This window comes from Puma concolor, chromosome A2 (assembly GCF_028749965.1).
Source record: "Puma concolor isolate L17-30 chromosome A2, mPumCon1.1.hap2, whole genome shotgun sequence".
NCBI lineage: Eukaryota > Metazoa > Chordata > Mammalia > Carnivora > Felidae > Puma > Puma concolor.
In genome coordinates, this window is record NC_141668.1 from 97,918,661 (window position 1) to 97,990,568 (window position 71,908).

At 44.0% G+C, this 71,908-nt stretch overlaps 1 protein-coding gene, 1 long non-coding RNA gene and 1 other non-coding gene across 8 annotated transcripts; 2 read left to right on the top strand and 1 right to left on the bottom strand.

Annotated features, from left to right (window-relative positions):
* Nucleotides 1–9,027: 9,027 nt before the first annotated feature.
* On the bottom strand, nt 9,028–33,396 carry INHBA (inhibin subunit beta A). 4 transcript variants are annotated; one of them, XM_086697018.1, is made up of 4 exons: nt 33,095–33,396; nt 29,524–29,707; nt 24,251–24,816; nt 9,028–14,796 (listed from the first exon to the last, which is right to left on the bottom strand). In XM_086697018.1, the coding sequence occupies exons 3-4, from the start codon at nt 24,636–24,638 to the stop codon at nt 13,910–13,912; spliced, it is 1,275 nt and encodes a 424-aa protein (XP_086553144.1). In that variant the 5' UTR covers nt 24,639–24,816; nt 29,524–29,707; nt 33,095–33,396; the 3' UTR covers nt 9,028–13,909. The 4 variants fall into 4 exon arrangements, with proteins under 4 accessions (XP_086553144.1, XP_086553146.1, XP_086553147.1 ...); XM_086697020.1 differs by lacking the exon at nt 29,524–29,707; XM_086697021.1 differs by lacking the exons at nt 29,524–29,707; nt 33,095–33,396 and adding an exon at nt 25,624–29,464.
* Nucleotides 17,995–56,332, top strand: LOC147583352 (uncharacterized). 3 transcript variants are annotated; one of them, XR_015248131.1, is made up of 3 exons: nt 17,995–18,203; nt 51,227–51,678; nt 51,995–56,332. It is a non-coding gene; the product is annotated as an uncharacterized LOC147583352 (long non-coding RNA). The 3 variants fall into 3 exon arrangements; XR_015248130.1 differs by lacking the exon at nt 17,995–18,203 and having other exon boundaries at nt 49,513–51,678; nt 51,992–56,332; XR_015248129.1 differs by lacking the exon at nt 17,995–18,203 and having other exon boundaries at nt 49,513–51,678.
* Nucleotides 39,961–40,045, top strand: TRNAR-UCG (transfer RNA arginine (anticodon UCG)). The gene has a single exon. It is a non-coding gene; the product is annotated as a tRNA-Arg (tRNA).
* Nucleotides 56,333–71,908: the final 15,576 nt, after the last annotated feature.

The following is a 71,908-nucleotide window of genomic DNA, read 5'->3' on the forward strand; positions in this document are numbered from 1 at the left end:
ATATGCAGACCCACACATGCAACTTCATATTGCACAGATTCATAACATGTGCCATTTGTTCATTCATTCATTCATTCATTCATTCATTTAAGTACTTATTGGGCTTTTTGTGTCAGACTTTCTCTTAGCTCTAAACCAGAGCTCCTGCCATCAGGAGGCTCACACCCAGGAGTCCATATAGCATTTATAGCCTGTCATTTCTGCAGCCCTCAAGACACCAGAGTGAACCATGGCTGGTGACTAAGTACAAGTGAGGAAAAATGGTCCTCTCTTAAATTCTGCATCGCTGATGCCAGATGTCTCTGCACCAAGTCTTGAGCATCTCATACCATCTAGCTCATCCAATAGTTTAAGCGCACAACCAATTTGTACCACATTTTAAGGGATATGTTCCTGCAAACTGAAATGGAACAGTCTCCTGACACCCAGCTCACAAGACCAAGTATAATCCATTAACAGCTCCTCCAGGTGGCTCTGCTGTCCCGCCCCTCCACTGCTCTCAGCCTTTCCTCCAATCTCTCACTGTTGGGGTCCCTGCCATCTTGCTAGACTCACCTCGGTTCCACCCTCCAGTTAAGAGGAACTCTTCCAACTACGTACCAACCCCACCATGTGTTTGTGGCTCAATTTTAACAACATTCCTAGCCCCGACTGGCCTCACTGGCAGACTCCCCCATCCTGGGTTCAAATCCACACGAAGTCCTTGGTTGGTCTTTCTTCTAGTGATGTTCATCGAGATCTCTGTCCATACTGCTAATCAGAACCAGCCTCCATGCCTGCGCACACCTGGCTTCTCTCCCCTTGCAACCATCCTCCTGCCCCATGACCCACCCCTTCTGCCTTTCTAACATGGTGTCTCCTTGCTTCCCTTCACTGGGAGTTCATATTTACTTCTTTCCTTCTCTACTGCTTCCTATAAGTATGCAATTCCATACAGCCTGCCTCAAGTACTTTGTCCTATGTTGTTACACATCCCTGACTCGGCTGGAGTTTCCTTCCTTTCAGGGGTCACCAGAGGAGAATTACAGAGATCTTGTAATCCACACAGATATATAACAAAAAAGGAGGAAAATTGACTCCAATTTCCCATGGACCTCTGTCATGCTAGTGGATGGTGAACAGGCAATGGTTTTAGGTTCATTTACCAAGCTTAACCTACAGGGTCATGGCACTTTCTTTGAGAGTGGATCTGCTGATTGGAGGATGCCATCATTTTCCTGTATGAATCACATTAATAATGTATCTTCTACCATTCCCCTTTTTGGAATCTTTAAAGTAGAACAAGAGGGGCGCCTGGGTCAGTCGGTTAAGTGTCTGACTTCAACTCAGGTCACGATCTTGTGGTTCATGAGTTCGAGCCCCATGTTGGGCTCAAAGCCTGGAGCCTGGAGCCTGCTTCAGATTCTGTGTCCCCCTCTCTCTGACCCTCCCCTGCTCACGGTCTGTCTCTCTCTGTCTCCCAATAATAAGTAACCGTTAAAAAAAATTTGAAGTAGAACAAGAATTTAAAGACCTCTACAGAATTTTATGAATATAGAATCTCTCTATATTTTGCACTTTTTCTTCGGTCTTTTGCAATCATTTCTCCCATGGCTAATTTAGCCACCAATGTTTGTAGTGAGCTTCCCTTAGCTCTGTAGAAACAATACATTTGATTAGTAGTTAGGTTTATTTTGTTGTTGTTGTTGTTTGTTTGTTGTTTGCTTTTATTTTTGCTTTACTCATATTTCAAGTTTTTATGTAACACAATCACAAATACAACTGGAATGTACAGATTTGGGAACAAACACAACTGAGCCTTAGTAACCATACAACTCAACCAGTGAGAGCAAGATTGTACAGGTATTGTACTAGCTATATGTACTATATTCTGAAAGTATCAGGCAACGTATTTTATGCAGGAAATAGGAATCATCCATCAATCCCAGAGTCGGTTCAACGGCATCCATTAAGAGATATTCTGTATTATTTCCTCCCATAGCAAAGTAAAGTTGGGAAGAGGATTGCTATCTATCGTAAGAACTTAAGTTGTTAGTGGCACCACAATTGAGGAGACAAAGTATTCAGGAGAGCAGCCATAAAGTGCAAGAATAGCCGGTAATTACTTAGTTTAGGAGCAAACAGCTCTGCCACCTAAATGGTAGCTACTGAGATTATCACTGAATAATCGTCTCTGTAACACCATCCCCCCACTCCTCCATAGGGCTAAAGTATGATCAGGGTTGTCTATTTAAGAATATGGAAAGTGGGAGCACTGTATAAAGATTTCCCTCAAGAATATTGAAATACAAGTCTGGTACTTGTAATATTTGACTCTCCACCTTTCACCCTACCTAATCCCAGGCATCTGGCAACAGTGCTATTTAGGGAACTGGCCCTTCTCAGGAAGTTGGCTCTGATTTTTCTTAGTCGATCATGGTCTCCTGTCCTGGAGACTGGCCTGTGCCAACTTGAGCCAGAAAGTCACTAGGAAAGATTGACTCTCTCTGTGAAAGGTCCTTGCTGTTTTTAAGAGAAAACCATGGGTAGCAGTCTATGCTAGATCCACATGAAGATGAATATCCAGTTTTTGCCAAGGGTTTGGTAGAGATCATGAGTCTGATGATGAAGCCAAAATACGGACGAGGGGAGTGATCAGAGAATTGTAAAGAAATAGAGTGGGTGCCATGATTACACTACACCTAGAACCTTGGTTCCACATTAAATGGGCAACAAATGTCTTTATTATTTAAACCTGTTTGGTCACATGTCTACTTTTTAGAGTCAAACATCTGCTAATTTCCTTTTCAGTGTTTAAAAGGATCTTCTTCAGTTAGAAAACAAAATGCTTTATATAGGACACTTCAGTTCCTATCAATTCAAAGAAATTAGGTGTTTCTTTCATTTATACATTAAACTAATAATGGAAGTGTTACCTCAAGAGATGGATGGATGAGGCTGAAAAGGATGGTGATAACAGGATTATTTACGAAAGCTGTTTGGATCAAAAACAAGAACCCTCCCCGATTGATATCATAGAGAGCAAGTAATAATATCTACTCTCAAAACATCCCATGGCACTAAGGCCAGAACTAGCGTCCTAAAATGCCCAGGACAGGGTCCAACTGCAGGAAGTGTTTCCGATAATTCTTGGAGAGTGGGGCCATAAAAATATAACTGGATATTTCTAGCAGGGGGTCAATGGTAAACTCATCATATCAGACCCTGACCTCTGCCATTTAGATGTCTTTTCACTTTGGAAATTTTCCAAAAAGTCTTATCAGGTAGATATTATTTTTATCTTAAATGTAAAGAAGTAAAGGAAATATAGTTACTGAATTTGAATAATTTTCCAGTGTCACGATGCCACTAAGTAGCTGACCTGAAGTTTGTGTTACCTATCCTAGAAGCTATTCTCTTCACTATGTTATAACTTTAATGTGATTTAATTTTTTTAAGTTTATTTAGAGAGAGACAGAGAGAGTTTGAGCAGGGGAAGGGCAAAGAAAGAGGAAGAATCTCAAGCAGAGCCCACGCTCTCAACGCAGAGTCCGTGCAGGCCTCCCCGACACACAAACTGAGAGCAGGAGCTGAGCCAAAATTGAGAGTCAGATGCTTAACAGACAGACTGAGCCACCCAGGCGCCCCAGTTTACTGTAATTTAATTATTTAATTCATAAACTTCAAAAAAAGAAGATTAAAACTCAGAAGCCAAATATAGGGCATGCCTAACTATAATGATTAGAAACATCTTCCAGCACTTTCCTCAGAACAGACAGTTAACTCAGCTTTGCTTGTTTTAATAGCATGTACCTTCTCAATGGGCCAAAAAGGCCCTTCTGACTTTTCAAAAGAAAATTTTTTTGGATGTTTACTTATTTTTGAGAGAGAGAGAAAGAGAGACAGAATGTGAGTGGGGGAGGAACAGAGAGAGGGAGACACAGAATCCAAAGCAGGCTCCAGGCTCTGAGCTGTCAGCACAGAGCCCAGCACAGGGCTCGAACTCATGGACCAGGAGACCATGACCTGAGCCGAAGTCCGACGCTTAACTGACTAAGCCACCCAGGTGCCCCCCTTCTGAATTTTCAAATAGAAGAATTTTCTGTTGTGGGTCTCTGGAAAGTGATAGTCTATAATAGCCATTTCCTATAAAATAGCCTATAATAATAATAATAATATAATAAAATAATAATAATAATAAAATAGCCTATAAAAGCATTTCCAATGACTTTACATTGGAGTAACGTGGTAAATGTGTAGATATTTTGGGATTAACTGCACTTGAAAATTTTTTGAAGGAGTAACTTTCAAAGTTTAAAAAAGTACCTTTGGCCAAGGTTGTATAGCACGGTCACTATTATTCTTTAAAAACTCTATTCAGACTGTGTTTCTTTATCATAAGCTCATTTCACAGTGGTGTACTGAGTGGTTTGGATACAACGGTAAGTAAAAAATAAATTATAGAATTTAAAAAAATGTTAGAAACAAAGTAATGGCCTGGGAGATTGTGTTTATGGATTAAGGAAGATGGGAAGGGTATCCTCATTGTTATTTTGATTTTTCAGTCACTAAAGCACTTTGACATGAACTCCTTCTCCGAGTACCCCAGGGACACATGCTGCCTAGGTACCATTGACTTCACCCTAAAGAAGAATAAATCCAGAATCAAAGCATCTGGTTCAAGGTCATATCACCAAATTCAAGGACATCCTGGACCAAATACTCTTAGCATTCACTCCATGACCGACTCATCTTCTGTTTCTCCATGCATAGACAAGTTCAAGTAAGGTTAGTGCTGTACATTATCCATTCATGTGAAACCAAACTGGCTTTTTTGAGAAATGAAGTCATATAATTACTAAAATTCCCTTCATATCAGATCTAATGTGAAAACAAGGAGGCAGGGTAATGATACTAAGCCCTATTCATACAGTTTAAAACCACATCCACCTCTTTAAGATCAAAGATGGAACTTAGTAGATGCATAGCCCCTCTCTACATTTTATCCAGTTGTACCTGGGAAACCACGGGTGTTTCATGCGGGCCAATAAACTGTCCAGTCGGTTCCTATAAGGAACTTCCGTTCCTACAAAACCTCTCTCGGTTGTGCCACACCTCCAATGGGAATCCATCACACAGACACTGTTTTCAGAGGCCACCTCAAAAATGCTGAAATCTGGTGAAGGTCCTGTGTCTCATGGCTCCCCAAACTGTTGGCCCATTTTCTTTGCAGCAGCCATGGTGCTACCTTCAACACATGATCAGGGAAAATGGTCCTCTATCCCGCATAGTATCACAATTTGTTATTTGGGAACCACAGGGTCCTTGATGTTAAGGCTCCTTCCATTTCTGCCTGCAGCTGCCTCTCTCCACTGGTCTAGACTCAAGTCTTTGAAGACTGACAGGTGGAGGGTACAGCCTTCCCCACCCTGCTTTCCCCTGGGCACCTCCTTCGGGAAAAGCAAAGCAAAACAAAACAAAACTCTGAAACCCTCAAGCAATATGATTCCTCAAGGCCAGCACATGCATTTATCAGTTTGCTCCTGGTAAGTCCCGCTGAATCTGGAGAGAAGTACCTGACCTCACCCTTGCCACCCACGGGTTTCACCTCCTTTCTTACTTTCTCTCCACTTTTGACATCTGAAAGATGTTTGTTTTGCTTTGTTTTGTTTTACAGTGATTACTTTTCCCTAGAATTTACTTCTAATGCCTAATCCATGTACTCCCAATTCTGGACTGACTACTTGGAAAATCAGTTTCCCAGATGACGGATGGATCTAGTTAGGATCATAATTGGGGAGTTGTTCAATATAAAACGAGTTAAGATTGCACTTTCTGTCTTGTGAAACATTTAACGCCTAAAGATAAAAGCTGTTCACCACCACCCTACGAAGCCTGGTCACAGCAGTGAGCCTGGTACTGGCTGGTTTGTTTTGCTCCTCCATACCTATTGACACTTGGGTCACTGGGACACTGACGGGCCCAACAGGCATTCGCCGTCCACTCCTCTTTCAAGGAGTCACGGGGGCATACTACTTACTAGGCAGCGTTAAGTTCAGGGAAAATTCTTTTGAGTCCTCCGTCCAGACTCTTTTCACAAAGCAGCTAAATAAATGGTTGATGCAACCCAATTATCTAGAGTTTTCCATGTAACTCAAATTCTATTCTCCTGAACCCAAAATGAAGGGGGCTATCTTTGCTTGCTCCAAGTTTTCAATCTGAGGCCGTTACTAGTAACCTCACAGCAATATGGGCCAGTCCACGATCTCATCAAGACTACGAAAACTCACAAGGGTTAGTTGATTTCAGAATTGTGAGCCCCATAATGCTGGGAACATTAATAGCTACTAAATATATCATCGCAAGACCATTTCAAACCATGTCATCTAGTTGGCAAATGGACCCGTGTTGAGGATATGATTACTCAAATGGAAAATTAGTTTTATCTTTAAAAATATCCTATTTAATGACAATTTTACTTCGAGTCTTTGAGGGATACATAAATTGACCATGAAACACAAACATTTGTTGTTGAGATCAATGGCAGGAAGCCTCCCTGGTTCCATTTAGAAGAGTTTGATGCTTGTCTTCACAGCCCTTGGAAGTTCTAGCACAATAAGCACTTTGAAGCACAAGGCTTTGTCAACCCCCTGCCTCAGGCCTGCTGTTTCTGGCATAGATTAGCAGTGTTTGTCCTTTTTTCTTTTTTCTTTTTTTCTTTTCTCTCTTGCTTTCTTGCTTTCACAATGGACGAGTTTCCCCATAATGACAGCCTTTATCCCATGTGAGTACCCAGCTTTTTAAGCTTTTGGGCTGTGGGGCTCAACTGTGTTGGGACAACTTCATTAATGAAAGACGTATATATTCGGTGGGACCTTTGCTGCCACATGATAGTGTTTGTCTTAGAACAGTGCGTCCCCACACAGACAATGATGCAGGCACTGCCACCACCGTGACAGGAGGAATGACAGCCGCACCTTAACTCTTGCCCTGGGGTGGCTTTTCCAATGTCCTTTTCTGACCCTGACTGGACCTTCCCTCCGAGCTCCTTCGGACTCCTTCCTGAGCAGAAATCAGTTTTAAAAAGTAAGACTCCTCATCATTTTTAGTCAATCAGTTGGCCTTGTATTTCTCAAACCCACTGTGGGATTTTAACTGCCAAGAGTTCTGTGAGAAGAGGACTTCTCTGGTGTCCCTCTAGTGATGTGAAATCTTGCTGGACTCTGAGGATTTCAAGCTCTTCCCAAAGTGTACAGAGGCAAGGGGGACAATTGCTGATGTCTAAAATGTCTTGAAACAGCTCTGTGGGTTTTTTGTTGTTTTTTTTTTTTTTTTTTTTTTGTGCTTGTGGATAAACAATTTGCCTCCCTTTTTTCTTCTCGCTGTTAATTACATGACAATTCAAGAAAGCCTGAAAGAGTGTAATGGAGAATTTCTAATGAATCCTGCCTTTTCATGGACCAAAGAGAAGACTTAAAATTGGATTCAACGCAGAAACACCAGAATTCTTTCAAAGGAGCCGACGCCATTATTTGATGCAAGAGGAAATTAATGCAATGCTCTGTGCCCTTACACTTGGATACCTCCTCAGACAATTAAACTGTTTTCTGAGAAAGCATCGAACTTCTAAATTAAATGGATTTGGCAGTTCCCCTTGAATGATGACACTGTGACCCATATATATGCATTTTCATCATATACGTTAGATGTGTAACATATATATATACATATTGATATATTTTTCTACACTTGACTTTGGTTTCTGTCTGTTATTTTTGCCTTAATGATGGTAATATCCGTATAAATTTTATAATAATGTTACTCATTTGTAATTTAGTGGAATTTTTACTTAGTTACTAACATGCATTCATTATTAAACCTGGCAGGAAATGAAGGCTAACTCACGTGCTCCTGTGTGTACCCACACACGTGCACGCAAGAATACCACTGGGCCCATAAAGAAAAATACTTTGGGTAAAGGGTTTCATGTAGCACAATAGGAGAACAGAAAAAATAAGACATATTCATAAATGTAAAGCAAAACTGGAACAACTCTCATTTTTAATTTTCAAAAAATGTAACTTTTCTACCTAAAACAAATAAAAAGGGTTTAATACGATTTTACATGAACCTGGCATTTCACTTGGAGATAAGTAAACTGTCTGGTGAATATAAAGTGTGGTAAAAAGTTAGAAGTGTCTTCAACACTCAGCCCCAACCCCCATGGCCACCTCCCTCTTTTTTTTCTCAGTCCATAAAGAAACTAATATAAATATCAGGGTCCGGGGCAGCAAAGTAATAACTTTAGACTTGAAGATAGACCTGGACTGGAATCCTAGTTCCAATTAATGTTACTTTATGCCTCGGATGTAAAAGCAGGGAAAGTAACATCTACCCAATGGGCACACAGGACTTGCTTGGTTCACCCGGCAGTACCCAGGGTATTTACAGGAGTTAGTTTCTCCATATAACCTCTTAGATTGGCACAGATACTACAGGGAAACCTATAGAAGAAAAGATTGAACAATCAATTCATTGTTGACTGTCCTTCTTTCCATATTGGTCCTGTTGGTCTAGGTTCTTTTCTTTCCTAAGGTATGCTGTTTTCTGCTCTCATGCAATTCGGATTTTCTAGCCAGAAGGAAAGGAATAAGAAAGAAGGGAGGGAAAAGAGAGGACGTAGGGAAGGAGAGAAGGAGGAGGGAGGAAGGGACGGAGGGAAGAAGGGAATGTTGCTTTATTTCATGTTACTTGCCACTACAGCTTGAGAAATGGGAAATTAACAAAATGAATAAAATATAACTCCTGCTGGTCCAAGCATCTGCAGCTTATTACAAAGCCCTGCCACAGCAATAGTTATTCTTTTCCTCCCTCAGTTCTCCTGTTCCAGCTTTGGTCCCCTCTCTCTTCCATTCAGTCTGTGTCTCATACTTTTCCCAAGAATTACAGGAGAAATGAAATTATCACCCAGCGAAGGGTGTAGCAGTGTGTGTGCCAAGTTGATCTTGGAAAACCAATAAGACATAGAATAAAAATAAAAATAAAAAATAAATCCCAAACAGGTTTTTTATTTAACATAAGGCCAAAGAAGCTATCAGGCGCTGCTGAATACTGTCCACTAACTGTACAAAATATTGACTGCATGCCTTGCAAACACCAAAATATCCGCTGGAATGCCATAGAAATAAATAACTTCCGCTATAAACACATGAAAACATATCAAACTGTTATCTCTTTAAACAGATTGTAAATAAAAAAATTACCAGTACTTCTACACAATAAATATTAAGAAACCATTGACATAGTTGAAATGCACTCATATAAATTAACAACTTTAATTACATTAGCCAAACAGACATCGGTTAAAGAACTGCATGTAGTATGCCAAAACAAAACAAAAAAAATAATAAAATAAAATAAAAATAAAAAATAAAAACAAACAAACAAACAAACAACATCAACCACAAAACATAAAAAGTTTTAAAACAAAACAGGCTTCAGATTATCTTGGCTTTCATAATTATATTTTTCTTTTAAAGAAAAATATCAACCCATTGTCAATGCACTGTTTTTCAAAGCATTTAAATAGAGGGTAAAACCCACTGGAAATTAATACAGAAGAAATGATGCACTTTATGCATAAAAAATAAATAATAGAGCTGAGACATGTGGTTTGCTTCTGCTCTTGAAGATGTGAACAGCTTCTGAGTGAGCATTCATCCTCTCTGACCCATACAACAGCTTTCAGTGATAAAGGGTTTAATTTAAACACACACAATGTCCACCCCCAAACCTCCTGCCCACATCTACAAGTTTCGTTTATTGTGTAGGTTTTCAGGGTGACTAAGTTTTTCTCTACATTGAAAAGGGAAGTTGCCAAAAGGCCCCCGGGAAATCATTTTTTCAAGTGAACATAATAATTTGAATCTAAGCTTAATACAACTGGGGCATTCACGCTCTCTATTTTTTAGACTTACTTCTTGAGGTCCAATCCCACGGGGGTGAAAAAAAAAAATTCACTTGCTCTTCCTTAGAGGAGAATGCAGGCATTCTCCTGGAAAACAAAGTGTGGAATCAATCTTAAATATCTATGAAATTGATTGGTCTTCTGGGGCAAGAAAAACCCCAAGTCAGTGTGCTGGAATTTGCCATGCTCTTTTTGAAAAAAATTTAAAAAAAGTGAAAGAAGAAAGAAAGAAAGAAGAAAGAAAGGAAGGAAGGAAGGAAGGAAGGAAGGAAGGAAGGAAGAAGAAAGAGAGAAAGGAAGAAAAGAAAGGAAGGAAGGAAGGAAGGAAGGAAGGAAGGAAGGAAGGAAGGAAGGAAGGGAGGGAGGGAGGGAGGGAGGAAGGAAGGAAGGAAGGAAGGAAGGAAGGAAGGAAGGAAGGAAGGAAGGAAGGGAGGGAGGAAAAAAGGAAAACAGGGAGAAAGAAGAGTCCAAACTACAAAATATATATCATTCTTAAAAGATACTTGGGGACGAATGCTTTTCAGAGCTTTTAAGACTGGTATGTGTAGATTTTTAAGAGCCTAGAGATCAGCCCTAGGGAAGAGTAGAGAGATGCTAAGATCAGACAGAGCCACCCTGTTTTAAGGAAAACATACTCTGAAGAGCCCAATATGGTAGAATTTTAAAGTTTTTTCTTTTGGCCTCATGCTGCTACATGAAAAGTGGGGTTATTCACAAGCCCGCATATCTTCCAAGGTTATTGAAGATAGCAATAACTTATCATTCTATTTCAAGGCCATATAAATTTAATGAAATAAAGTTAAAGTTTATAGGTATTTGATAACTCGATCATTTAGTTTCAATTAAATCATCCCATGAAAATATTGTCGTATGGAATTTCACTTTGCTCTGCTTCTAATTACTGTGGCCACTAGTCAAACTCCATCTTACCCCCAACAGGTCAAGCACTCTTTTAAAGGGCTTACAAAGATGGGGCACGCACTTGAGATGAATGGGAGCCACAAACAGGTAGCAACTGTCTTTCGAACATCTTGTTTTTCCCATTGCCCTGGCCATCTCTGCTAGCACACAGGGAACTAGGACTTGGTTCCCCACGCTTATTTTCATGGGTTCCGCTATTAGTTCCAGTAACAGTTAAGACGCAGTTCAAAACACCCTCTAAGTTTTTCATGGCAGTTTGTAAAGTTGAACACTGCCATCCCCCTCTCCTTGAAGCTTTCCTCACCATGCGCACCTTCCCCACCTGCACGATTTCCTCGTAAGTGGTTAAGAGTGAGGAAGCAAGGACCAATTTTGCATGCTCTCCCTCTTGCACTTAGGGTCCACTCCCATGTAGTACATGTTATATTTCTGCCTAAGAAAGGATGGACCTCAAGATGTAGTAAGTATATTTGCCCAGTAATAACATTAAAATAATTTGCCTGCATACAGCCTAGTGTTACATAGTATACCGATTTAGTATTTATCTCAAGAAGAGCTAAACCACCTTTTGTAATGTTTGGTTTCTCACTATTTTATTTTCCTACAATTATTTTTTTTTAATCTATGAATGGACATAGGGCTGAAAGTTTCAGTATTTTACAAAATGCTAATGAATGCAATTTTTTTCATAATTATTAGTATTTTTTTCAATTTTTGCAAACTTCAAACAAGTCAGTAAAAATAAGGCTCTGTATTTTTAAAAGCATATAAATGAATAACTTATGAGCTATCCTAGGCAAGCTAAATACTGTGGAATAAATTAGTAGAAATTTAGCTTTAAGCATGTACTTTGATATTTATAAAACAAAGTGTTTTTTTTTTCTTTTTTTGCATCTGAGTCAATACATACAAACTTATGTATCAAGAGTTTTGGCTGTAAATTAAATAAAATATTAGGGATTTTTACCACTGCTGTCACCCCTGCAGTTCTCTTTCTTACTCTCAAACTCTTAAGACCTCCCCCCCCCCAAGTTATTTATCTTTTTACTAGTGACAACAACATTATCTAGCCCAGCAAGTAAAATTTCTCACAAGCAGGACTTAATCACCAAAAAAAAAAAAAAAAAAAAAAAAAGTAACCAAAGGCCTAAAGATTAATTTTTTCTTTCTGAAAAAGCTTTCTGATTTAAGATTGATTCCAATAGATAATAAATATAAGTTACAAAAAAAACAAACAAACAAAAAAACAACTTCAGATCAGCCTGGAACCTTGAAGAACATGAGTTTCCTGTTTTCCCTGGTGGGGTGGAGGTGGGGGACAAGAGAGAAGAGGGAACTCAGTCCCTGCACATGGAAAGAGGGTCTTGCTGAATATTCACTGGCATTTCCAGGCTTCTTCCCACCCAACTTTTTGAAACGTGCCCACCTAATTCAGAGTAAAAGCAAAACTATAGCCTATCCTTCTTAAAAATACTGTGTTTTGCACACAAACATTCATTGCTTTAAGAACATTTAAAAAAATGACAGCCTGAAGTCCTTAAAATGTGTATATGGGCATGATGCAATACATGTATATATACACACAGGTACGCATATGCACAAGCAATGTATATATACACATACAAGCATGTAGTGTTCTGTGAATCCGATTGAACTTGACATCCAACAGTGTACAACTACTGTACGTCCAGTATGAAATGTCCTGCTTAATGGATGTCAAAGGAGTCAAAACCCAAACTTCTCAGGTCTCCAAAGCCTGAACACGATCCACCCTACTCCACCTTGAATCCCAACCCCTGACTCACTGATGGTGAATGATACCAACCACAGACAGACTGTTTAAAGGCTCACACAAATGTCTTTGGTGTATGTGTCTATTTTTTAAGGTACAAAATAATAATAATAATTATAATTATAATAATAAAAATAGCTATTTTGTGTGCTGTAGCAGTTCTTTTATAGCTCACATTAAGTGCAGCTCTTAACCCCCCCCACCCCCACCCACAGAAAATACTTGTTAAATAAGGGATTAGACAGGTCAAACACCATTGTAGTGCAAATAGTAAACGATAAAAAAAAAACAACATTTACAAAATATAGAAATGTTTGGATCCAACAGATGGACAAACATATTCCTTTCAAGTATCTCTCCTTGAAGAAAATAAAAATTAATCAGGTTACTTCCAATACAAAAAAGTCTCTCTTTTTGTTCTCTCTCAGGTAAACAGTTTCAAACCTATTAGGTTGCATAGTTCTAAGATCATAAGCACCTTAACGAAATGTGACTTGGTATTCTTTGTTCCTTGATTTTTCTCTCTTCCCATTCTTGCTCTCAATTTTTTTTTTTTTTTAGGTTGGTTTTTGTTCTGTTTTGCTTTGTTGCAAAACTGGTGCAGAAAAGGAAGTGTACCACCTGCACACTATAGTTCTCTTACCGGTACGTGTGTGTGCACGGGCTGTGTGGAAACGCGTCTGTGTGTGTGTGTGTGTGTGTGTGTGTGTGTGTGTGTCTGTGGTGTGTGTGTCTGTGTGCGTGTGTGCACGGGCTGATATACACAGAGAGAGGGTCACACAGACATACCTTACAACCTGGGTAACCGGATGGGAAAGTGCCTGTAACTGGCTCTTTCAAACTCATGGCTTTCTAGATGCTATTTGGGTTGTGCTAGCCCACATTCCTGCAGACCAGACAAGTTGACTTCGAGGCTCACACTGAAGGGGGACTGAAAAGGAGGGGATGATACTCCCGTGTAAGCAACGGATGTCATCACTTTGATAGATACCGGAAGAAACGAAGGGCACGCCTTTCTCCCTTTCCCTCCCAACTCCCATCTTGTTCACTGCTTCATCTCTGAGCCCTGGCTAAGGAATTTTTCCACATCTTCCTTCATCTGTTTCAGGTTTTGTTTTTAGTTTATTTTTTTTAAATTTCTCTATATATATTTTTTCTCCTCGTTTAACTCCGAAACCTTAAACACTTCTTCATGTTGCCACTGTCTTCTCTGGACAACTCTGGCTCCCGTCCCCCCTGGGCTGGGCGCTCTATGAGCACCCACACTCCTCCACTATCATGTTCTGAATGTCCTTTTTGATGATGTTCTGCCCATCATCATAGTACAGCATGGACATGGGTCTCAGCTTGGTGGGCACACAGCACGACTTGAGGTTGGCGAAGGGGCTGTGGCCCCGCATGCGGTAGTGGTTGATGACGGTCGAGTGAAAGGAGAGCGAGGACCCAGATGTGCCTGCTATGTGGCTCGGGCACTCACCCTCGCAGTAGTTGGCGTGATAGCCGGAGGGAGCGATGATCCAGTCATTCCAGCCAATGTCCTTGAAACTAACAAAGAACTGTTTCTTACAGCAGATGTTGACCTTGCCGTCACACTCCAAGCCCCGCCTCCGCCGCCGATGAGGGTGGTCTTCAGACTGGCGGGCCTGCAGCATGAGGAAAGGTCTGTGGGACTGCTCCTTGTCCTCGTCTGCCCCTGCCCCTCCGTCTCCTCCGTCCTTCTTCTTCCCTTCGCCCTCCTCCTCCTTCTTCTTCTTCTTGCCCAGGAGCACCAGGCTGGCGCCCGTCTCGTGGCACTGCTCACAGGCAATCCGAACGTCCAGGGAGCTCTTGCCCTGGTCCAGCAACCGCTGGATGCTGCTGGAGACGGGGAAGATGTGCCACGTGCTCTTCCGGGCATCCACCACCTTTTCCGATATCAACACCTCGTTTCTCTCCTCCATCAAGCCCATTTCCTCTGCCTCCTCCCCTGCGTCCACGCCGCCCTGGGGTTGTTTCTGCAAGAGCTGGATGGTGACTTTGGTCCTGGTCCTGTTGGCCTTGGGGACTTTGAGGAAGAGCCAGACTTCTGCGCGTTCCACCACCGACAGGTCACTGCCTTCTTTGGAAATCTCAAAGTGCAGTGTTTTCCTGGCTGTGCCTGCAGATGAAACACAGCACAAGAGAGAGCAGGGACACTCGTTAGTTGCGATGTTGGTCACCAGTCACTAATTTCAGGCAGGTGTGGGGCCTCTGCCACAGGCCATCTCCAACAGGGGTCAGAGGATTGTGGCCCCCTGACTGTAAGAACACTTTTGACATTTTTAAATGGTTGAAGAAAAATAGGATTTTGGTGACATGGGAAAATCATGTGAAATGGACGCTTCAGCGCCTGCGATAAGGTTTAACGGGACCCCGGCTACACTCATTTCTTCCCAGGCTGTCTGTGGCTGCTTTCGCACTAGGTCCCCGCCAGTCACAAGACAGACTGGCCCACAAAGCTTCAAATCTTTGCTCTCTGGCCCTTTCCAGAGAAAGTTTGCCAACTCTTGCCCTAGAAAGAAGAGAGCCCAGATCTCAGTCAGTGTCCAGAAGCCCGGGAGGTCTGTGTCTGTTCCCTAGCTGCTTAATCTCAGTTTCCTCTTCTATAAAATGGGAATGTCATAAAGACATTTGACCCCTTATGCCTCAGGTTTGGAAGGATCAAATGGGATCACACAGATGAAAGCACCCCACGAGCTCTAGCAAGTCGTGGAAGCGGTGCTGTTCCCACATAAACCCGCAAACACCCCCCCACCCCGACGGAAGTGCCCACAGAGCTAGACTCCTCCTCCCTCACCACAACCTGCTTCACTTGTCCATCATTTCTTTTCTGGGTCACCACGACAGTCTTTGCTTGCATCTGGCCTTTCAGCATAAAGCCAGGCCCCTCTCCCATCATTTCACCATTCAGCAGGTATAAAACAGGAGCCACCCGGGACTCTGGGCTCTGCCTCAACTCCGGCTCTCTCCCAGCGCCCCGTCCTCTGTGGCACAGCCACACAGCGTTTGAGGTCAGAAGCATCCCATGCGCTCTCTCACCTCCAGGCAGTGTGCCCCTCGTCTAGAATCCTCCAGCTCCCAACACGTCACCCTCAGTGGCTGCCCTTGATGAGGTTTTGGTTTGCAGATGAGACCACACCACTTCCCCGACCCTCCTGCCAGTCTAATTTAGGATGCCCCGGGTCTGAGATCCTATCCATCTTGTTCACGGTCATGGTCCAGCATTTACCAGGAAGTAGGCAATCGCCTGACTCCCTATTAACAAATGGAGGCATCTTCAGCCTTGAGTTATATTAGATTAGGAGATCCCCCCCCCCTACAGCCGTGTGCCCCATTTTTGCCTCGTTCCCTTCTGAATGCAGCTTAATGAGCCCCAATTACAGCGACTGCTACTAACAGAGGGGCAACCCCCACAATGGCGAGGCAGTTGGATTCAGAGACCATTCAGTTCTTGCCTAGTTCACACTACTCCCTTCTCCTTCCATAAGCACCTGTATGTCTGTACATGTAACAACATTTACTGCAAGGAGCAGGTGTCCAGACTGGAATTCTCGGGTTGATGAAACACCTTCCCTCAGTTCCACTTTTACCCCTTGGTGGTATATGAAACGTGCCCTCTTTTCATGGCCGCCTCCTGCGTGTGCCTGCTTACAACAGTCCCATGCACACGCATCTCGCACACAAATCTGAGAACAATGTCAGGAGAAGTTCATCTTAGAACTCGCAACTCCCTAGGAGGGTCTCCCTGCCTGGATTTCTATAGCTAACGGAAATCCAGCCATACTTATCACTCTCAGCCCTGAGATGTTTACGGTACTATAAATTTTCGGCACTCGTTCAAGTTCTCTGCAGCAGAAGGCAGGCTTTTCTGTGCATTGCGCACTGTAGATTCTGTTCTTAATTTAACACACTCTGCACGCTGCGATTCTGATAGTGGTAAATTCACTGAGGCCAGGGCCAGGAAAGGCTACATATGTGTACAAAAGATTCTCCGGCATCTTGGTATAAAGTTGTAGGACCCTGGCCACATTGGTGGTGGTGGCGCGGGGTGGGGGGCGTCCCTTTGCCTCCAGCCCTGGGTCCCTGGCAGGAGTTGAAATGAATAATAAAGCTAGGTTTATGATTAGATCACTAGAGCGGAGAGCAGTTAGAAGAAGGGGGGGGGGGACTGTCTTTTTTTTAGGGGGCATGATATCTTTTCAAAACGTGAATGCAGTACGCCCCTTTGCTACAAACGGTGGGTTTCTCTGTTGCTGTGTTTTGTTTTGTTTTGTTTTGTTTTGTTTAAGAAAGGAAAAGAGCAGACTCTAGGAAGGAGAGCTTAATGATTTAAATTTAAAAAGACAAGCAGCTTCCGGAAGCCACCCAAGCCTCGGAGAGCCGGCCTGAAGGAGGGTGCAGGCTCCCTCCGGCGTGGGCACCTCCACCCTGCCCCACAGAGAACAGTCACAAGCTACCTGCTGTTCTCCCTTCTGCCTTCTGCCTCGACGTAGGCCAGCGTCTGAAACCTTAAACTGTGCAGGGTGCCACCCTAAAGACCGAGAGATAGTAGCTGCTAAATTAGAGAAGCCAGAGGGCACAAGGTTGTGTTTTGTTTTTCTAGGAAAGAGTGTGAAACTGGAGAATCTGACTCGTCCTCAGAATGGGAAAAGCTCTCTGGGTTTCAGGTAACTCGTTCCCACAGGCTCCGCTGGGCTTTCACCTGGGCTTGACAGGAGGGGCCGGGGTGAAGGCAGCCAGTGATCGGTTATAGAGAGGGTCCAGATGGCAGTGCGGACCAGCACACATTGGACTTCCCATGAATAGAGTCCAGAGAAGTCCACGGATATGCTGGGGGTGGGGGTGGGGGCCAGGGTGGGCTCACTGGCCCACTGGATTGAAGCCGCGACAGCCTGTGCAAACTGCCTTCCTAGGGCCAGGGAGGCTGAGGTCGCTGGCTTCCAGGAACAGCCTAGAGGAGAGCCCCTCAGTTCACAGGAGCAGGTTTCTAACGCAGGATATAGCCCCTCCCCTTCTTCACAGGCAGCTGTACTTGGAAGCAAATGATTTAGTGTTCCTGAGAGAGGATCATACAAAGAGAGTACTCATTAGAGGGGGCTCAATCTGTCAGGTGCTGTTATATTAGGATCAGAGAGGCATCATAAAATGACTTTCAACCTGGTCCTGGCTGATAATTAACTGCATGGCATCGCCTGCGTACTGTGGAGAGGCACAGCACTGATTTATGCATTGGTTTAATTATCTGAGCTGAAAGATTCTGTTCCCTGTATTTGCTTCCATTGCCTGCATGCTGTATCTCTCCCCCATATTTCTGACATTTGGATTTTCCCCCTACTAATTGACATGCCTGTCGCCTCCTTCTCCTGGTGTCCATTTCTGGAACTGCTATTTGTATATTGCATGATATTTTATCAGGGAAAAAAAATAAAACAGATCCAATTTCATGAAAATGCTGTTGCCATAATGCTCAGGAGAACAGGGGGAAGAGAGAGATGCAAGTCTTCCTAATGTCTACCTTATATGCAGGTACAATTTAAAAGTTCTATTGTATTTGACTTATTAAGCAGTGCAATATTTTTTTTCTTTTACATTTAGCTTTCATTGCAGAAGGGGGTGGAGAGAATGAGACAGCTAGAAGCTGAGATGATTAATATTTATCAGGGCTGCAGGTTTCAGAAAGATATTACAACCCTCAGATTTCTTAGGTATGGAAAATATAACTAGTCACTTGATTATATTCCCTTTTATCTGTATTCTACCTAAGGGAGATTGTTATACCGCAGTGATGCTTTTAGGATGCTCCAATCTTCAAATCTCTATGCATAACAGTTTGAAAAAATGGAAGGAGGTTGCCTGAGGCTGAGGTGTTTAGGATCAATTACTAATCAGTTTCAGGTTTGACTTAAATATCTCCTGCATCAAATCCTGAAATGGAAGCCTTCCCACAATGCTTTGGGAGCAGGTACAGCATTAGCTTATACAGGTGCGCTCTGGGTTCCTGCATTATTACCTATCTAACTAGATATAGCTGGTGGCTTTGCTAACCTTTCATTACCTACTCTCTGATAATATTCTTTTCATCCTCTGTGCTATTTTTTCCCTCCCGAGGCTCGTGAGCAAGGCTTGTATCACAGCCTGCTCTGCCTGAGTAATTCACTAAGAAAGTCCCACGCAAACCCATGTGGGTGATAATATTTCATCACTTAAACCTCTATGAGCTCGGGGGACACATACCAAAGGGAGAGAGAAAGGTGCATAAAAATGAGTAGGAGGCTGAAAAATTGCACTTTACAGGGAAGACCTTTGAAATGTTGCCGGGGAAGGAGGGATTGGACTGAGGAAAGACCGGAAGCTAGAAGTCAGAACACCTGAAAGCACCTTTTCCTTTGCTTTCAGGATTTTTCAGATGTTTTTAATAACTCAATCATGAAAGCAGGCCTGCCAAGGGTTAAGCAGCCAAGCCCCTTGTTGTTCTCTTCCCCCACACCGGGACTCAAAATTCTGCTCCCCCTCAAGCCCCACACCTCAGATCTGTGGGCGGATGAACATTTCTCATGAAATAAGCAATACAAGCAACACACACACACACACACACACACACACACACACACACACACACATGCACACTTCGCGTTTCGTTTGTATTCTGCTTTGTTCGCCTCACCAGGGTCCTGCCCCAAGTATGCTGCCCTTGTACCTATGGGTAATAATTATGTCTCTAATGTGAATGTGGAAAATCTTGTTTATAGATTTAAACTCGCCACGGGAGGCAGGGCGGGGGGAGGGGGGCTCCTTGTAAAATGTTGCTATTACTTTAATTTCCCATTCTTCATCCAGGTTTCACTGTGCCTAGATATGGTATAGTCCCCGGTACCAGTATACAGAACTACCGGTTACAGCATGCGTGTTCTCTAAAGCACTAACTTCGCATTTGGGCTGTTTTCAGGGGTCTCTGCAGATGGCAGAAAGTGGGGTCTTTAAGGTTATGCCTCCTTTAACCTGCCGCAGAGGTCTTTTTGGTCATAAATTATCTGGATTGGATTTTTTTTTTAGCCTTAATATTTTTATCTTAGGATGTGCTATTGAATTGCAAATGCTCGGCCACATTCCTGTGTCTCCCATTCAAATAGGGATGAAATAGAGAGAGAAAGGGGCTTAGGATCCTAGAAGAAGTAGAAAAAAAATTCTTAAGATTCAACCCACAGAAATTTCAGAGACCTCTTCCAAAGTTCCTGCGAACTTTTACACTCTGGGTTTTGGATCTAGGGACCAGTCGAGTATGAGGAATTCTGATCTACAGCTCATGCTCGAGTATAGTTTAGCAGAAGAGGGGCCAAGACAAATAATATGTTCTCACAAAAAGTGCCTGGGAAGGTATTACTCCCAGTTCTCCAAATACGAAAGCCGACTTTCTGCCCTCTGACAGCTCACCGCCCCCACTCAGATCCACCTACGTCACAGGCCCAAAACCACTAGGCATCTTGCTTCTGGTCTTTCTGCCACCATCTCGCTGCACACTCTAACTTCGGAAACAAACGCATCCCCCAAAGCCATACCCAATTCTTCACAAGGCAGTCACCAAACAGCCCTTTCCTCCCTGTTGGAAGTCACTTGTCATTTGTCCCTGGTGAAAAGCGCTGATAAGACAGGGAAACCAGGCAATGAAACGAGGGGAGCCGGAGGCATTTTTGTAAAAGCCCAGGCAGCCAGCCGTCTTAGGGAGAGATGTGTGAGCAGATCAGTATTGCTGATGATTCATGGTCACATTTCTCCACGCTCTGCTTCTGAAATGTATCATTCCTCTGCCTTCCATAGAGCTCGGGAATGTTCACATGCATCACTAGAATTCTCATTTCTTTTCTTCTGTCTCATTTACTGTATCACAGGGAGTCATGTTTCTCCCATCCCATAAAATCCTAATTTTTTTCTGGAGGACGAGAGGAAGCAGGGGGCAACTGACAAGCACCAAGATTTGGGTGCTGCAGAATGGGGCTTCCAGGAGGTGAAATTGCGTTTCCCTAGATTAAATGGGAAGGAGCAAAAGTCTTTGGAATGCGCCCTCTTGTGGCCAATCGTTGCCCATTATTGGGAGAAGAAAGCGTGTAACCCTAACTAAAGGCACCCTTCAGTGACGGGTAATTCACAGGAAAGTTCATTAGACTGGCATGGAATGGTGGGAGTCAAGTCCACCTTGAGATGGCTTTCTTGGGCTGGGGGAAAACAGTCATCCAAGCAAGCCTTCTTAGGCCCCTGTTTGGGAAGTGTCAATTTCTAATTCAAATCTTCTGTAACTAGAATCCTCCAAGAAGGGAGATTTAAGGGTTACTTTCAACAGCACCTGGGCTTAGTGAGCATTTTCCATTTCTTGGCGCTCCATTTGTCTTTCTTTCCCTCTCTGTTCTCCAACAAGTGCTATCAATGTCTAAGTTGGTTACCACCACCGGTATGTAAATCTGGCAGCATATGGAGACTCAATGATAGGTTGCTATTGTACATTGACTGACCAGATATTGTCACGGATCACAAGAAGATAAAATAAGATATAGGAGTCAAGAAGGCCACTGATCCCAGCTTCATTGGCAATTATAGACAGAGTGGACTTGACTCTACCCATCCCTTCTTTTTTTCCTTTAAGGACTTAAGGTAAACACAGAGGATTCTGTGCCAGCCATCCAGAGAATGTAGTAATGATGAGCAATCTTGGATGACATGCATTAAAAAAAATAATTTTTATTTGTTGGGATGAATGTCAGAGAGCCTGAGAGCAATTCCTCACCACTTAGTTAATAACAACTCGTATCAGCTTTACAAAGATGGGACTTTCCACCTGAGCTCAGTGGGACAAACTCAGTTCCAAGAGTTCTAGACGCTTGAGCTTTTTGTAGTTGCTCAGCTGCTGGGCCGCATCGCGGCCTCATTTAACCATCAAGAAGGGGGCCGAGGGCAAAAGTTAAGCAGGAATTCCCCCAGTCGAGGAATCTTAAGGTTGAAAGATACATCTGTGGGTATGCGTCAGTGTCACGGGCATCGGTGACACTAACTGACTGGGATCCGCTGCTACCCAATAGTTTATAAAGAAAAGCAAAATGAATACCCTTTGCTATTCTCCAAATTCTTACAGTTTGACATAGTTTGAATATGATTAAGGTTGAACTATTCCAAAAGCAACAAGACATTTTTGTATATTCAGATGATGAAGCTCTTTCCTGGTTAGCAAAATCAGCAACTCATATGGTACTCTGCTTGGAGAGCAGACGGTCCACATAGCAATCATTAATTCCGTGAAGTCATAGTAAACCAACTTAAAGTTGATGTGTGAAACTTCTCAGATGAGAAAAATAAGTTAAGTGTAATAAACCTTTTCTGGGACTCCAGCAGCTGACCCGAAGTCAAGTTGTAAACTCAACCAGGAGGAGTTTTCCATTACAAACCTTAAACTGGAGTCAACGTGTGAGTCAAATGAATCACCTTTTTAAAAAGTAACTCAATTTCTTTTAAACTAAACACGTAACAGAAAAGTTAAAAAAAAAAAAAAAAAAAGCCGAGATTTCATATAAATAAGAAAAAGACCGGCACTGAGATGAAGGCCATAAGTAAGAAAGAATGCTAAAGGTCAAATTCTTTCACTGCAAAATCTCTCAGTGCCAAAAGAGTGGTTTGCTAGACAAGTCAGCTAAGTCAGATGCTGTTGCCAGCATCAGGTGTATATTAAAAGTGGTCAAAGTCATAGGTATACTTAGTCATCCGATGCGGGTAAAGCCAATTGAGTAAGGCTTGCAATTAAAGCCATCATGTGTGGTAATTGGTATATAAAAACCTAGACAGGGTCCCTTTGTGTCAGCACTGGGAGCAGACCTCTAGACCACTGGAATCCATCCCCCCCCCACCCCCCAACACTGGACTCCATGTCAGTAAGCACTTTCTTTCCTACCTTGCCATCAGGAAAGGTTGAGGAAAAACTGAGTGTGCAACTTGAAAACTCCAACCTGACTTTTTTTTTTCTCAATAAGCTTCAACAGATAAAGTCATCATTATCATGCCCTTCGGGGGCTGCACTAAGAAAGAGCTTCGAGAAAGAAAGACCTTCTTTGAAAAGAAGCTTCTGGTGAGAGACAGAGAGAGACAGAGAGAGAGAGAGAGAGAGAGAGAGGGAGGGAGAGAGACTGTCCTGCGGGGAAACTTGCAGGACGTCAGGGCTTCTCCTACGAGGGGCGCCAGGAAGCCAGCAGGCTATCTATCTGCTCCCCCAAAAGGATGCCCAGGTCTGGCAGGGTTTTCTTGAAAACAGAACATCTGAGTCAACAGGTTTTCAGGATTGGAAATTCTGAGTGTTGCCTTAATTGTTTATACGGCTGCGGCAAACTTTTAAACAGTAATGCTGGGAGTCCCTGCACATACTTTACTGGCCATATGCTCTACCAAACAAAACAATGGCATTCCTTTCAAATGGATTTGGCAAGGGAAACAATTCTTTAGCCTGGCATTACCATGAAAGTAACACGGTATGAACACATCTGTGTGCCTGGGCGTGCAGGGGCGTGTAGGCAGGCAAAGGGTCTGTGTCACATAACTGTAAAAATAACCAATAACCTGGCTCCAGGTCTGTGGCCGCCCTTCTGACAGGTATTTTCTATCCAGCAACAGGTTAGCGTGGTCCAGAGCCAAGGATTAGAATCTATCAAAGTTCTTCCTCTTAAGGATTGAGTGAGAGCTCAGTGTAGTATCTGAGAGCACTCTGTCAAGGTTGCGTTCCTTGCCAGAGAGCTCTTTTAGTAACTTTGCAGGGAACAAAACTCTTTTTTGTTGGTGGTGGTGCTGTTGTTGCTCAGAGAGCAAAAGTCAGTGTTCCAAAAGTGGCCGCGGGTTCAATGTCAACTGTCCCCCCAAAGTCCCTCCTCGCTGCCTAGAATGGGATGCCCTTGCTCTTCCAAGGCAGAGTTTTTTCTAAAGGCAAAACTGACGGTCACCAATGAATATGCCCTGCTTCCCTCGTGTGGCCCCTGACTGGACTTTTAAAGGGAAGGTTTGTCTTAAGACAATGACTCCATCCATGCCAGGCCACCCCGACCCGCGCTCCGCGCCCCCACCCCCACCCCCATTAAAAACTTTGGATGGGGTCCGGAAGCCTCCCGGGCTCCCCCCACCCCCAGCACCCGAAAACGCCCGGGCTTTCATCCGGCTGCCCGGATCTGGTTTCACAGGCAGGGCGAGCGAGCCTCCCGCAGCCCGGCTCCCGGCCCCACGCTGGCCCTCGGAGCTCGCTCCGGGCTCACCGGCCGAGTTCAGCAAGTGTGAGCTCGCCGCCTCTCCAGCCAGGGCTCAGCCTCGAATTCCGCGTCCGCGGAGAAGTCCTCCCCCCACCCCCCCCACCCCCCGCCCGCCACCCCCCCCCCCCCCCCCCCCCCCCCCCCCCGCCTCCCCTCCGGCCCCGGCGCCACCGGCGCCCGGCACCTCACCTCCTCCCCGGGCCAGAGCGCGCGGCCGGAGGCGCAAGTTCGGCCCCCGGACCGCCGCGGAGAGACGCAGCCCCCCCCCCCCCGCCCGCCCCCCCCACCCCCCAGGCCGGCACCGACCTGACTCCGCGAACGTGATGATCTCCGAGGTCTGCTCCATGAGTTCATTCATTTCTGCCCTCCTGCCGATGTCATCCTCTATCTCCACGTACCCGTTCTCCCCCACTTTGCCCACATGGAGCTTCCTGATCGCGTTCAGAAGCGCCGCCTTGGGCACCGGCTGGGTGACTTCGGGTCTCTTCTTCAAGTGCAGCATGTTTAAAATGTGTTTCTTGACGGCCTCCACCATCTCCGGCTGAGAGTTGGGTACATCCTTTGGCAGGGTGGCCAGCGCGCAGGACGGGCAGTCGGGGGCTGCGCCGGGCCCCTCGGATCCCGGGGTGGGGGAACTCCTCACTATAATCCAGCAACTCGCCAACAGAAATCCTCGCAGCCAAAGCAAGGGCATCCTGGCAGCAAAAGTTGTTGTGATTGCCTTTTTAAAAGGCCCTGCTTTTCCTACCCTCACTCACGCACAGGTTTGGGTTTGGTGTTTTTTTTCCCCCCTTTCTTTCTTTCGTTCTTTCTTTTCTTTTCTTTTCTTTTTTTCTTCCTTTTTTTCCCCCTCCTCCTCTTCAGCAAATTCTCTGGAACAAGAACAAAAAGTTTTCTGTGAAGTTTTGTTTGCAGGTTCCCTCTCTGAATGCAGTCAGTGCGGTAGGTTTGTGGCTCTCAGGGAGGAGAGTTCTGACTGTCTCCGAGTAAGAGAGAAGGAGGGAGGGAGGGAGGGAGGGAGGGAGAGAGGGAGGGAGGGAGAGACAGGGTGGGGGGGGGAGACAGACAGAGACAGAGAGAGGATGGGAGGGAGAGAGACAGGGAGAGAGGGAGAGAGAGGAGAGAAGGGGGGAGAGGGAGAGAGAGGGAGGGAGAGAGAGGGAGGGAGAGAGAGGGAGAGAGAAAAGAGGGGGAGAGAGAGGGAGAGGGAGAGAGAGAGGGAGAGAGAGAGGGAGAGAGAGAACGATTGGTCCTAAGTGAGTGCGTGAATGGGCGAGGGAGGGAGTTGCTCTGTGAGTAGAGGCTGTGATTAGGAAGGGGAGGGACAGCCCGGTTTCTGACAGGCTGCTCTATTCACTGCTCCCTCACACACACCTCTCTTCAGATATCACCATTCTCGGGAGTTCTACTTCCCTTCTGAAAGAAATCCTTCCAATTTTGTTCTACTTCCCCCTTTTATTTTTTCTTTCTCTGCCCAGTCCCCTTGCTTCACCCAGTTCCTCTTTTGGACGGGAAAGAAAACCCCGCTGGAAGGCACTGTCCCAATCTCCAGGGGTGACTGGGTTGAAACACTGTGCCCCCAGGGCCCTCCAGCCCACCTGGCCTCTGCTCCAGGGGACCCACCGCCCGGCCCATAAGGCGGGGCCGCCGAGGATCCCGGGAGGTGGGTGGACAGGTACCTGGAGGTCGGGAAGAGGGGCAGGCTGGTCACCGGGGGGCAGTGGATCGTCCTGGCTGGAGGGAGTCCCAGAGGTGGCCGGTCTCCCATTCATTCATATTTAAATGTTCAGGGTCCTCGGCTCGGCTCGGGTAGGGGATCTGAGGGGGGCGGGGAGAACTTCTGTCTGGGGTCACCTAACAACCTCTACTTTTCCCAACCGCAAAGTGCAGCCGCGCACTGAAGGATCCACGGGCAAGTCAACCTGCTCGTCACCTGAAACTCCTCTCCCTCTCCTCGGCCGCCGCCCCCTTCTGCCCTGCGCGCCCGCACTCACAAATTACAGCCTACCTCCAGCCCCGACTTTACAGATAAAAGTGCAGAGTTCATTTGGCCTTTTCCCACATTATTCCCTACAAACAGTGGGCTCCTATGACTCGGATAACTGGTCCTCTGGGAAAAGAATCTCTGAAATATACTCGCAAATGATTTTCTCCGCCATGTGGGAGTTTTTCAGCCATCCCCCTACCCTGTCCTGGACCAGCCTGCTCATGGACTGGCCCCTTGACGGCCTCTTTTTCCCTCAAAGGAAAGGCACAGATGAAATCATCATGGATTTCAGCGTTCACAGAAAAAGAAAAATGTGAATTTTTAAACAATGCCTCTCTGAGTTTTTTTTATTCTCCCCCCCCCCTTTTTTTTTTCATTTTCTGTCTTATTGCTTTTATCATGCAGAAGTATCTTTAAGAGGTCCATCTGTTAAAGCTTTCCTTCTCTCTCGGTTTCTTTCCCACACATAAGCCCTCAGTTTCTGTAGATACAGTCAGCTTATATCTGACACCTAGTGTGTTCAGAGCATCATAGTTAAGCAATGTGCTTTGGGTGGAAAAAGTTAAGAAATACCATTACTACAAGCCTAGGATCTGAGGGCCAGGGGAGGAGGGTGAATAAATTGTGACATTAAGTTAAAATTACAGTTTGCATAGATAACAATGCTTTTCTGAATCGGACACACTGTCCCCCTTTTCCAAAACAATTACTTGCAAGACTTTCTCTGTTCCACGCCATCTATCACCTTTGGGATTTCTCCTCCAGGAACATCGATTACTCTGCTCTTCTTAAGATTTTTGTCAACATTTCCTAAAGAGCCTAATTTTTTTTTTTTTTTTTTTTTTTAAGCAGGGAATGGTGAAAGAGAATGGGGAGGGGGCATTTATTTGCCTTATGATCTGTTAATAAAACATCTTTGAAATACAAAACTTAACATACTCTACCTCGTTGGCGTCATATATACAGCACCCAAAGAATTTTGTAGTCCAATTAAGTTTTACAAGAGAGTCTGAAATAAACCTAAAAGTTTAATGACTCCAAACAACTCAGGAGTCCTACTAGTAGCATTTAGATAAGGGCAAGTTATCAATATTTGGATTCCCTCTGCATGTCGAGTATGTGTGTGTTCCCTGAATTTACTGTTTGTGAATGTAACTCTTAAAAACAGCTTTCCCTGTGGCATATGTACTTGTATATAAGTGCTGAATGGGCTGTATAAACACACAATCTCTCTGCATGCTCTACTATTAAAAGCTGTATTATTAACCTGCCTGAATAATATAAAAAGGTACCAAATTACAACGTGCACTGGAAGTGCAGTAAGTCAACTCCTTGTAACCTTCCTGACTATGAATGTGTCAACAGCTCCTAAGTAAGAGTTAAAAAAGCATTACCTTTCCGGTCCTCTGTCTTTCACCGGCAGACTCCTGTATCGTGTGGAAAGAGCTGTGTGAGGAGTTCCTCTTCATGGTATTGGCACTCTCAAGTTTTATACTGTGCTACTCATTTGCACACTCACACATTGGTACCACTCAAACAGAGGAGGGCTGGGGCTTTGTTTGGGATTGGTTGGAATCAGCATGACATCAGCAGATGACTGGTTTTTCCACTGTGAGACATATTTCATAATTCATTATCTGATGGAAAGCCTTTCTTGGCTGCTGGGGCACAACTTGGTGATCACTGAGCCAGTCAAACCTCTGACTGACTAGACTACCTTTTAGAAAAACACTGGAACTGAACAGCTATATCTCACTGAGTGTCCAACTTCCAACTTTTACTACTCGAGCACACACTTCTCATTATATTCGGGCTCGGGTTTTATGTCTTCACATAAAACATCTGTTACTTCATGAAGTTGCCTCTATTTACAAAGTCTTTGATTGTTTCTTACAGGGAAGAAAATCTGCAGTGCTCTTTAGAATGATTCTGATTCTACTTATGAAAGTAAGAGACTTCATTGAGGAAAAAAAAAGGGAAAATATGTATACCTATATGATGATGGTCCCCCCTCCCCTGACTTCCACTATTATTTTACATCTTGACATTGAATGCCTGCTTCATAAATCATTTGTCACCAAGAACTTTGAAAACAGCCATTCTCTGCTAATGAACTTTACAAATATCCTTCCCAACTAGCAAAAAAAAAAAAAAAAAGAAGAAGGAAGAATCACACCCCATTCTTCTTTATCAGGACTTCAAGCCCTACGATTTCTAAATTGTTACAAATACAACGTGAGATTAGTGAAAAGGAATGAACATTCTTTGAAACTGGGGTTATGTCGGTTAGGGTTTTTGTTGGGCGGGAAGGTTGCTAGCAAGGCCGAGAAATAACACAGTTGGAAGGAATCTTCAGACGAGAATAGTGGGGAAGGACTGTTTGAAGGAGTACAACTGAAGCATAAGCCGGGGTACTCATGACAAGTGGAATAAAATGTGCAAAATTGGGAGCTAATGCAAGCCATATGACCAGATATGTTGTTTTGTATGCAGGATTTAACATGCATAAAATAAACTTTTCACTGTACCCACAAGCAAAATATAGAGGCTCTGGCCTCCTGATGTGTAGTCGAAGCAGGTTCCTTTAGGACACCAGAAGTTTGCTATGTAGGAGGGTGTGCCTTGGCTAAACACAGAGACGGTGGGGATGATGAGCTGTACGCTGGGGATGGGGAGGGGGGGTATTCTGAGAACTGTATAGGCAGAAATAAAATAGGAAACTAAATCATTGGGCTGTAGAGGCACAGAGGGAACCTAGGAAGGAAAGATATAAACAGGATCGGTGTTGGTTAACTCCCAAACTGCCCATCAATTTGGAATTGGATGGACTCGACCCCTGCCTAAGGAAGGATCTTCACCATCCTTTTTGATAAGCACTGTTGGAGAGCACTGGCCTGCAGGGCCTCTGAAACCACTCCCAGGCGTGAACCCTGGTGTCCTGGAAATCCCATCATGTGTATGAGCTCTGGGTGCGCAAAACAAACGCAGATCAGACCCTGGTTCCACTGCCTCCTATAGCCACACAACCCCCTAAGGCTTCGGGTGTCCTCGTCTGTAAAGCGGGAGCCACAGTACTCAACTGACAGGGTCAAGTGCGTGTTCAGAACATAGGAGGTGGTGTTATTTTTGAGGTGCCTGGTGGCTCTTTGTCAACAGTTGTGTCACAGAAATTCGCAGGGCCCTGACTAGAGGGGCGACCCTCTACGTGCGTGACTCAGATCCAGTTGGCCACCGGATGCCTCTGAAGTGCCCACCTACCAGGTCAGCCCACCAGCAATGATGTCATTCTCCACCTGAATCCCCAGCCTCAGAGCTGAGCCACACCGAGGAAATGCCTCCTCACCGGTGGAAATTAAAGTGGGGGTGGTGGAGGAAGCAGGCAGGTTAAAATAACTTCTGTCGAGTATCGCGGACTGGGAATGATCTCTTCCCTTCCGAACTCCAGGGCCCAGGGGTAAGCCGGTCAGCCCAACTCCTGACAGGCATCTACTTTTCCTGCCTGGGTTTGGTTTCTCTTTCACTTCCTGCCCCCTCCCCCAGCAGCGTCCCCACCCCCGGCCCTGCGGGCCCGCTGCTCGGCCTGCTACTGTACCTTGAGCAGCACCTGCTGGCAGCTCCCAGGGATCACGCCGGAACGCGGCCGCTGCTCGAGCCCGGCTCGCGGGGCCAGGGTCTGGGCCAAGCCGCTCCGAGCGGCCGCCTCTATTTTTACCCCGGGCACCAGCAAGGGCAACTTCTCTTAAGAGCAGCTCTTGATTTTTCCCCCCTTTTGGCAGCTAAAGAATTCAGAGAGGGGGAGAAAAAAAAAATAAAATAAAATCACTATTCAGAGAGTGCAGCTGGGAATCTCTGAACCCAGCCCTCAGTGCCAGGGTCGAAAGCCCGGCCAGTGTCGGGGATCGGGACGGGGACCCGCGGGGCTGGCTCCAGCGCGGATCGAGGCGCGCCAGGAGCGCTCACGCCCCACGAGCCGTCCCCTTTCCGAGTGTGCAGTCGGGTCCTACCCGCTTCTGCGCTAGCACAGTGGCCCGCTGCCACCGCGTTTTTCACCTAGTGCAGGCGGCCTGATTTACTGGCGACTTCACCGAGCTCCCCACTACTCGCTGGAGCGTTAGCACGGCTCTGTTCTCGCCTCGAGGAGCAGCCCCTGGGGAACCTGGTGGAGCAGCTTGCTGCGAGAAGGAGCCGGGAGGGAAACCGTGGTACCTTCTTTTACTGTAATTGCAAAAGGCGCGATGTGCCAGAGATTTATATTTAGACGTTGTATGTTTCTACTTTTATGTAAATGGAGCAATTAGGGCCTGTCTTTGCTGCTGCTAACTCCAGTGCTTGGGCCTTGCTGGGGAGCTGGTGTTTTCAATCACAATTAGTGAGCTGGTCAAAAAACAAAGTTCATTTAAGGATAAGAGCTCCATGGTGTGCAGGGAGGAGAGACCAGCGTCCCCCGTGCCTCCCTGTGGCCTGTGGCAACACACACCTTAGGGCAGCGGCTAACCTATCTCGGTGGTTACCCGTATCAGCAGCTGTGCCCGTGTGGAGCTGGCACAGACCAAGAAGCAAGGATGTTCATTTTTCTTCTCGAGCAAACCGTATGGCCTTCGGCTTTCATCCGTGCTATTAATTGGTCTCTTTGCTCACTTCTCCTGGAAGGAGGAGACAGGCCTAGGAAAGGGGGCCGTTTTTCATGGCTCTGTTATTTTCGCGGCTGCTCGCTCACACCTTGCTGTAATTCCGTGAAAAATACACGCTGGGAGACATGAACACCCCAAGCAGGTGACCGGGAAGTTGTCGTCTGATTCAGCTGAAATGACACGAGGCTGGGGGGGTTCAGAGCATGGACTATGCTGCTGACGACTCAGGGTGTTTTAGTTCCTTCCTATGAAAAATCTGTTTCCCCCAAAAGCATGATTTCTGGTTCATCCCGTCTGGGAAACGGAACATAAAACGTGACTGTGGAGAGAAATCAAAAGGATTCGAGGTGTTCTGAGCAGCTGCTGGGGTTATTCTGGGCTCAGGGCAGGAAAACCTTGCCGGTGGGGAGAGGTACCTCCCTGGAGAGGCAGCTCGGAATCCAGAAAACGTGGGCAGGATCCAGAGCGATATTTGCTGCAGTGAGATTTCAGAAGTCTCATGAAATGCTTTAGATTGAGTACAGGATTGGCAAGCCCTGCCGGTTTCCTGGACAGCCAGAGCCTGCCCATCACCCGGGCCGTATGTTAGGTTACAGAGATTTTCGACAAAGAAGGATCAGCCTTCCACATTCACAACTGAACTGGGAAGCTGTTTGCTTTTAAGTTCAATCAAGCAATGAATGCAGCTAAGCACAGAGGGAGAAGGAAACATTAAAATTCCTCCCAAAACTCATTAGAAAACAACAGGGTCAGAAATAGTTAATCCAAACCCCAGTTCCTAAGCCTCACATTTCTCTGAGAACCACTGGAATATCCCACAAAGCCTTGTGCTGCGTATGACAGCTCTGTTTCCAGAGTGTTTGGAAATGCCTTATCTAAACCCAGGGAACCCAGATGCTACAACTAAAATGAGTAGGGAAATAAAAGAAGGGGGGGGGGGAACCCTGTAAATTGTTATCCACCAGTCTACAGCAGGCTTCTCAACTGGGATGATATTCCCCCCCCCCCCCGCCCCCGCAGGAGACATTTGGCAACATGTGAACACATTCTTGCCTGACATAACTGGGAAGGAAAGTGTTACTGGCATCTAGTGGGTAGAGGCCGGGGATGCTGCCCAACATCCTGCAGTGCACAGATCAGCCCCTGTGACGGAGAAATTATCTGGCCCCAAACGGTAATGGTTCTGCAACTGAGGAACCCTGATCTAGAGTTAAAGTTTCCCCTAATTCCCTTCCCGTCCATGCTCCCAGGGGCCTTGGCAACGATGCAAAACATTAACAATTCAAGTGATTCTGCCTCCTCATGTGTCTTGTGCTTCCTGATTAATGGAAGCCCCCGCCCCACAGAGATACCAACACAGAAAGAGTGCCTCTCGGGCAACATTGTTGTCACCCTCGCTAACATTCCAGCATGGCCTCCATACACTTCCTGTTGGCTTTGTGTTCGGACCAAAAGCAGAACTTGGGTGACCAGCAACAAGATGAGATGAGTTGGCCCACACCCAAGTTGTTAGGAGGCAAAGAGCCTCATGGAAAAGAGTAAGTGAATGAAGCATGAGTTGCTCGCGTTAGCAATTCAGTATCAGATAAATCCACGCACTAGAGAATTCCCTGAAGGAAAATGCACGAAAGTGAGATTAGCAAGCCTTCCTCCCGAGCAAACAAATATGATGGAGCTTGATTTTATTTGTTTAATACTTTAGGGGAATGACACACAGTCAATATCCAAAGAGATACAACAGAATGCTCTCCTAAATCCTACTGCATGTTTCAAGCAAGGTTACATTCTCCAAACTTCCTTCTTAAAAGGGAGGGGTGTGACTATTCAAGGAAGGGCATGCCCTTTCAGGTGCTGCTTTCCTGTAAGGACTGGGGGGAACCCTGTGCAGGATCCCACATCTCAGAAAATAATGACTACAGCAATAATAATAATGATAATAATAATAATCAACAAATGTCGGTGAGACTCTCCAGAGGGAATCTGCCTGGATCAAACTAGCTTAGAAGTGAAATGCAGTTCTCCACATGATGAGGCCAGTTTGCCTGGATCATCACTTAGTCCCTGAGCCACTGGGATCATCCAGAAAGGAGAGGATCAGTCAGAGATTGTTTTAAGATGAAGAGACACCCTTGAGCGGAATATGTTAGGCACCCCAATGCCATTTCATCACCTCCAACATGTGAGTCACAGTCTCCTCAGGTAGATGGTTATTTTGGAACGAGAGGCCTCACTCAATCCACTTCCAAATGATTCAGAAGTGCCTGGATTTCTTCCCAAGAAGTAACCATGTAGTACTTATGAAAAACTCAATATATAGAGAGAAGCCATCCGTTGCAACCTCTACCCAAAACCATATATGGAAAAAAAAAAAGCACTAACACTAATACAAACTGAATAAATATGCCGTCAAAGTCCTTCCTGACCAACACATATTTCCAAGTTGTTTATCATAACTCATTTCTAATCCAATCAGGAAACATCTGCTACAGAGGTAGATCTTTATTGCCTAAGAAGATCATGAAAAATACTCACAAGAGAACATAGACCAGATTGCTGTCACCGTTCTTCTCACCCGGATCCCCTCGGGCAGTAACTTCCATGTTGTTGACTTGAGGACATATACGTTTAGCGAATAAATTCCACGGGGCCAATAAGAGCAGAAATCTTGATTCTAATCCAACTTCACCTTTCTACAAAGATGCCCCCACGACCTGCTCCCAAATTGTGGCTTTGGAAGGGAAGACACAGAAGAGGCTGGGAGCAGTTTTTTGTGTGTGGTGTTTTGTTTTGTTTTTTTTGAATCAGTGAATTGCTGTGTCCCTCGTGTGCTGATAGAAAGAGTCCAAAGGTCCTGCCCTTCTGTCGGAGCACCTCCGAGGCACGTCCAGGCCCGCACGACGGGGAGTGCCCTTGTTCCGGTCACTGTGTACTTTTGTGCACACTGACCGGGAGCATTGGCGGTGGTTCAGCTCGGTTAGTAAATATTTCCAAGTGCCTCACTCTCATTTTAGGAAGGTCAAGTTTGCAAAGGTGAACTGGCAAGCAGGACCTCTGTAAACCTTTATCAGCTTGGAAAAGCAAACTGTCATTAAGCACAATGTACTGAGAGTTTGGAACCTCTGGATTCTACAACTCACCTTAAACTTTCAAAAGATGACTGATGGCCACAGTCTCTTTTCTTAATAGTCACTGAGTTCCTTTTTAAAGATGAGATAGAGGGGCGCCTGGGTGGCTCAGTCGGTTGAGCGTCTGACTTTGGCTCAGGTCATGATCTTGTGGCTTTCGTCACGATCTCATGGTTTTCATGAGTTTGAGCCCCATGTCGGGCTCCATGCTGACAGCTCAGGGCCTACCCCTCCCCCACTCGTGCTTGCTCTCTCTCTCTCTCTCTCTCTCTCTCTATTTCTTAAAAATAAATATTAAACAAATTTTAAAGATGAGATAGAATGTTGAATGAAGTTAAGAGCCGTTATATTAGAAGGAAAACAACTTCAAAAACCCTCTCTCTCATAGACCAGGGGTCAATTTCGGATCACTTAACGAGCAGAGGCAGAAAGCCAATCATGTCATTTGGTCAACTGCAGCATCGTTCAACTATGAACTGAGAAAAATTAAAATGGTGCTCCCTGTAGCAAAGAGTTCACCCAGTAAGTTCCCCAAATTTCAAGGAGCTTTTGTTTCATTAGATGCTCTTAGCTTCATGTTAGTCACAGGGAAAAAAAAAAAATGCCCACATACACACGCACGACTAAATGTAGTCAGTTTGCTCAGCTGTTGCTGACGTCACTGCTGCCCACTAGGAATGAGTTACTGTAATAATCCCCCTTTTATTAATCATAGGCTGGAGGAAGCAGAAAGTGGGTGACATCATTAGGCAAAAGACCGGGCTAACTCATGCTCCAATTTACTCAGCTTTATTATAACATTTCTCAAGTGACATATGAAAGCGATTACCATTTCACACTTTCCCCCTCTGAGCCATCATCCCTAACCTTCAATCCAAACTCCCATAGAAGAGCTTAGCTTTCAGATGGAGGCACAGAAAGGCCAACTCTCACCAAGGTTCCAATGTCCTCCCCGGAACAGCTTCTTCCTTGGCTCAAGATGGAGGCAGTCTCTAGAACCACAGCATCCCAAATGATCGGGTGATGCTGGCTCTGGTGGCATCTGACCGGACAGGGCCGCCCGCCATGAAGAGGACCGAATGATCTGGGTGGGTGTAGCTACCCATGGCCTCCTGGTAACCAAAGGCAGGGCTCTGCACCTCTAGGGATCTGAAATAGAAGAAACTCCATCTGAAGATGTGCGGAAAGGTAACGGTTCAGTGAGTGGGTCCTGCAGCTAGACTGCCTGGGTTCAGATTCGGCTTCCACCACTTTCAAGCTAGGGGACACTGGGCAAATGGCCCAGTAGTAGCTCGGTCCCTGACAAATGAGCGCTGGTAACAATGGCACCCCCTTCTGGGGATTGCTGTGAGGAATCATGAGTTGACAGAAAGCGTGCTTGGTTGGTACATAGTAGGTGTGACTTCTCTTCTCTAGAAAGTTCTGCTGACTGGACTGAACTATCGGTGTCCTGCTCTGTGGAGCACAGAAAGATGGGCAAACGAACTATGAGAAGCCATCAGGGCAGACTGGTCCTGGCCAGACCCACGCGACTGCACATGGTGGCTCTGTTGCTGGCTGGGATGTCACCGGTCAGTCCCCCCCTTGCTGTGCTTCTGTCTCCACCTCCTGCATTTGCCAGAGGAGGCGCTTCTGACAAGGAACAAAGGCACGTGACTAAAACCAAAAGAAGACTTTGGTTCAGGGATGCTGAAGAGCTCAGCATCAAGCCATTTTGAACAAAGTTATCAGTCTGGTCACTCCCCCCATCCCATCCCCCCCGCCCCCCGCCCCGGCTCTCAAGCACACATTCTTTGTATGAAATGTAAGAAATGTAAAACCCCTAGCAGCATCCCTCCCCAAATAATCATTGTTAACATGTTTACATGTGTGTGTATATGTGGGTGTAGATATGCATATATAAGTAAAGAGAAAGCAACAGAAGCGTCTCCATAATGCATATGCATCAGAGAAAGCATGTTTTTACTGTGGGTGGGGCTATACCTCATTCTCTTAAACCCGGGACCTTGCAGAAGCAATTGTGTCGATGTCTTCCACTCATCCTTTACCTGCAGCCTCCTCCTGAGGGTATTTTAAGGAGTCAAAATAGAGCTGTCTTGGGCGTATGGGAGAGACAGAATGATAGCCCAAAAGAGAAGTCTGGGGCTTTGTAATACTTAGATAGTAAAGAAACTGGCTCCGCTGAGACAGAGTCCAGTAATCATCCAGGCTAATTTATTACTCAGATTCACCTTTGCTCAAAGTAGTGAGTTATAAGCACTCCACCGGGTGAAAGGGTTAGGCTTCCCGACGTGATCTGCTAGTGCAGGAAGGAACTGCCAGGCCACGGTAGCCGGTAAGTGAAATAGTAGCCCGATTCATAGCAACTTCAGGATCTCCAAATTGGAAGCTTCCTTGAGAGAGCAGAGGATGCCAGGATATCTGCTGCCCCCTAACTGATACCACGAAGAATAGCATGTGCTTTTTAAGGAGCAAGGTAGGGTTCAGGGACCCTTGGTGACTGGGTCAGCCTTTTAGGTGGTAGGTGTGAACTGGGCCACCTCCACCAACCTGTTTGTGGCCAGTAAGGCAAAGCCATTGCCTGCGTCGCCTCGGCCTTCTGCTGAGGAGCTCCTAGCAGCTGCGTAGGTGAAACCAGGATACAGGGGTGACCGAGCGGAAGTCATTCGGGCTGCGTGTTTGTTAAGAGGGTGACCAGAGGAAGCTCTCACAGGCCATTCAAAACTACATATCCCTCTGCTACACAAATTTCCGGGAGGCCCGGAAGAGGAATGTGGCCACCAGGGAAGTGAGGCATTTCAGGTTAGTTTCTACTGACTTGGGGAGCATCCCCCCCCCCCCATCCCTCATAGGTAATTGAGAGATCCTGCCTGCGGGAAGAGGTGGAGGCGCCCTCTTCTGGTGCATCTGTGCAGAAGGAAAGTCTATGAAGGGCGCAGTAAGGGGCGCCTTCTCTCTGATCCCTCCACTCCCAATACAAACTTACCACTTTTTAAAAAGCATCCGTCTTGATATTAAAAGTAATGCACATTCTTTGTATGAAATATAGAAAATATGGATAAATACAAAAGTGTAAATCACACTTAATCATCTCTACCAGAAATAACTATTAAAATTTTGATATATATGTATCATTTACATACACATATATACCATCTACCTACCATGCATATACATGTGTGTATGTATATATATAGATATATATACATATATATATACCATATATATTTATACACCACGCTTTACATACATATGTAAAACTAAATTGCAGTCATGCCGTAAACACAATTTTGTATAATTTTCATTTGTGATGAGGTTTCATGGTGATTATTTTCAATGGCCTAAGTGGTCCTTGAAAATATTAATGACCCGGGGTCGCCCAGGGGGCTCAGTGGGTTAAGCATCTGACTTTGGCTCAGGTCAGGATCTCACAGCTCATGAGTTCCAGCCCCGCATCAGGCTCAGTGCTGACAGCTCAGGGCCTGGACCTGCTTGGAATTCTGTCTCTCCGTGCTCTGCCTGTCTCTCTCTCTCTCAAAAACAAATAAACCTGTTCTCTCATTTAAAAAAGAGAAAATATTAATGACTGGGAAGTAATATATCACATAGATGTGCCTTTATTTTTGAACTTATTGTAGATTGAATTTGTGTTCAAAATTTCACAGTTATAGTACTATTTTACTCTATTTAATGCATCTCTGCTTATTTTTTAAAGATAAATTCCTATGAATTGGATTATTGGATCTAAGAGCATGGGCATATTTCAGATCTTTATATGTATATTACCAAATTGTCCTCCTGAAAGTTTTTACCTGTTTCTATTACAACTAATAGTGTCAGGGCATGATTCTTTTACTGTGTTCTAGCCTGATGTTATCACAATATTTCTCCCAAGCCAAAGATGATATATGGTTTGTGTTAACTTCTATTTTTTACTTATCAGTTAAGATAAAATATAGATCATTGTCCATTTGAACAGCTTTCTTCTGAGTAGCTGTTGGTGTCTTTGCCCATTTATTTATGGGCAAAATCTAAAGACTGTGTGACACGGTCCACATGTACCTGTCCTGACTGGCTACCATATTGGACAGTGCGAGTAGGTGGGTCTACAGTCAGGTTCTGACAGAACAGAAGCCACAGAAGGACAACAAAGAAAGGGACTAAAAGGAAAAATCACTAAAGAAATGGTCGGTGGACTCGGGGGGGTCTGAACTTGGTGAAGAAAGAAGTGCGGCCCGAAAGCAACTCGTAATCGGGGGGAAAATATAATCATCCAGGCATCAGAGGCATTGATGATGTGAAAGGGTATGTTTGGAGTGAGTCGGAGGGAGTTGACCGGAAGTGTTTCTCAGAGAATGGAAGGGTGAAGTTTAAGATTTCAAAAGGCAAACAGTTGTAAACGGTGAGAAAGTGCAAGGTGTGGCCATGGGGCTGGATTTCTTATGCGGAGCGAGTGTGAACGTCCTTGGCGTTAAGGAATTTGAAGGTCTGTGAGAGAGGGTCGGATGCAATAAAAAAGCACAGGTGGGGTAAAGCCCAGAACATGTGCAACAGAGGCCCAAAGCCTCAAAGCTGATTTTACGCGAGGGTGAGAACGTGACACAGATGATGCCATTGTTGGTTATATTTATCAAGCACTCACCTCTGCTGGGCATGGTTCAGAGAGCTTGATATATGTGTCATCTCCTTCAGTCCTTTGAGCAACCGTCTGAAGTAGGTTTTCTTATTATTGCCATTGACAAATGAAACCACAGAGGCTTTGAAAGACCAAATAACCTGTCCATGGATGTGCTCTGGTGGAGCAAGGATTTTAACCCCACTGAGGTCTATGCACGTTACTTCTACACTCAACTGCCTTCTTACTTAGAGCAGCAGTGGATAGCAATAAGAATCCTGGGTGGCTCCTGTCCAATCCCACGCTCTCAAGGATCTAGGAGCTGCAGGAAAGGAGGCATGCTTGATTGGAGCAAGAACATCTGTGGAGGACCCAATGTCAGAGATTAGGTGGGGGCGGGGGGTAAGCATTTAGGGTGAAAACAGAGTGGTAGCTTATTCACAGTGGAGCAAAGTGAGTGGGCGCCATGGGAGGAGGAGGGGTGGGAGCAAGCACATCCAAAAGAGGAGGGGTGGGATCAAGCACATCCAGAGGAGGAGGGGTGGGAGCAAGCACATCCAGAGGAGGAGGGGTGGGAGCAAGCACAGAGCCCATTGGATGGGATTACTGTGAAGGACAGCTCTCTGAAGGTCTTGTTTGGGATGGTGAGAAAGACTGACGAAAATTAATTGACCTTAAATTTTCATACTTGAAATACAACATATATGGTATCTGTATACTCATTTATCATGACATAAGAAAACTTTTATGTGTACTGATGACCTGTATTGGCAGCTATTGAAGAGAAGTAAAGATGAAAGTAATTTTAATTGAGGAGTCCCTGGTTAGTATCGTAGCTTTCAACTTGTTTTGCCATACCTGCTTTCATGAGGATATCACACAAAGTAGAAATTTCTGGAAGCATTGAAGTAAGAGTGAGAGTGAATCTTTATGTACCTTTTTTTAAAAATCATTTTTGAACGTTTATTTATTTTTGAGAAAGACAGAGATGGAATGCGAGTGGGTTAGGGGCAGAGAGAGAAGGAGACACAGAATCCGAAGCATGCTCCCGGCTCTGAGCTGTCAGCCCAGAGCCCGACTCGGGGCTCGAACTCACAAGCTGTGAGATCATGACCTGAGCCGAAGTCGGACGCTCAACCGACTGAGCCACTCAGGCGCCCCTTAAGCTATGTATCTTGGTGGTCAAGATAGGTAACTTCCTTTGGTTTCTTATAATTGCACTGAATTTCTACCATGAGCCTTCAATTCGCTATATGCCAGTGAATGAACCTCACTCTATTTGGAGTCTCCCAATTGTCCCTGCACCTGGGAGGTGGAGGGAAGAGGTGGGCGGGTGGGGGGTGGTGGGAGAGTTCACCTAGTTTTCCAGTCTGTAGGCTGGAATGAATAAAAGGATCATCATCTGTCTCGCTTGTGTCCCCCCTCAGATGTCCTGGTCTTGGCAGCTCGTGGCTAAATTGTTCTTCATTCTTAAGTTGTGGCCTCTTAATTATTTTGCAAGTTCTGGCCAGCGTCATAAGGCAAGAAATAAAAATAGTGGGCAAATCTCAGGAAAGCAGGAACAAGTTACATTTATTTCTTGGTAGATAGTATGAGTGTGCTGCAGGTGGGATTTTTCAGTGCACAGATTCATGTGCAAGACACAGGCTGTTTGGGGCGCCTGGGTGGCTCAGTCGGTTGAGCGTCCGACTTCGGCTCGGGTCATGATCTCACAGTTCGTGGGTTCGAGCCCCACGCCGGGCTCTGTGCTGACAGCTCAGAGCCTGGAGCTTGTTTCAGATTCTGTGTCTCCCTCTCTCTCTGCCCCTCCCCCACTTGCACTCTGTCTCTCTCTGTCTCAAAAATAAATAAACATTAAAAAAAATAATAAAGAAAAAAAAAGACACAGGCTGTTCCTTTAGCTCTCAAATTACCACAAATCAATGGTGAATCATATCTCTGTCACCACTCTTTGCTTCCCCCTCATTCCATTTCCTGCATCTTAGCCAAAGGAAAGCCCCTCTATTCATAGGTCCCCAACTGCCCAGTGCTAGGACACCATTGTGTCGGCCACAAGGTCCTGCAAGGACTGAGACCTTGCCAGTCTCTCGGGACACTGCCCAGCCTCCTGCAAGGGTCCACTGCTCCTCGCGGTGGGTGCCCACCTTCATCCACCTCTCTTCTCTGCCCTGGGCCATGTCCTGTCTTCACATCCTATTCTGGACCCCCACCATTGCGTCTTCCAAATTTAACAGGGGTCTGCCTGCAGAAATACCCAAGGCAAAGGTATACAAAAGACCTGGCTTCCTACTTTCTCATGGGGAAAAGAGCATGCTAGAACAAATTCAAACCAATATTAAACTAAACTGTATTCAACATTGCATGACCAGATGAACCCTGATTGTATCAATTCACATATGAACATGAGAGCTCATCCTGATGACAAAACAAATATCCACAAACTAATCTACCATTCATAATAGAAAAAAAAAAAAAAAACAAAAAACGATGGATGATACCCATAAATCATTGTACAAGAAAGAGAAGATGTAGAAACAAAGTGACTTAGGGGCACCTGGGTGGCTCAGTCATCGAGTATCCAATTTTAGCTCAGGTCATGACCTTGTGGCTCAGGGGTTTGAGCCCCGCATCAGGCTCTGTGCTGATAGCTCAGAGCCTGGAGTCTGCTTCGGATTCTGTGTCTCCCTTTCTTTCTAGCCCTCCCTTGTTCACGCTCTGTTTCTCTCTTTCTCAAAAATAAATAATAAATGTTAAAACAAATTTTTTTTAAAGAAACAAAGTGGCTTGTCCAAGTTTACACAGCTACACAGTGGCAGAGCTAAACTACAAATTCAAGTCCATCCAGATCCAAAATTTATACACCCAATCACTATAATACACTGGTTTAAAACATCAATATCTGGGGCGCCTGGGTGGCTCAGTCGGTTGAGCGTCCGACTTCGGCTCAGGTCATGATCTCATGGTTCATGAGTTCGGGCCCCGCATTGGGCTCTGTGCTGACAGCTCAGAGCCTGGAGCCTGCTTCTGATTCTGTGTCTCCCTCTCTCTCTGCCCCCCTGCCCCACACACGCTCTGTCTCTCTCTGCCTCTCAAAAATAAAGAAAACTAATAAAATTTTTTTTTTAACCATCAATATCTCTATCTATCTGTCTCTACTGAATTTGTTGAGCATATGTTATATCACAGGCAATTTGCTAAATACTCGCAGACAGTACCTGTCAATCGTGTAATGTCTTCTGATATAGGCCGATTCATTCAATCCACACGTGAAGCAGACAAAGAACTTGACTAATTCATTTCTCATTCGTTCTTCAGCTGTTATCTGGCTTGTGCTCAGAATGACATTAAAATTGTTCTGACAAATACCACCTGCCAATAATCCTCTGCGTCGAAAAGTCCAGTACACCTGTGCCCACCCTTGGCCACTTCCTGCCCAGGCCTCTCTTGTCCCACGGCCATTTGCCACCCTGGGCCCAGGCTGCCCACTCACTGAGCACTCCTCCCTAGTCTGTCCCTCAGGCTGCTTTGTCCTTGGTCTCCAGCTCTTCTCTGTCTACACCCAGACTCTTTGGGTGATTTATCCACTCTGGCTTCAACTGATAAGTGGGTGATTCCTATAGCTCTCTCTGACCTAGCCTTTTCTCTGAGTGTCAGGCTCATTAAGCCAAACTTCTACTGATCTTCTTCCTTCTGACGGTCTTCAGGCAACTTCAGCTCAACAAGTTGAAACTGAACGCATATTCTAATTTTCCAAACCAGCTCCTGCTTTTGCATTGCTGATCTCAGTTGTTACTATTCAACCAGCCAAGAGTTACCCCTTAACCGGCGTTCTCTTCCCCGCAACTAAATACATTCAATAACCACATCGTAATCATTTACCTTCTAAATATTTCTCTGCTATAACCCCATGGTTCTATTCAAAAGCTGGTAGGATAATAAAACAAGACGTCCCGGGTTAGCCCAGATGCCAGTACAATGAAAACCCTCAACAAATGTTAGCTATTATTTTTACTAATACATAAACAATAACAACTTCCACCACCACAACAGAAGCAAACTGTGCCACCACAGCCCCCGACTGTTGGAACTTTGGGGTTAACACTCCCATTGTTTCCTTCTTTCTTTTCTCTTTCATGTTTGTCCCTATCTTTGCCCTGCATTTTGAGAACCACCTTCAACTTTACCTTCTAGCCCTTCCCTCGCTTCTGTTTTACCTTATGTTTTTAGTTTGTAAAAGCTTTTGCATTGTCGGTTTCTTTTATGTCTTTGGGTTAATTTCTTCTAAAATAGATCTGAGGACACTTAGAACTTTTGACACTTTTGAAAGGTGGCCTTAGGAAAGACACTTTCTATTCTGTGCCCTTAATAGTTTGTTTTCTCCACCAGTAGTTTTTCTGTTCCTCTTTTGCATCTTTGGTTTTCCTCACGCCTGGCGATCCTACATTGTCCCCTTGTAGTGAAGGTGAGATGTGTTAATTACCGAAGCTGGTATGTTAATTACCAGATGAGAAAAGGCATCCTTTGCTGTAGTCTAGGTAGGTCTGTCTGTCCCCAAACCTAACTCTTGATGGGAAGAGGCATGAGCACATGATTTTGTTTGGTTTAGTCCTCTATACCTAGGAGAATTGGCCCTGGGGCCTAGAGCAGGGCCTGATACTCACCAAGGATCTTAAAGGTCAGAACCCATCATTGTTGAAGGCCTTTCTTGTTGTGTTGACAAGATTATGATTGGAATCTAGAGAAAATCCTGATGAAAGATAGGCACTAACCTAATCCTGGAAAAGAAAAGAGGAATTTATTTTAAACATGATCAACCATTCAAGCCGACTTTCTTTTCCCTTTTGTTTTATTATAGAAACTTCCTAAAGTTAAATCAAAATAGAAAGAAGTAACACTAAATGACAACCAGTGCCCTCTGCATCAAGATTCAGAGGATGTGAGTCCTGATTCCATTTGTATTACTGAGCTTCTGAGACATACCACTTAATCTAGCTAAATCCTAGTTTCTCTAAATATAGAGACCAAACATTTCATCACCTGTAGTTTCCCAGGGTTTTCTTGGCATATAAGTCAATATCTTGTAGAGTTTTATCAATCACCCTGGAAACAATAAGTTTTGCAAATACCCATCACCAGCCTTTGTTCATAATTGTACTGTAACTCATAACTGTACTGTGGTATCTGTCTATAAGCCATTCTTCAAAAATATGTGTGATAACACGTTTTATTAACTTCCGTATATCACAGAATACCTTTCTGGGTTGTCACATATGAATGAAAACTTGACTGAATCCAGTTCTCTGGCAATAATGTCTTAATCTTAACACTCTATTGTTCCCTCTCTGTGGCCATCAGGTGTTTGCTTCTGGAAAAGTCTTAAGTCAGCTTGATTTTTTTGTTGCTTTCAAAGTTACCTTGCTACTACCCTCTTATTTTCTTCAAGGATGTTTATAAGCTCTTCATAATTCTTATTAATCTTCATAATTCAAAAACTCATCATGATAGAATCATATGTGATTCTTTTTATTAACATTCTCTGAAACCGATTTAGCCATTTTTCAATCTGTACATTCAGATGTTTCTTTCAGTTCAAGAAAGTTTTCTTGCAATTAGTTTGATATCCTCTCCAGACACATCTATCATTCCTAGCTTGGCTTTGCATTTCAGGAATCCCATATCTTTCCTCTCTATGTTTATCTCTTGGTATGTTTCTTCTTTCTGGAAGAGTCACCGAAGTGTGCCACTCTCGGCAATCTTGAATTTCATTCAGTATGGAATTTGTTCTTTATAGCCTCTAGTAAAGATTTTCACTCTGTTCTGGCAAATGTGGTTTCTTTACAATCCTTTTTCGTCTCACTTAGCTCTTTCTTCATTCTTTATTTCTTTCTAAAGCCAAAATTATTCTATTATTTGTTATTACACCTTTTTCAGTAACTTTTACTTAGACTGCTTTAGGATACCAAATTTCTAAATAATTGTATTGGTAAATAATTGGAGGACAAATAATTTTCCGCTGAATGTCAAATATTATGGGTACTTTCTGTTTTCAACTTAGTTTTTATGTTGGTCTTTTTTTTCCCCCCTCTTCATCTTCAGTTGCAAAGAGAACCATTCCTATATGATGTTTGCAATTAGACAGGATATGTGGATTCTTTGGTTCTGTTCTCTGACTTATGTGATGTGCTAAAATACTCTGGAAGGAAGAACATTAGTAACTCGTAGGATCTGACAAGTGTTCTGAAGATGACTGGTTTTGTGATACCCTGAACCAATGGTATATATGAAAAACTATAATTCCCAAGGCCCTTTTATAGAGGTACTTCCATTTCTAACTCTTCAGGAGTGCTTTACCAAGGGAATGATATTTCCAGAGATTTAGCAAGGAGATTATAATTCCAGTGTCAGCGTCTGCCCTTGTTTTCTGGAAGTGACAGTTCCACAATTGGTGCAAAAAAGGTTAAAAAAGATAGAAAAAGAGGGGAAAGGTGGGAAAAGGACCATATGTTAGCCTCATTGGAAAGCTCTACTTATGCAGTGAAAATGGATGCTCAGTTCACTAGCCAGGAGCCAGAACTTGGGGAGGAATAAAATAATGTCCTTTCTTCTGCCTGCTGATAAGTGCTGCTTTATTTCATGGGTCAGTGCATAGTTTGTCCTCTCAGGCCCCAGTGATATGAGAGTTAATGAAACTATCCCCCAGATTCTTGGTTTGGTTATTGGTATTGAAGGTCACCAAAAGGTGGATTGAGATTATGGTTTCTCCGTGAAACAATGAGTCAAGTCAACTGTGTTCCTATTTTCCATCAGTAAATGATTCTAAAGAAAGGCAGATCTTTATTCCAGGCTTTTATGGTGCATTTTGATCAACCAATTTTCCCCCTTTGGTATTACAGTAAGATTATTTTATTTTATTTTATTTTATTCATTCTTTAATGTTTATTTCTTTTTGAGAGAGAGAGATGGAGACAGAGATAGAGACAGAGAGATAGAGCACAAAAGGGGGAGGAGAGAGAGAGGGAGACAGAATCCAAAGCAGGCTCCAGGCTCCATGCTGTCAGAGCAGAGCCTGACATGGGACTCAAGCTCACCAGCCATGAGATCGTGACCTGAGCCGAAGTCGGGCACCCAACTGACTGAGCCACCCAGGTGCCCTGAGTAAGATTATTTTAATATGCAATACGATCTGGACAAGAACAAAGGCCTCTCTAGACTTTACCTTTCTATCTCCTATGTAACTTTCCATCCTGTATCCCCGTGTTCACGCCAGCCTGTTTCTGTTCAGAGTGACATCATGAGTTAGCTGTTATTACCAATCACAATTCATCAAACACCCAAGAGAGAAGAGTCATCTGATTCGTAATGTTTTAAAACATGGTAACAAGTCAAATACCACATAGAACCTTAAGTGCATTAATTATTAGAACTCCCCATTAACGATCACAATAGTAATTAATATTCCTGTTTCATAACCAGCCCAAGGCACAGTTTTCTGAGCAGGAAGCACCTCAAGAGTTTGTAAGCTTGCCACAGAGCCACAGATTCGGCCAGCCAGCAGGGTCGTCATGAGTCACGGGTTCTGCCACAGCCGGGAGCTGCCAACATGCAGTCTTCCGCACACTTTTCCACAGGAACTGGGGGTGCCTCTGCGTTTGGAGAGCTACCTCGTGCCCTGTCCACACTCAATAAACACTGCTTCATAATGACAATGGGAATGTGTGTTCCATCTCACTTTTCTCCTGAATGTTTCTATTTAGGGAGTCCCAAATATTTCCATTGCTTGATTGGCTGCACAGTCAAAAAAAAAAAAAAATGTTCCTACTGCTTCCTTTGAATGTTTCCATTTTCTTTTTGAGCATCAGCCTGGTGCCTGTCCTGTGCCCTACACTCCCTGAACTGTGCTGCTGGTTGGGCAGTCAGGCCAAGAGGACCCTACTTCAAATGTCTTATTTCCAGGTAGCCAGATCCAAAAATATGTTCCTGGATTCTGGGTATAAGCTGGTTTTGCTTTGCGTCTATTCATTACTGGGAAATAATTTTTTCCACTTATTAGATCTTTTTTTCTCTAAATTTTGGAAACAGTGCTGAGTCAGAGGACTAGGGAAACAGAGGACTGGATCCAGAGACTGCCCGGCTCTGTGGTTGCACAGTGGCTTCCATCCCTGCAGGGTCTGCAAGAGAATTAGCTGGCTTTCCAAAGTTGACCTTCTTCCCAAAGAATGCTCTTCAGAGGTTCCCAGCACAATGGGAAACCCGCCTCGAGGGGTGCAAGTGTGCATGTCCTTGTCTGTGAGTAAATGCAGTGGATAGGCAATTTGTGTTTTAGGGAGACACTAAAATGCCAATCAGTAATGATCTACTTTATCCAATGGTTCCTGAGCTTACTTCTCCAGCCTTGATTCTTGCTCTAATGGCTATGCGTAGGCTCAGTCATATGAGATGTGTGAGTCAAAAACTGTTTACCTCTGACATAACCCCAAAAGCTCTCCCTTTCCAAAGTAAGTACCCTGTGGCAGGTAATACAGGCTAGGAGAAATGCACTCCCTTAGATTTCAGGAGTTGTCTGAGTAGTTTCTCAACATGGCAACATTGTTGATGTTGTTCTGGTATCCTCTAACCAACCAGAGTAGTGGGTGCTGGGAACAGAGGTCCAAAATAAAGCAGGCAACCACCCCTTTCATGCAGGAAGAAGGCAGACATTAAACAGATGATTGTTTGATTACAACTGGGTGAGTGCGGTGAATAGGCTACTGAGTGTTTGTGGAGTCAGAGTTTTCCTAGACAGGAAGGTCAGATTCTCCTAAACAAATGAACTGGGGCCTGAAAAGCAACAGAGAAGTAGTATTTTCTCTTTAACAACATCTTGAGAGTCCCGTAATAAGTAAATAAATAAAACAATGCATGGAATGGGATTAAAGATTATGTTTCTTTCAAGGTGTGTACCACAAAGAGGATCTAGCTTGAGTTTTACACCATTCCCTTCCCTCCTGGCACCCCAGTCATGAAGTGCTGGGGGCACTGTCATCATCCTCTCTTTGTGAATGAGTAAACCTGGCTTCAGGAGGCTTCAGTGAATTACCCAACCCACACAGCTATTAAGTAAAAGAGCAGGAAGTGGTAAACAAACCTTCTAATTCTAAGCCTGGGAATCTTTCTAGAACAGCCTTCAGAGAAGCTGGTTGGGGAGCAGAGAGAATAGGAGAGAATGGTTGAGCCTCAGATGTCCAGCTCTGATGGTGGACCTTGGTTTTATGGATAAATGCAGTTCCTTTAAAGCAGCATAATGGGTAGGCGTGGGCTTCAGAGTCAGATCCAAGCTCTAAACCTACCTCTGGCTTCAGAGTCAGATCCAAGCTCTAAACCTACCGCTGCCATTGACTGGGTTTAAACATAACTCAACCTCATTGAACCTCAGCCTCTCTGCCTACAATACGTGACTTCCTCCAAGCCAGCAAGAAGATTGTGGGAGCCACGGGGAGACACAGAGGCAGTCCTTGATACCTTGTAAGTCCTCAGTTAATATGTCTCTCTCCTTTCTCCTTTAACCCAAGAGAGAAAGTAATCAAAAGTGTTTATCAACTGAATAATAATAATAAACTCTCCTCAACAAGAGGAGCACTGAAAAAACACTTCAAATGGCTGAGCAGCCATGAAGACCTTGGTCCCAAGAAGTGGCTGCAGTAACTCAGGAAAGAGAAGGTCACCCATGCATGGACACCTGCTTTTCCAGCTGATTTTGCTCCCGGACCCACGAGAGCTCATTCCAATCACAACTGAAGGAGACCTGGAAGGGTCCCTCTTAGAGGGAACATAAGGCAAAAGATAAGGAGAGACAAAGGCAAATTTTGGGCCTACCCATACTATATATTTACCTCAACAAGGGGTGCATTTTTAGTCAAATTCCTGATTCCAATTGGCTCCCATCCTTATTCTTTTTTAAAAATTTTCTCCCAGTTTTATTGAGAAATAATTGACAAAAATAATCACTGTGTATGTTTAAGGCATACAGCATGATGGTTTGACTTACATACATTGTGAAATGATTACAATAATAGGTTCAGCTAATCATCCTTAATCCTTTGCTCCAATTTTAACTCTGGTTACTTCATAATAATTTACATACCTTTAGAAGATGTCTGAAATTCTATTATGGAAATGTAGGCATAAGTAAAGAATAATAAGAAGGCAAAGAAGCAAATAAATTAGGTTTGTTTTTTTTTTTTTTTAAGTTTAGCCATTTAGAGAGACAGCGTGCTCATCAAAGCAGAGAGAGCTCGTGAAAGCTCAGAGACAGAGAGAGACAAAGCATGAGTGGGGGAGGGGCAGAGAGAGAGGGAGACACAGAATCTGAAGCAGGCTCCGGGCTCTCAGCCATCAGCACAGAGCCTGACGCAGGGCTCGAACCCACAAACCACGAGATCATGACCTCAGCTGAAGTTGGATGCTTAACTGACTGAGCCACCCAGGCGCCCCAAAGCTAAAAGAATTAAATACACACTTTTCTAGCTCTCTTTGCAGCTAGCAATATCCATGTGACTCAATTCCGGCCAAAGAAGCTGATCCTTTCCTGATAAAGGGATAGGTTGTACCAGTAATTTCCTTTACCTCTGGCCTTGAACACAGATGGGATGGTTAAGCTGGAGCAGCCATTTTTTGACATCGAGGCAATAAGCCATGATGGTGAGAATGGCAGAGCAAAAAGAGAAAAAGGCAGTTCTTGGACTGTCTCCAGTAGTATTAAACTGAATAAGACTAGCTTATATTTTTGTTTTGTTTTGTTTGTTTTGTTTTTTAAAGATTTTATTTTGAGAGAGAGAGAGAGAGAAAGCTCATATGCATGAGCCAGGGAGAGGGGCAGAGGGAGAGAGACAGAGAGAGAGAGAGAGAGAGAGAGAGAGAGAGGCAGGCTCTCTCCAGGCAGGCTCCACACTCAGCACAGAGCCCAACGCGGGGCTTGATCCCATGACCATGAGATAATGACCTGAGCAGAAGTCAAGAGTTGGATGCTCAACCAACTGAGCCACCCAGATGCCCCAAGTTTATATTAGTCAAGTTTTCTATTAGCTAAAGCCACAGACCTTCTCTAACTGATATATATTTTGTATTTTTATATATTTATAAGTATATATTTATAAAATATGATGTAATTAAAATGTAATATAATAATCATATTTTATGATATTCTATATATCTCTGTTGCAAATGTTCTCTTTTCAGTATCAGCACATAGAAGAAAATAGAGTTTAACTGCTCTATAGGATGTGAATGTGTAGACTAAATTGTCATCTGAACTCAAACCTATATGTGTAGCGACTCCAGGCTGCTCCTTTGTGATGCCCAGTAAGAGAGCATACCTTAATCTGTAGCGAAAATAGGAAGGCAGACACAACAAACTCTAGAAAGAATCTCGAGTAAGAGGAGGTTAAAATACCAGAAAAAAGGTTGCTGACAGAACCTCACATTACTACGACAATAAATAGCTTTGGATCCCAAAGCAACTACCCTAAAAGTTCCAAAAATAAAAATAAAAAAAATAGAAATGCATTTCTTAACTTTATTTATTTATCTTGAGTGAGACAGAGACAGCACAAGTAAGGGAAGAGCAGAGAGAGAAAGAGAGAGAGGGAGAGAGAGAGAGAGAGAGAGAGAGAGAGAGAGAGAATCCCAAGCAGGCTCCATACTGTCAGCACAGAGCCTGACATGGGGCTTGAACCCATGAAACCGTGAGATCATGACCTGAGCCAAAACCAAGAGTCAGATGGTTAACCAACTGAGGCCACCCGGGCACCCCTAGAAATGCATTCTATTTTCTTCATTAACAGTCTCAAAACTGCAATAATTTTATGGTGCAAATGATTTGGAAGACTGTTTTTATCCAGACTCCTGGTTGAGCCAGGCATATACATCAATTGCTTGGTTCCCTTCTCTCTCTCTGTCCCCTTGATCCTCCTGTGTTTTCTCTTGCTCACACCGCCCTGACTCTGAATGTTCAGATCCATTTCCCAGCTGACACCTGTCGCTCTCCTGCTTCTCTGCCTGTTGAGAACATCCTGACTCACCTTCTGGTATTTGGAACCTCAGCTCTCTTATAATTTGTGAACACAGCTGCTCTTCTAGAATGATGATCTCCTCAAACTTTACATTGCGCTCCAGTTCGGGTTGACTTAGCTGGGAAGGAACTCCAGCCCCATGCCAACAGAGAAGCTCCATTTTCTTTCCATCACCAGTAACGAGAGGATTTCAGACAGAAAAAAATGAAGCCTGAGATTAAAAGATACAGAGTGAGAGCCACGTGACATGTCTCCTAATCATGAACTATCTTATCTGTGTTACCATTCACACGAGAGAAGGGAAGACAGCGTCATGTTGGTCATAGGCAAAACCATCTTGAATTGAAAAGGCTCCCTGAAATGGAAAGAGGGGGAAATAACCTGGTAGAGGGAGACTTCTGGATCTTTTTGGAAGGAAATTATGAAGCCACGAGGACAGTAAAAACTGATTATCTGAAGTTTACAATTTGACCACGATGAGGTCTAGAAGCAACATAGCATTCTTCTCTCCTCCCACACTATCACCATTTAGTAAAGCTTAGGCAGTAATGATGGAACGGTTTCCCCCCTTAATCCATATCATGGAGTGTCATGCCTTTTCAGTGATTAGTTACAGGGATCAGGATTCAATTAAATTCGGTAGGTTTAGGAGATATTGCTTATAGAATTTAATCTGTGCTCTCAAGTGCTTGGAGCGAACTGGGAATACGTTCCAAACAGGGTCATTTTCAGGCTGCGGAGTAAAGAAGGCAGTCTCTACTGAATGGAATTGTGTTACTTGGATAGAAAGATTTGTCATTTGGGTTTGGGGTACTTACTGTGCCACTCTGAAACCTACAAGTGAGTGAGTCTTGTGTGCATGTTTCCATGTGCGCAGAGCCTGAGAGAGAGCAACAGACGGTGCACATCATCTACGCAACCCTCCCTGGCCTTCACCTTCACCTCTCTGAACACTGACTTGTTCACGCTCCCCTTGTATTCCTGGGCATGCTGATGCTGTCCTGCTGCAGGTCACGGATGATGATTGATCCAGGCCAACTATGGTTGTTCTGTTTCCTGGACTGGTGATTCACCAAGGGATGGACACATTGTACAATTCTGGTCAGTGCGTGAAGTCTGGAACTTCTGGAAAAGTGTTCCTTGACCTTAAGAAAATGGAAATAAGAAAAATACCCATTTTCCTATCTGTGAATGTCACTGTGTGAGGATGTGATACTGATGGCAGTCATCTTGTGACTTTAAAGACAAGTTTATTGCAGGCCAGCTGACATCACTGAGCTACCAAGTGAAGGTCCCTGGAAATTACCCTGCGCCCAGACTTCCTATTAGGTAAGATCATACGTGCCTTAACCATAAGAGACTCTTAAATACAGAGAACACACTGAGGGTGGCTGGAGGGGTGGGGGTGGGAGGATGGGCTAAATGGGTGATGGGCATTATGGAGGGCACTTACTGGGAGGAGCATTAAGTGTTATATGTGAGCAATGAATCACTGGGTTCTACTCCTGAAACCAGTACTGCACTCTATGTTAACTAACTTGAATTAAAATACATTTTTTAAAAAAGGAAAAAAAAAAAAAACCAGATCATACACGCCTTTATTTATTAAGTCATCTTTAGCCAGGCCTTTTGTTTCTTTCAGCAGAATGCATCCTAAGTGCTACAAACATCATCCCTAGAGGCATCGAGATTGTTTGGCTGGGTTGGAGAAGGAGTCACACTGCAGACTCACAGAGAAGATGTGGCTTGCTTAAATTATAGAAGCCAGACTTGCTGACGGGACTGCTATACATTTTTTCGCTCTACCAAGCGGTCACATGGGGTGGGGCTCGTTAATTTCAAGACCATCGGCATTCACTTTCATTGGAAGGATTTTCATTTAGTATGATTTTGAGGTTATTTTAAATAAAATATTTAGCTTGCCTAACCAGGTAATGGGAAATCTTTAGCCAGAGGGTTAGAAACTCGATTCAACCTTGTAATTTATCGCCTACAACTATAAATCAAGCCAATGTCAGAAAGCAGAGAAAAACAATAAACAATGAGACAGCTGCCGCCTGGTCTGTCAACAATATATGGCAAGGCGAGACGTGCCCAACAATTACAACAAAGCCATAAATATATATTCTATATTTAACTCCACAAGCTTAAAGTTGTTTGATTTTCATTATTGATGTTTGCACACCCTCAGGGTCTTAAAGGATAAATCCTTTATCTTGTACTGTCATGTTATTAAGAAGACGAGAAAGTGCTTTTAAAAAAATTCCATTTTGCATAGCTTCTCGGACCTTTGCCCCACTGGCATTTGCATCCTGAGCGTAAGGGAGTTAATGCATGTGTAGGACTGAAGAATCCCAGCACTAAGGTATCCAGAAGAGACAGGACCGAGTTTATGAGTACTAGGAAGGCTGCGTCTGGTGAGGGTGGGGGCAGATAAGGGGAGTTGTTTAAATCGTAAAGTTTCAGAGTCTTGTAACAGTGCTTTACAGAAAAAAATCTGTTATAAATAAGTCATAAAGCCATAACATACTCTTTGTAATGCCAGCTCCACGATCTCTGCCAAGAAGACTTTTTTTTTGTGGGAGAGTCCTCTCTTCCCTTTAGCAGCCTGCATACTACCTAAGAAGCTAATTCTTATTGATAGATCATCATTATTACAGGATGCTGGAAGTGATTCCCACTCACTGCCTGCAAGTAACCCTTAATTCCGACAGAAGACGTAAAGCCAAACCAAAATGTCCTCTGTGTTTGGCAAAGCTGCTGTGCTTGGATCATGGCAGCCCCCTTTGTGGCAAAGACCATCGCTGCAGAATCACTTGACCCCGAGGTCTAACTCCTCCAGGAGAATCTTTGACGAAATATACTGACAGCCACGTTACCACTGTTCCCATCGTCCACGGTAATTCTGCCAAATTGGCAGTCAAAGCCACGCAAGGCTAATCTTGTGCTGGGGAGATTGTCTTCCCTCAAGTCCTAATAGTAAGTACTTGGATTTTCACAGCTGTCTCTGAAATGCAAGGTCTTCTGGAAGCTTCTCTAAGAACCCCTCATGGGCTGGACACAGTGGCTACCGCCTCCCTCTGAGCCACCTCACTCATTTGTGGCCCAGATCTGCCAGCAAAGGGTTTTCTCTTGTCTTAGTCACCTTTGTTCTATTAGCGCGTTCTCAGATGACTTTCACTGAAGGATATTTGTCCAGTAGCCTGCAGGATTATTTCCACATTATTTAAGAGCCCTCTCGAAGAAGTCAGATGGGAATGAAAATGAAACTTGGGGGTCAGGGGTCCGTTGTGGGCCTGCCTTTAGAAAGTCCCATCTTGTCTCACAGGCAAGAGATTTTTTCCTCCTACGTTCAGTGTGTGCTGACAGTGTCTGGGGAGACATGTTCTCATGTGATCACTTACAAGATCTCATTTCGTGTTAGTGAAATTTACACGCATGACTAGTAATTAAGTCTCACTAAATCAGGATTTCTCGTTTTCATTTCAATATGAGCTTTAATTACATAAAAACAATTGCCATAAAACGATTGCATGCATTTATTTGAGCTTTGAGTGCCCTCTACTGGAACAAGAAAAAAGTAAAAAATCAATAGCACGGAGGGCTTGTGCGGTTAGGTCCGAACTACTAAGATGTCCTCGTTAGTGTCGGGAAAAGAAGAATAATTGTAAGCACTCAACATCTGTCATTCACAATTAGCTGACAGTGCTCCAAACTTTTTCTAAAACTTACCCATTAAATGGAGCTAACGGTGCATATCTTCCAGATTTTACGTTTACAGAAAAATCCTGAAAGATACCAACGTGAAGCCTCTTCCTAGCTGGTTGGCCAGCTCTTATTTCCAGATACTGCATGTCTCCCTGCTACTGGTGTTCCGTTTACAGCCATGGCCTCTGAGACCAGTTGGCCCCCCAACCAATTTCCTTCTTTAAACCTGTTCCTTCCAAAACCGTGCGTGATGTGAACTTTGCTCTTCTCTGCCTTCACCCCTTGGGCTCTGCTGCCCCTCTGACCTCCTGCCTTCCCCCCACCGCCCCGCCCCGTGAACTTCCCAGCTCCCTCCTTCCACCACCACTCCTCCCTGTCAGCAGGACTGCACCTGAACTCACTTCCTTGTCTCCATTTAACCAGTCTCTCCACCCTCCTTATTCCAATTCATTTCCTAACTTGTCTGGACCTCATGGCTTATTATTTCAACCACACTGTCATCGACACACTCATTTCCACCAACCCTTTGATCGTCTGCTGCATAAGCCTTGAAGTAGTCTATTCTATAACAGCCTAATGATTCATTCTAACCGACTAATTTCTAAGTTGCGAAGCACTGCTGAAGAATATCACACTGCTTTGCTCATTGGCTGATGATACGTCCTTTTGGCCAGTCTCAGGTAGGACCTTGGAAAGGCTCAATTTTGTTTTTCTTTTTTTAAAGTTTATTTATCTTAGAGAGAGAGAGAGAGAGAGCACAATTAGGGGAGGGGCAGAGAGAGAGGGAGAGAGAATCCCAAGCAGGTGCTGCACTGTCAGCACGGAACCCAATGTGGGACTTGAACTCACGAACCATCAGATCATGACCGGAGCGGAAATCAAGAGTCAGACGTTTTAACCGACTGAGCCACCCAGGAGCCCAGGAAATGCTCAATTCTTATCTGCAGTTTGCTTGTTTTTCTAATCCCTTGAGGATTTTTCGTACCCTGTCTACTCTCCTTCTTAAGATTTGTTTTGTTTCTTAATTTCCAGAAAACAGCTGGAGCTACACGGTCTCCATTCCTGCACTTCCCAATTTGTCTTTATCTGTGCCCGTTCTTCCCTTTGGCCACAGGAGACTAGCCTCTTCTCTGTTGGCTTTGGATTCTATTCCCTCCCAGTCACTCTTTTTTTCTTCCAATAGTTGTTTAGGTTTTCTCCCTCTTCCCAGGTACCTCTCTCTTGGACTCAGACTATAAATATTCCAGATTCTCCATTGTTGCATTCCCACCCAGACAAGGCATGACCTACTCCCAACCTTGCCTCTCTCTCACAGACTGCTGCCCATATCTCCTTGGCTTCACTGTGAGGCATCTTGAAGGAGTAGTCTGTATTCTATGCTTCTGTCTCCATCACCCCCTCACTCCGTATAAGCCACTCAGTTTCATTTTTCTAATCACCAATCAGGAAATACTCTCTCATAGGTAATCAAAGTCCTCTGTAGGATCAGGTTCTCAGGATCATCCACCTCACTGCTCAGCCATTCGAAGTAGCTGACGTACCAGGGCCCAAGACCCCTGCTTGCATTCCAGGGCCCTGCCCAGCCAGAAGGATGAAGGAAACGACACAAAAACACACACTTTTCCCCTGAAGGATACTTACTGGAAGGTGTGCCCACCGCCTAATGCAGTCCGGGTCTTGACCTTGCTACAGGGGGAGGTGGGAAAAATAGTCTAGTCTGGTCTTACAACTAAAGTCCTACAACTAAAATGTAAGAGTCCATTACTAAGGAAGATGGAAAAACACTGACATGTAGATATTTTAAGCTTTGTGTACTAAATGTTAACCAAAAGCACAAACGCATACACACACACACAAATGAGATTGGGGTTTAAAGATGCTATAAAATTAAGGGTCCCTGGATGGCTCAGTGTCTGACTCTTGGTTTCGGCTCAGGTCATGATCTCATAGTTCGTGGGTTCGAGCCCAATGTTGGGCTCTGTGCTGACAGTGCAGATCCTGCTTGGGATTCTCTCCTCTTCTTTGTCCCTCCCCTGCTCCCTCTCTCTCCAAAAATAAATAAAGATTTTTTAATGCAATAAAATGCACTTCTTTTGTTATGACTTCCTGGAATTTCCATTTGATACTTTGTGCCATATCTATTGTTTGAAAATTATCGAAATTTTGAATCCCAATATATACTTCATGTTTTCTGAATGTCTTCTGAATATATAAAAAAAGGACATACCTTTATGTTGAAGTAAAAAGTGAACAAATACATACTAATTTATCCTTATGGATATTATATACGGTTTTTGTGTGTAAGATTAAAAAAAATTTAATCCCCTTTAACAGACAACACCCTTACATTTTCCTACATATTTTTCCTACATATTTTTCTTAAAATGGTAAGCCATTTTCTTTTTTTTTTTTTTTTTCAAAATGAAAGGATTTTTTTTCAGATCGCAAAGGCTCTTGACATTTATATCACATTAAGATCTTTATTTTCTATACTATAGCTATTTCCAATTTGTACTTTTTTTTAATTCCACGGAAGTCATCCTTTAGAGTAGTAAGCTACATATTTAAAGTCACACACTCTAATTGCCAGCCGTTCTGAGTCTGACAATATTAATAATAAGGAATTCAATGCATTTTACTTTATCTACTCTGTTCTACTCCTTAACTGCTGGTAATTGACCTTGGGTGACACATCCATTTTCTTATTACATGATGAATTTCATAATATGCCACTGTATGTTTGAAAACTGCTTTGTCTTGGCATTTATGTTTCTAATCCACATTTACAATATTTCACATCACTGTTAAGCTTCATTGGTCTGAATGTTTACCTGGAGTTCTTTTATGTATAACTTTCCCATTCTTGAATTATTGCTGTAATTTTAAATTTCCAACTTCATCAGTCGAAGTACATCTTTAAGTGTATTTTATCTTGTTTTGTTTTCATAAAGGCATGTAAGAGTTCCATTTTCTGACTGCTTGCATTTTGACAGATGTTTTATTGCCTTACACATAATACTACTTAATTGGGATATGGTATTCTTGTAACATGCCCAGATACATGACTTAGAAAACTTAAAATAGCCAATTGGGATATGTAGAGAGAGCCAACACGGAAGTTTTGCAACATGGTTGGCTCTGATATGTGTGTGCATCAGTGGTGTTCCCTAAACCACAGGAACTGGCTTGTTGAGAAGCGTCAACTTAAAGCACTATAAATATAAATTGTTTTTTATTCCAACGTTTTTTACTCTATTTTTCTTAACCACCCCCCCCCAACACACATGCCAAACTTCACCTCCAACCATGCTATGGTGAATTTTCTATCCATATCCCTTAACAACATCTTAGATGGATTCTATAATACTTTCATTATTAAAATGCATCTGGGGCACCTGGGTGGCTCAGTCGATTGAGTGTTCAACTTTAGCTCAGGTCATGATCTCACAGTTTGTGGGTTTGAGCCCCACGTCAGGCCCTGTGCTGACAGCTCAGAGCCTGGAGCCTGCTTTGTATTCTGTGTCTCCCTCTCTATCTGCCCCTCCCCTTCTTGCGCTCTGTCTCTCTCTCAAAAATAAGTAAACATTAAAAAAATAAAAATAAAAATAAAAATAAATGCATCTAGATGGAAGATTCAACCTTGAGGTTGACTTAAAGAACTGGTCTCTTTTTGCCAACACATGTTTGATCCATGGCGCTAAGAATCTGAAGCATGAAGATGGGCCTGATTACCTTTTTTAGTTACACTCTATAGAGCTTTTCAAGCAGCTGTGCTAAAACTGCAGAAGGCAGCTCGAGGCTGAAGCGACTAGCAAATAAATAATAAATAAATAAAGTAGAGAAAAATGTTCTAGTGAAGTGAAGAATGTTCTAGGAACTATGAAAGGCCAAGGTGACTCGAGATTAGTCAAAGAGATCCCAAAAAACACGAGTTGCATTTGAGGAGTTGAGTGGTGGCCAGATGGTGGCGGTGGGGGGCGGGGGGGGAAGGAGGGGTTCTGAAAGCCATAAAGGGGCTTGAGGTTTTATTCTCACCACAGCGGGAAACTACTGGAAACCTTTGGACAGAGGAGATACGTGATCTGATTTATATCTTTAAAAACCATCTCCGACCATGTTGAGAAGAACGGTCTGTGGGTGGCAAGAATAGAAAAAGGAAGATCAGTTAGGGGAAGATGGCAATGGTTTAGGCAAGATATGCCCATGGCCTGGAGCACGGTGCTGTCCAGAGATGATGTGGCCCCAGACTGTGCATGTACGTTTGCTGGAGACACCCATTACATCAGATGGAAATGTTATGAGGGCAATTGGATATGCAGATCTGGAGTTCCCAGAGAAGCTCCTGGCCATAAGATACAAATGCAGAGCCATCAGGGTATATATGGTATACAAAGCATGGGAATGGAAGAGGTCACCGAGTGAGAGTATATTTCAGAGAGAAGAAATCCAAAGATTAAGTCCTGTGGGGTCCCAGCATTTTGGAGTGAGGAGGAAGAGGAGGAGGAAGAAGCAAAAAAGACTGAGAAGGAGTGACCACACCAGTAGGAGAACTGGTGTGGCGCCCTCCCTGGAAGCCAGATTTAGAAACACTTGAGAAAGTGTTTCAAGAATCAGGTCAACCTCTTCTTTAGCTCCAGTGGCTTCATCTTAGACTAGCAGTTTTTCGAGAACACCAGAAAAAAACCTCCTGCTTCCACACCAAAGTATACTTTTAGAGGGATGCTTTTCCTTTACGCTTCCTGGCCAGTATTTCTTTCCCCTGTGTAATACTACTTTTTCAAGACCTCACATGTAGATGTCCACCCTGCCCACTTAGACTGTAGTCACATCATGTGCACAGTGAATTCATGTGATGTGAATCATGTGCTGAAGCCAAGAGAGAATGTTACAATATTGTGACTGATTGCACCTAGCACTCTTCCAAGTGCATCTACCCAAGAACAGGGGAGATAGATGTGCCTCTGATGTTTTTCTGGGGTCTCACAAATCAATACATTATGGACCTATGGGGACATTGTGGGACTTTTCATGACAATTTCATATTATATATATATATTTCATATTATATATATAATATATATATTTCATATTATATATATAATATATATCATATTATATATATATTACATATATATGAAAGATTGTATATGTATAAGGTAAGAACTGTGAGATAATTTCATTATACACACACACACACACACACACACATAGTGCTAGCTTATGTGCTTATCTTAGAATCCAGCCTTATGTTAGATGTGATTCCATACTGCCTGAACTGGTCAACTGGAAAGGGGTGCGAACTGTCCGTGTTACGTTTGTCAACAGAAAGGGTGTGTGGAATGTTCTCAGCTCCAGTTGACTTGGGTCCTGGCAAGCCACCTGCACGTCCATTTCCTCATTGTCCAGCCTTGGGAATCCTTTGGGCTCTGTAGGACTAAGATGGAGTTTTCCTCATCCAACACTCAGACTTCCCAGCTCTGTTAGATTCCACGGGCTTCTTTTTGGTCCCTAGCGTAGTCAGAAGACCTATGCTGTGGTTATTCTTACCCAGAACATCCCTTTTTATCAGAAATCCTCTACCTTCTTCCTCAGCAACAGCGCTTCTATAGAGGTGACTACCCAAGCCACAGCGGTACTGTTTGGTGGGGTGAATCTGCTTAATGTGTTTTATTCAGTTAGTTTTTCTAGAAAGCTGGCATGAAACAGCACTAGCGATTTCTAGTTTTAGCAGCACAATAGACCCTCTTGTTTGTTTGATTTTTTAACAGAGAGAAAGGAGTTAGGTAGCCCTTTAAAATATGTCATAGGTGGGGGACTGGGGTGGCTCAGTCGATTAAGTATCTGACACTTGATCTCGGCTCAGGTCATGATCTCACAGTTTGCAAGTTCGAGCCCCACATTGGTCTCTGTGCTGATGGTGCAGAGCCTGTTTGGGATTCTGTCTCTCCTTCTCTCTGCCCCTCCCCCGTTTGTGCACTTTCTCTCAAAATAAATAAATCAACTTAAAAAAAAAAAAAAAGAAGCTGTCAACCCTTTAAAAAAAAAAAAGGAGGGGGAAGGGACGCACCCAAGTGGCTCAGTCAGTTGAGTGTCCAACTTCAGCTCAGGTCGTGATCTCGTGGTTCGTGGGTTCGACCCCCATGCCGGGCTCTGTGCTGACAGCTCAGAGCCTGGAGCCTGCTTTGGATTCTGTGTCTCCCTCTTTCTCTGCCCCTCCCCCGCTCGTGTTCTGTCTCCCTCATTCTCAAAAAGTGAATAAACATTAACAATAAATAAAATTTAAAAATCTGTCATAAAAGACAAGCACATAGTGGTTTTGTTGTTTGCAAGTGGTGAGGCATAGCCTCCATAGGTGGATACAGCTCAGCATGGCCCCTCTCCTTTCCATCTGTTTGCATCAGTAGATTCCTATTAAGGGCCAAATAGCCATCCAGAAGGAAAAGAATGGAAGACTTGGCGTTCTAAGTTAGAGGATGTCTGATGGGCTGCAGCTGCCCAGAATGAGGCAAATAGACGAGAAAAGGGGCTTCCGGGGAAACTGGATGTAAGCCCCCCCATTGGGGCCCGTGATGCTGAGGAGAGCTCTTCTCACGGAACAGGTTCTGGGAACCCCCCCTCCTGGACCAGTGTCCTGGGGAAGCCGTCTGTGCTTGGATGTAAAGTGATAGGGATGCCTGGCTTCCCCTTGGTAGCGACGCCGGGAAGCGATAAGCCCAGAAACGGTTTCCTTCAGAGGAAATTACCCAACGACCCCATTTCCTCCTCTACGAAGGGTTGTTCATTGATCCCCTTGCAGTCAGAAAACACGTGTTAGGTCCCTCCAGACAGCCTCTGGAGGAGTGACACACGCTTGGAGTCAACAATGATACGGATCTGGGGAGAAAGGAGACCCGATTTTGCACCGCCAGCTGGTGCCGTGGGTCAGGTCTTCGTCAGGAATTTTAGGGAAAATTTGAAAATCGCCCATCACAGAAAGCTCTGGGACACCCCCCCCCCCCCCAAGGCAGTGATATTTTCTTTAGCAGCGAGGAGATAGAGCTTACGGGAAGCAGAATGTAATTAAAAGTCATATCCAATATTCTGCTGCTCAACTGATGTCTTATTAAAAATGTGTGCCTGTGGCCAAGGAAGTAGGAGGTACACTCTCAGCTGTCAGGCCGAGAAAAGAGCGCTGTGCCCAGGATCCATCCCGAAAGGCCGGCTCACTCAGATCCCCGGTCCATGAGGAGGGAGCCGCTTACATCGCCTTCCCACATGACAATCAAAATCACAGCACAGACTCCACTTTTCTCACTTCTCCTACACAAGGGCTCGTGGTTGGGCATAAGATAATGAGGACAGGCTCTGTCACCCACAATGTGGCAAGATAAGATGTGGCACAGTCAGGAGAAATTATTTTAGGGCCCCCTCCCCCAGAGTTCACACCGGTGACTCAATTCATCCCCTTTCTGGCTAATGGGTGAGAGCAGATACGGGATCCTCAGATGCCCCAAGTTTTAATTCTGGCTCAACCGCTGACTTCATTTCTGTAATAGGTATACTATAAACATCTCCTGCATATGGCTCCTGGAGCACAGTCTTCAACTGTAACTCACCTCACTAAAATTCTAAGGAACCCCAAATTATACTGCGGAGTCCTCTGTGAAGCTGGGTGGAAATTTGCATCGTTCTCCAACCTGCCTGGCGCCAGTCCCCCCGCCCCCCCCCCCTGGTGCTTTGTGAACAGCCACTGCCTAGAAACTGACATTTACTCAAACACAGTTGCAACAATGTGTTCAAATCTTACTCACTTTTAGTGGTGTTCCGAAATTCTGGCCGCTAGATTTTGCTCCGAGTTCATGCTATGAAGCCTCGGCAACTCTGCCACGGTACAGGTTTCTTAGACCGGCCGGTAAAACCCATCCTACGCCCCATAGAGTTTTCAGCCTTCAATTCTGTCTCCAAGAACGGAATCACTGAATCCAAAGACATTGTGTATGTTGTACCTGAAAACGGAAAAATTCTCAGCATGGCCGAAGGCAAGAGGAATGTTAAGTGAAAAAAGAATTAACTGATGGCGTTGACCTGCAGAAGAGGAGGAAGGAGAGGGGGCGCACAGGAATTAAAGAGTTACTCTCTAGACCAACAGTAAACTTCATCTTTCCTTTATTCTTGTGCCTCAGTTTGTTTATCTGGGAAATAGGAGTGACAGTTCAACTCAGCCTCACTTAGTGTTTATATTTTTGCCCTATTTATAACTACAGTTAGTATTCATTCACTAACTGCAAAACTGTAAATGCCCATCAGGCACATTACACATAGCTTTCCATAAAAAACAGGACATTGTGGAGTGCCTGGGTGGCTTAGACGGTTAACCGTCTGGCTCTTGCTTCTGGCTCAAGTCATGATCTCACGGTTCTTCGGTTCGAGTCCTGCATCAGGCTCTCTGCTGACAGCGTGAAGCCTGCTTTGGATTCTCAGTCCCTCTCTCTTCCCCTCCTATGCGTGCACTCTCTCTTCTCCTTCTCTCTCTGCCCCTCCCCTACTCATGCTCATTCTCTCTCAAAAATGAAATTAAAAACCACATTTAAAAAATTTTTTTAAATTAGACATCATCATAGGTCCCTGTGGATTAAATATGTTTGCGGATTGTATTTTCTTTGTTTGTTTTCAATGAGGTTAGAAATATTTACTGATTATAGTAATGTCATATTTTTTTAAAACCTCTCTATATAAGACTTACTCTTTACTTATATGTAAGATTCCTAAGTGCATAAAATGCTTATAAATTCATGAGAAATTCGTTGCTAAAGATTTAAGACTTAAATATTAAAATTCCACAGTCAGCAAATACTCTCAAAGAAATGAAAATATCTGGGAAGTATATAACCATGTTTTTTTGGCCTTTATTTGAATATTAAAGAAAGGGATGGCTTCTATACCCATTTAATTACATTCCCAGAGAGTCTGTGTATGAATCAGATGATAATAGATTATACTTTCACTAGTGCAGATTGCTTCCCAAAGTGGATATTAATATCAGATCACAGTTCTTGAACCACAACCCATGCAGGCCAGACTTCAGAATTTATTGTATATCAGAAAGGTAATGTGAGCTCATACTATATATTGTATAGCATCCCCATCGGGGGCTCAAGGAAGCATTCAAACCCATTAAATTTTTTATAATGAAACACATAAATATGCACATTATAAGTGGGATAATCACTATTAAATATTCTCACATCAGTTCAGACAATTTACCAAAAATAACAAGTTTTCAGAGTTGCCCCCTTCACCCCAACCCCCAGAAATGAAGAACTGTGGATAAGCAGTTGTTGACCCATATTCTTTCAAAGTATTTGGGATGTTCCACCGCCACCTGTGGGAAAGCCCTTGCAAATTTAATGAGCACCCACGGGAGGATATAATATCACATATAAATAATAGCCGTAGGCTCACATTTTCAGGAACTCACCAAATATGTAAGCCGGGGACGTTTCCTGCCTTGGGTCCCGGGATTGAAAAATCAATGAATTCACAATACTGCCAGATTGTGTTGCAAGAAAGGTGGGAAGAGGAACCATCAAAGGAGAGAGAGGATCTGTACCGAGGAGAAGCCGTGTCACCTGTCTCAGGAGATCATCTGGTATTTAATAGAAGACAACTAAGAATAGGTTTACAAAGATGTCACATGAGAATCGAAACTTCCACTCAAACCTCAGGTAGCCCGGTCAGCAGCAGGACTCTTAGTGAGCTCAGCCCTGGGCTCTAATACGTGGCCCTGAGCTTGGAAGGACCCACCCTTGATCAGTGCTCTGCTCTCAGTGATGGCTTCATAATCAGGGCCGAACAGGGACCTTGCCCCACTTCCTTTTGCAAGGGGCCCCACACATCACGTGGCCAGTCCTGTCCACAGGCAGGCCTATCCCTGGCATGGAGTGGAAGACAGTCTCTCAGACGTTCTCTCTTTTGCCTGAGAGGGAAAGCCAGCTGGTGCTCCAGGAGGAGCCAGTCTCACCAAGGGGAGAAGGCTTGCTCTGTTGGCTCCTCTCGGGTCTCCTCCTAGCACACGCAACTTGCACAAAAACTTGCAGATGAGTGATGTGCCATGCCCCCCCTTCCCCCACGCCGGCTTTGGAGGACAGGCAACTTTCTCCCTATAAACTCCTTAGGAGCGAGGCCATACATAGGGCAGGACGCCAGTCCCTGTGAAAGATGGGGGTTATGGGAAGGCCTTAGCAGGTGCCTTTGCGAGTTCAGCACACGGTGAACTTTTTGAAGGCACAATCTTCCCAAGACCATACCTGCGCAGAGATTAATAACTCTTTACATTTGTCGTACATTCTACAATTTACAGAGCAGGTTAGTGGGCATTATTGGATTTTATCGACTCATTCATTCGGCACGCGCCCACACACCCCACACACATCCACGCCCCTTCACATACACATGTGCCACATACATCCCACGCATGCATACCGCCCTCCACCCACACACCCCCACTTATACACTGTACCCCCAACCCCCCCCACATTTTTATTGTGTCAAGTTCAAGCCAAAGAGCTGGATTCTCTCCTACCTTGCCAAAGAAGTCTTTCCTCCCCTCTTTCTTACTAGTCATTGTCCAGTTTTCCTCTTTCCCCTCACAAGCAACTAATGACAACCACTGTCTATCCCCGGGCTCTCCACCACCTGCCCTTCTGCCACCATCATCCCACTGACAAGATGTTTCTCGTGGTGTTCACCACTATAAAGAAAAACTGTCTCTCACTTCTCAAGTCCAGCCACGGAGATATCCAATTTAAAGGCACTTTCCAGAATGCTCCCTGCCTAACCATTAGTTGAGTTTGGCACTGGTGACCACTGCCTTATTTGAGAAGCTCTCCTTCAGTTTCTAGAACACTGTTCCTTTCCTGGTTTCCTTCTCTTGCTCTGATATTACCCTCAGTCTTCCCTGGAGATTCTTTTTCTTTCTACGATGGTTGGGGTCAACTAGGATTTCCTCCTTGCCCTTCTCTTTCTTTCTTCTTCTTCTTTTTTTCGCTCTACACATTCTTCCTGGGGAATAGGATGGGTAGCTTCCTGTGGTTTCAGTAGTCATTTATGCTAATAGCAGTATGGATTGTGGTTAAGTGCCTAACTTCTGGAATTATGGAGACTTGGGTTTGAATCCTGGACATATGACCTGGACAATATACATAATCCCTAAGCCCTGTTTTCACACACATAAAACAGAAAAAAAAAAATCACCCCCAAGCTTTACAGTTATCACGAGGAGTCTCTCATTCATTTTACCAAAATGTTTTAAGTAGCGAATGTGCTATGCACTGGATACATAATGATATGCAAAACATACAAAAATCCCTGTGGCACTTCTACTATAGTGTGAGACAGACACTGGACAAATGAGCAAGTGGACATTGGATATGCAACAGTAAGAGGGGCTCTGAAGAATAGAGTAGAATAAGAAATAACCTAACAAATGGGAAACAGTCAGTACGGTGCCTGGCATGGAGGGGATACCCAGCAAAGTCTTGCCACCACCATCTCCCCTATCATCATCCCCTCAATCTCTGCCTCTAGCCTCTTGATGCCTACGGAGACCTCAAATTACCATGTCTAAAGCCATATTCATCCTATTTCTCTACCTCTTCTATTCCCTTATATTTAATTCGCCACCTTGGTCAATAGCACCCAGGTCTCAGCAGACTGTCAGAACTATTGCGTGGATATGTATTTTGACTCCGCCTCCTTCCCCAGCCCTCCCACCCCTGACCTGATTTCGGCCTTCAGCATTTCTCACCTGACCCGGGGTGAGAGCTAAGTCTGCCTTCTTCAGATGGCTCTCCAGTCAGTCCTCTGCTGCGATGGTTACATTCGCATGATGGCTTTCCATCACCATTGTCAGATATATCCCAAGGTCCTTAACTGCCCACCACTCCGGATGCCCTACTTCTCTTGCTCAGCTCTTTCATGCCCCCTCCTTCTAACACTGTAAACTCCAAGACACTGAAGTGAGAAGCTCTTGACTCTCCCTAGACGGTCTTGTCCCAATACCTTTCCCCCACCACTGCCATTTTCTCTCCCTGCAGTGTCCTCTGCGTGCCCTTTTATCCGGACAACTCCTGCTCACCATCAAAGACTCAGGGCAGACATCCCCTCCTTTATGCTCTTCCCTGATCTCCACCTTACCCCTGCCTTCCTCCAACCATTACTGCATTGGCTATTTCCCAGAAGGCTCCCATAGACACTGCCCGAATCTCTGTCTCTTTCACCGAACTCACCAGGTCCCTCTGGATTTTACATTTGTGTGTGTTCCTACCAGACTCTATTGAAAGACAGGATTGACTCTCACTTGTTTTTCCAGGTTCTTTCAGGAGCCCCTGTGCCCCCATTCACCCACAAACTGTGTGCTCCATGACCTGTAACTGTCAATTAGCGCATTTGCTGAAGTGTGAATTTGTCAATCGCAAGAAATACCCTGTGGGAAATACAGGTGGTTCATTGTAAATTTGTATTAATGGAAAACCTGCCTCTAACCTTTCAGGGCCACAGTTCAGCGCTGAAGATACCCAATTTACATGATAAAACAAGGCCACTTCACATCTCAGGTTATGGCATCTTATATTCATTCATATTTATAATCACTTTACTATTTTTTTTCTCCAAGAATCATGGAGTAATTCCTACATCACTTCTATGTAACCAGAGTGAATTTTGCAAATCGAGAAGAATCCCCAGTAAAGGGAACTTCCAGAAGTCTGATGGCAATATTTTTACTAAATTGCTGAGATCCCCTTCTGTTGGGTGCCCTGTAGTTGTCTGGAGCATTTAGCACAGCTCGTAGTTTCTAGAATAAAAGCAATTCTCTCTTCTCTTTTCCTTTCTTGCGCTGTCTTGTCCCTTGAGTCTCAATCTCGACACTGCTAACCACCTAGAGACTCATATTCTGTTATGTTCAAAACTAAACAAAGTCCCTACACTGCCCCGACCCATCCTTTCCCTTCTCCTGAGTTCACATCTTGGTTGATGGCACTGAAGTTTACACAGATGCCCCGGGTCAAAATTTTCTCAGTGATGCTTCACTCTTCTCTGCCCCTCCCTCGGCCTGCCTCATCAGCCTTCACACAGCGCACTTCGTCTTCTTCAGTTACGCACAGTCTGTCAGTGCCCAGTCAAATGGGTTTGCACTCCCATCTCTACCCCCCACAGGCCTCTAATCTCTCGACTAAATTACTTACATGCTTTTTCTCTGTGCCAGGAAGCTCTTGCCTTCAATAGATCTTCAAACTGCTTCCAGACCTCAAGCCAACTGAGACTTTAAAGTCTTCAGTACCTTATCATCACCCGCAGAATAGATGGAAATACAGTAGCATCATGTATAAGGGGCTTTGCTCTCTGGGCTTCATAGATGTTTTCACCCTCATCCCTCTTTGTGCTCCAAAGCACAGTCTCTACAACAGCCAACTCCGACTTTTTCTCAAAATGTCATGGTTTTCCATGTCTCCTTACCTTTCCACTTGCTGGGTTTTTTTCTTCCCTGTATTGTTCTCCCACCTCTATGCCCTGCCCAGAGAACCTCTTGTCCTCTCAAAACCCAGCTCATATATCCTGTGGGATAAGCGTAAGACTCCCTCCTCTCTCCTGTAGCCGCCCCCCCCTCCACAACCCCAGTCTCCCAACAGAAGGCAAATTTGCTGTCAGAGGGCTTCCTTTTAACTCTATTAGTAATTCTCACTATATTACATTTGTTTATGTATTTATAGCACCCGCTAGACCAGCAGCCCCCAACAGACAGAGGGTGGGTCTCATCCCCATTTTTTTTCCAAGTATCTACAGCAGTGCCTGGTAAACAGTCAGCACTCAATAAACATTTTTCAATAAACAATCAAATGATAATTATAGCAAAATCAGAAAAGCAAAGCATTCATCTAACATCCCATAATTTATCTTTGTTTTTATAGGAGGAAATATGCGGCTCCAAGGATAATGAGAAGCTGTGGCTTCTTATTGCAAAAATTATTAGGAGCTTATAAATATGCCCGTAAAACTCACCCCTTACACAGTAGAGGAGATAGACATGAATTTGGAGATAATGACCTTACAAAGAGATACTCCCAAGAATTCTTTTGAGGGTTTACAGAACTGCTGAAATAAAGGTCAACTGTAGAGACCACAAAGAAGGTCTCCAGGGGACTATGGACAGAGAAGTTATTTGGAGTCAACTATAAAGCTCTCCTTTCATGGGAGGACATTGGTGAGAAAATGAAACACTGGCAATGAGAATGAGAGCAATAAGGAAGTAGGATGGGATAAAAGACATCAGAAAAGGAAAACAAGTTCAGTAATGACATTAGAAGAGATATAAATAAGGAGACTATAAATAATCATGTGAATGGGAAATTATCATTCTAAGATTTACTCCCTTAAAAATAGTTTTAAAACAATGAGAGGAACATTAATGAAGCTTTTAAATGGAACCAGGAATTCCCTGCTATTGACTGTTGTGGAAGAACATATATTGAAATCCTTGTTCTCAATGGAAGTACTTAACTGAGATGTGCACGTCAAATTTATCTCAGTGCTTTATTCTCATGGGGAAAGCCAAATTCAATTGAGAAGTGTGGACAATGAAGATTGATGTTGATGAGTTACGAATCTCCAGATGGAATTGTGGATAAAATGATGCAGCCAATAGACCTCCTAGTTATCAAAGATGTATTTAAGAGAGAACTGTCTTGGGCATCCAACTGCCACACTTTGGATTCACATAGCCACTTCTCCAGAACACTGACCTACTTCCAGATCTGCCTGGGAACAGTCTGCACACCCCTCTCTACTAGGAAGCGAGAACCCCCATTCTCCTTTGACAAATATTTTCTTTTAGGGTCCGACTTGCAGGGAGTGGAGTGATCCTCCCTGGAAGAAACTTCGTAGCCCATGCAGACGCTGGCCTGCATCAGCACTGTGTTTGAGGAACAGCAATTCCAACAGCCAGGTCCTCTCCTCCCTTCCTCACTCTTATGCACATGGAGCAATTACTACAAAACCAACAGTCGCATCTCAAGTGTGGCAAGGAATTGCATCAGACTGGGCAGGACCATCTATGTTCAAGAATGATACTGAGTCATAGTGACAGAAGACAAAACAACAGAAAATAGGCTCATAGATTTTTCAGGTTCTCTAGTTAGTGCTGAGAGAGTTTGCAACATCTTACTGGCCTCCTCACTAATTAATGAATGAAATAAAGTCCTTCATGGGGCTTATTTTATATCTTAGTTGGAGTAGGGATTTACCCCCTCTTCAAATGTATCCTTTAACACATGTAAATAAGATGAGATATTAACACAATGGAGATATATCTTAAAGCATGCATTTAGCTCCTGCTTTAGGAAATGATTCCAGTTCTCAGTTCTGTGACTATATCAAAGAAATTGTTCACAGAGAAATTAGTTTAATGACAGTCTCTGAATACAAATCTTTTTTGATTCATGTTTTTAAAATGATTTGGGTTTATGGAGATGAGGTAAAGGATCTCATCTTTCCTAGTATTGAGTGCCTAGCCCTTTCCTTTACTAAATAAATTTGGCATAATGTAAAGTAAACTGAAATAAATTAAACTGAAATAAAGCAGGGGTTTCTGTCACCGGCAATACAGAGGACAGGATCCATAAGTGGCTCTGTTGCTACAAATTCTTTACTTTTTATAAATTGGCATTGCAGGGCTGACAGATTGTAAAAAATACCTCTAAGGGGAAAACAAAATACCCTGTGCTGGAAATTGGCCTTGGCTCTGAAGCACTGTGATAGAGCCTGGGTCCTGCAGGAGGTGGAGTTGTCAGGAGCAGTAGTGTCCTCAGCTGAATTAAGCCCAAATCCCCTCTGGAAGAAAAAGAATTCTCAGTTTAGGCCTCCACATTGTCCATATATTTCGGTTGACCAAATACACAAGAGAAAAGAAAAATTCAGGCATGAAAATTGACTGAAACTGCACACAACCCCAAGAAATGTAAATGCTCATAGAATTTAAATAACAGAATCATAATCAAGAGGGAATACATTAATCACAGAAAGGATTTTTTTAATTTTTTAAAATATTTATTTATTTTTGAGAGAGAAAGAGCATGAGCGGGGGAAGGGCAGAGAGAGAGGGAGACACAGAATCCAAAGCAGGGTCCACACTCCAAGCTGTCAGCATAGAGTCTGATGCAGGGCTCAAACTCACCAACCGTGAGATCATGACCTGAGCCGAAGTCGGATGCTTAATCGACTGAGCCATCCAGGTGCCCCAAATTGCAGAAAAGAGTTGAAGAATTTGAAGAGAATTGTTAGGCTGGAAAGTAGATTGAAGAAGCTATTCAAAATGCAGCCCACAGAGACAACAAGATGGAAAACATGAAGGGGTTTGGAAGACACAATGAGAAAGTCAAACAGATACTATATTTGAGCCCAGAAGCAAAAAATAAAGAGAATGGAAGAGAGGTTGTATGGTAAAGGTAGTGAGAAATGAATGTTCCAGAAAGGGTGAAAAACAATCCACGCAGAGAAAAAGCAAAAGGAATCCCAAATAATTGTAAAAATAAAAATAATAAACATCTAGACACTTCATAGTGAAACTGAAAGACATCAAAGATGGGTGATGATCATCATCATAATCATAATAATAACAGCAGCAGCAGCCAAAAATGAAAAGTAGTTTATCAATCAAAGGAACAACAATTAAACTGGCAGCAGCCTTCTCATCAGCAATCATGAAAGCCAAAACCAGCAGAATAATATCTCCAAAAGTGCTGAGGGTTGAGCGGGGAGATCTAACTAGAACTGTGTATCCAGGATGTCTCTTTCTCAAGAAAGAACAAAAATTAAAGAAACCAAGAATGTATAAGAGTTCCAATTTCTCCACATCTTTACCAACACTTGTTGTTTTATTGCCCACCTAATAGGTGTCATATAGAGTTTTAAGAAAGGCACTATCTATGTTCTTTTAGAGCTATTTACCCTAGGAAAGAATAAACAGACTAGAATGCATGTAGATGTCTGTGTTATGGTCAGAAACTACCCACAGCCTACCCCACTGCACTTAGTCACAGTTGGAGGAAAGAATTCCCCACCAGAACTTTAACTTTGAAGTGGACTATAGGTGTGCACATTCACATCAAAATATACCAAAAGTGTGAGCATGCAACAGGGGAAAAGGGGAAAATGCTGCTTTTGTCTTAAGTGAATATTTATATAACTATGTCTTTCCATATTTTATCTTAGTCAAGACTAAAGGTATAATAGACATTCCAATTTTTTTAACCGAAGGAGCACACGCATTCCAAACTCTTTCCCGTTTTTCCAACTTGATCATTAGGAAAGTGTTTTCTAAGTGCCTGCAGACAAAGAAGGGCAGGAATTCTCACCTGCATGCCCAACTCAGGAACCGAGGAGCCTAGAGCACTGTATTGGGAGTTGTGTCTGTGCATGGCCCTAATAGGCCTTCTTGGAGAATGAGTGAAAAGAAATTAAAGTCAGGTTCTTGGACACTAAAATGTAGATTGCTGAATAAAAAGAGATGGCCAGGTAGATTATCGTCATCCATCTTTGATGTCTTTCAGTTTCACTATGAAGTGTCTTGATGTTTACTATTTTTATTTTTACTGTTTGGGATTCCTTTTGCTTTTTCTCAGTGTGGATTCTGTTTTGCACCCTTTCTGGAACATTCCTCTCTCAGTACTTTTCCATACAACCTCTCCTCCATGCTCTTTGGAGTAGGGTGCCCAAGTCGACAGAGAACACATCTCAAGGTAGGAGAATCTTAAGGTTCCTGGATATTGTCTTTGGATCCCATTAGACATGAGCAGAAAGGAGAGACTTGAATCAGTTT

Coding starts and splice junctions, on each gene's coding strand:
- INHBA (XM_086697020.1), bottom strand. CDS start 24,638: ATGCCCTTGCTTTGGCTGCGAGGATTTCTGTTGGCGAGTTGCTGGATT. Junction 14,797..24,250: donor CATCACGTTCGCGGAGTCAG/GTCGGTGCCGGC, acceptor TTTCATCTGCAG/GCACAGCCAGGAAAACACTG.